The sequence below is a fragment of the Protopterus annectens genome, chromosome 5.part0, assembly GCF_019279795.1.
Source record: "Protopterus annectens isolate FY-2018-M chromosome 5.part0, PAN1.0, whole genome shotgun sequence".
NCBI lineage: Eukaryota > Metazoa > Chordata > Ceratodontiformes > Protopteridae > Protopterus > Protopterus annectens.
Window position 1 is genome coordinate 640,758,921 of NC_056735.1, and position 72,089 is coordinate 640,831,009.

The following is a 72,089-nucleotide window of genomic DNA, read 5'->3' on the forward strand; positions in this document are numbered from 1 at the left end:
ATGTTAGGCAGAGATCACCTCTGACTAGGCAATATGTGACAGAGTAAAGCTGAAATTTTTTGAGATGGTCTGCGTAGGGCATCTTTTTGAGGCCGGTAATCCTCTTTGTGAGGTATTTCTGTGGCCTTTCAAGTTGTTGTAAATGTCTTGTGAGGTACATACCAAAAGGGGTGTTGTACTCTATAATGGGTCTAATGAGTGATGAATACAGGGGAACAATGACCTCTTTTTTCCTGGATGAGAAACCTTTTGTGATGAGGTGTGCCATGTAGAAGGATTTCCTGACTACTGTGGCGATGTGATTATCAAAGCAGACTCTACTGTCCACCTGTGTCCCAAGGTCTCTTATCACACTTTCTGTGTTAAGTAGACTACTGTCTATGTGGTAGTTCATGGGTACAGAGTTTTTACCAAAAGGGATGACAATGCACTTTTTGGCATTGAGCTTGAGGCCATGGCTTTGACACCAGGCATCTGTCTCAGTGAGGCTCTTTTGTAGGATGTCCACATCGTTAGGAGTTTTGATTATGACTCCTAGTTTGCAGTCATCTGCGAACTTTGTAAGCCAAAGACCTTTTGTGGTAGCCTATACTTCAGAGAAGTAGATACCAAACAGGAGAGGACCTAGGACTGAACCCTGTGGCACTCCACTTGTCTCTGTTCTGAAGCTGGATTTAGAGTCTGCTACTTTCACAGTGTGGGTTCTGTCAGTGAGCCATTTGGCAACCCATCTTGTGACATAGGGATTTATACCGAGTTTAGTGAGTTTGTCTATAATTCCAGAGTGGGGGATGGTGTTGAAAGCCTTGGCAAGATCTAGATAGGCTGTGTGAACCACCTTACCCTCATCTACGGCTTTGGAGACTGCTTCAAAAAAGTCTTTCAGGTTTAGGAGACATGATCTGCCTTTTACAAACCCGAACTGGGTAGGGTCCAGAGTTTGGAGATTACCAATGTCATTGCTTATAAGTTCCATGATGATATGCTCCATAGCCTTGCAGACCAGGTTCATCAGGCTAATGGGGCGGTAGTTCTTGGGGTCCGTGGTGGCTCCCCCTTTGTGGAGTGGGATAACCATTGCTGTGTGCCATTCAGTGGGCACAAAGCTTGAGGTGAGGCTATGATTGAACATGGTACTTAGGTGGGGGGCCACTTCGTTATGTAGTTCATGTAGAACGCAGCCTGGGATGTTGTCAGGTCCCATAGATGCTGTGTTCTTGGCTTTGGGGAGTGTGTTTTTTACCTGTGCAGCCGTGATTACAGGATCTTTGCATTCTTCAGGTATAGAGATGGGCCTTTTATGGGATGAGAGACGGGTAAAGTTAGCACTGAACCTATCTGCCAGGATGTTGGCATTATCAGTTGGTTCTGTATATTTAGTGACAATTATTAAATCATTTTGAGCAGCTATATCCACAAACACCCTGTTAAACCTGCATTACTCCAAATGCAGAAGAGCAACACTTACATCCCGTAGTCATGTCTGGCACATCTCCCTCCTGTCTGTTGGCCTGTTTTCACAGTATATGTTGTTAGAGGTAAATCCCAATAACATATGTGATGCTGTTTACCAAACACCAAATTGAGGTCCTGCTCACAGTGAATAAAAAGGCCCAACACCCACATGATGTTCCTAGATATTGGAGTATGTTTCCATGCAATTAGCTATGGGAATGTTACCACAGCTGTTCCACATGCAATCAGCTAGAGGGGAACTGCAACTCATGCAGAGGCTATCAGCTGATCATGAGCATCACTTACAAAAGCAAAGCAGGTGTACTTCTCTACATCCACCAGAGTGGGAGTGAGAGAGACAGACAGAGACAAAGTAGGGAGGGGGTGGGAGAGTAAAACCTAAGCATGTTTGTGTTACACACCTACCAGTACAGGATTTCAACCCGCTGACTGTGCATTGCTATCATATGTCTCTGCAGTTACTGCATGTGCCACATAGCTTATATGTTGGGGAGCTGTCCAAAGGTATATCTGATGGTGAGTGACATCTGCAATAGTGATATAAGAGCAATAAGGTATGTGTAGTACATGTGCCTGTCCACATGAACAGGTGTCAATGTCAACACAGCCACACTCTCTCAGGGACTCACACACATTGACACAGTTGGCAGGGTCAGGAATAGACTTCCTAACAAGCTAGTTTGCCACAATTCAGTAATGTGCAGGTATCACATGCACCACAGGGGTTATCCAGATGATATATGAGCAAAGGCTATGTGAAGGTGTCTGACATCAGACGGCATGCTTCCATAGGTCAATGGGCATTGTAGTGAGTGTGAATGTGGTTGAAAGCATCATAGTTCACACACACAGACACAGGGTGCCAGTATTGACATGCATGGGTGTATTTATTCACAGGTGTGTAGTGGCTGATTGTGCCAGAAGGCTGTACAAGGCTAGGTGAAGGGTATACCTTGGCATCAGGCCACATGACAATGGTCTGTAATGTGGCTCAGGGGTGTAGTGTCTGGATTGGCCCACACAGGTGAGTATTGTATTCACCATCCAGTCACCTAGATTGCTATTGTGTGTGGCCAGTGGTGTGCAATGCTTGCCATGTATGTGTTCTATAGTCTATGCCATGGATGGTGTCTGGGAAGTGCACAATTCCCACATGCATGTTCAGTGACATGTGGAACTGTACCTGGGGTGTCTGGCCCATGTTGTGTACACAGATTGTTATCACCAGATGTGCCAGTCCTAGCCTCATGTGGCAGGAACTGGTAATATTTTATTTTTTATTTTACATTTGTTGACCGGGCTAGTCTAACTGGATATATGTCCATTTTCAGTAGAGGCCCGGGGAGAAAAGCTCCATGACACACATGATAATAAAGTTGCAGGACAATATAAAATGACTTCAGATGTATATACAAGTACAAAATTGGATAATACAGAAATAATACAGAGAGGACATAAGTTAATACCATATGAAATGCATTCAAAATAGCAAGTAAGTACATTACTTAATATAGAAAAAAGGGGAGGTATATAGGCTAATTCCATATACAAGTATGGCACAATAAAAGACTGAAAAAAAATGAGTGTAGTAAAAAAGTAAAATAATAAAATATTTTTTTTCTCTTACAGGTAAGTATTCAAAGGGATGGAAGTAATGAAATACAGAGTGAGAAAGGTAAGGTATAGAATATGCTGACAATATAAGGTTCGAGTGGAGAATTAGTCAGGTTTAGTACAGGGGCATAACCAGTGTGTTTTGAGGAAAAGTTTCAGTCTGTTTCTGAAGAGTGATATAGAGGAAACTGAGGAAAGTTCGCTGGGCAGGAGATTCCAAAATTTTCCCACAGTATTAGAGAAGAGAGAATCCCCAGCCCTGTTGTTAGATTTAGATGTGTTAATTAGAAGTTTCTGAGATGAACGTAAGGACTTCAGATTGTGATAGGGGGTGATGATGGTGGATAGAGTAGGAGTATTTGAAGGCTGGTAAAGAGTCTTGGTGGCAGTGATTAGTTGGTGGTATTTGAGCAGATTCTGTAGTTCCAACCACTGAAGCTCCTTTAAATTAAGGCAATGGCATGTTCTAAATGGGTTACCAGTAGCAAATCTGACTGTTATTGTATGAGATTTCCAATTTATTGAGGTTATTCTTAGATAGATTAGTGAAAATATTTGAGGCATAGAGTAGTCTAGAGATTAGATAAGTGTGTGCAGTAGTAGTCCTAGCTGTAGGTGACAGGAAGGGTTTAATTCTGTAGAGAGAGCCAAGTTTTTTGTTGACAGATTTAATAGTGTTATTGATATGTATGTCAAAGGTAAGGTTGTTGTCAATGGTAATACCAAGTAGCTTGGTAGTTAGGTCAGGTGATATAATGGTACCATTAGTGTATGTAACAGCAAAATCTATGGGAGAGGACTTATGATTAGGACTGAAAAGGAGGAGTTTACGTTTTTGGAGGTTTAGTAGAAGGCAACGGTGAGTGAACCATTATTCAACAGTGTTAAATACATTTTGGGTAAGGGAGTGAAGTTCAGAGGTGGTTGTGGCTGAGCATACAAGTGTGGAGTCATCTGCATATTGAATGCAAGTAGCATAGGGAATTGCTAGATTAAGGTCGTTGATGAATATGAAGAAAAGGAGAGGTCCTAATATGGATCCCTGAGATACACAGAGGTTAACTGGTAGGTGGTTAGATAGAGTGTTTTGCCAGAGTACAGCCTGTTCTCTTTGATCTAAGTAGGACTGGAACCATTTGATAGAGAGTGCATCTAAGGCTAGGGATTTGAGGATATCTGTCAGAATTTGATGATTGACCATATCAAATGCTTTTGACAGATCGATAAATAGTGCTGAAGAAAGCATATTACAGTTGTGTTTTTTGTTAATAAAATCTGTAAAGGAAAGGAGGGCAGTGGTAGTGCTATGGGAGGGTCTGAAACCATGTTGACAGTTAGAGAGCAAGTCATTATGGAGTAGGTGGTCTAGCAATTGCCTATGGATGCATTTTTCCATGATCTTGGCCAAAGGAGAAAGAAGGACTATGGGACGGTAGTTGGAGAAATCAGTGGAGCTTCCACCATTGTGAAGGGGAATAATATGGGAGACTTTCCAGATGTTATGGACGTGACCTTCGCTAATACTTTTTTTTTTTTTTTTTTTTTTTTTTCTCAAAAAATTTTTTATTAATTATATGAATAGCAAGACAATTAAAAGATTATACATAACAAGAAGGCATAAATGAACATATAACGATTCATCTAGTGATAACAACCTTCATGAGATTTTGATAAGTTATTTAGAAATAAAACATACACCATATGTACACTATATACAAGTTAGGCAACCTGAGAGAAAAAAAAATATATTTAACATTAACTATTTAATATGTTTTGAACCTTTTCTAACACAACCTTTCTAATAGCTTTTTACTTCCACTTAAGTATCTTTGAGCATCAATAAATTTAAAAGCCATTTTCTGGAAAGTAACCCATTTTAATTTAGAACGATCAATCCAATTTTGTATTATATAAAGTTTTAGTAATGAGCAAATAAAAATGATAACATGAATATCAACTTTTGAAAGATGAATCAATGGAATATGTAGAATAAACTTGGATTTTGATATCCCATTTTCTGCAGTCTGACTTTCAAAGATGTCAACAATCTGTGAGAAAAATGACAATACCATAGAATATGAAGGAGGTCTGCTTGGGGATGAGAACAGCATGAACACGAAGGGGACTTATTTGGGTTAAATTTGTTTAATTTGATTGGGGCATCATTATTAATCATTAATTGTGTGTATGCTAATTTTACTTTCTGAGATTCTGACAATTGGGAATTATAATTCAACCAAACATTAGATAAAAGACAGTTGTGGTCCATCATTAAAGAATTAATTAATTTATATGAGTTTGAGAGCATTTTATCAGATGATGAAAGTATTTTGATAATCGTGTTAAGGTTTTTCAATTGTGAGTCTATGGGGACCAGAGATACAAATTTGTTTTAATTCATTGCTCTTAGTTGTGTAAGAATTGGTGAGTAATTCCAGTTTACTTTCAATAACTTCAAAACATCTCCTATTTTTAGATTTTTAATTAAAGGATAGTTTGTTAAGTTCAAAAGTTTATTGTCCAATAATATATTTGGGTTTAGATGAATTGGCTGAACATGGTGCGAGATCTTTTCTAGTTTACACATTTTGAGTAAGGTTTGGAAATCTTTAATCTTTTGTTTAAATACTGTAGATATATTTTTAATAAATAAACTATCCAGAGAGATAAAGGGAATAGCTTCAGGATTTAAATTATTAGAAATGACATAATTATACCATAATTTTATCCATAAAGAGTGATTTGGATAAGAAGTGTTATTGAATTTAGAGATAGTAAGAAGTTTATTGGATGAGACAATCAAATAATAGAGATAAAGATTAGGTAAACCCAAACCTCCCTTGTCCTTGAAAATGCCAATCTAGAATAGGAAATTCTAACAGATTTAGGGAACCATATGAATTTTGCCAAAGCTTTATTTACAGACTCAAAAATGTTTTGAAATTATCTGATCAGATGATGAGAATTGGTAAAGAAATTTAGGCAGAATATTCATTTTAATAATGGCCACCCTTGAAAGAAATGAAAGGTTTAGATGCTTCCATCTGTCCATATCAGACAATATAGAGTTCCATAATTTATTAATATTATTTTGAAAGGAAGATTTATTATTGTGTTCTAAATTGATTCCTAAATATTTTATATTATAAGTAAACTGAAAATGATCGTCTGGAAACAAAAAGATTTAAATGATTTAAGGGAAAAATATGAGGTTTTGTAGAATTTAAAAGATAGTTGGAAACCAAAGAAAAATAATCAATAGAATTCATTATTTTTCTGTAATCAGATAATGGAGTTTGAAAGTAGATTACTAAATCATCCAAAAAGCAGAGAAATGAATATTAGTATTAAGAATTCTAGGGATGTTATGAAAAGTATTTTGAGTAATAAACAATAGCAAAGGTTCTAAGTAAATGTTGAAAAGAAAAGGGGACAATGGACAACCCTGTCTTGTTCCTTTAGTGATCTTTATCGGAGCAGAAAATTGACCATTAATGTATAGTCTAGTAAACATATTCTTGTATAAAACTTTTACAAAATTTATAAAGAATAAGGGAATATTAAAACATAACATAGTTTGAAATAGAAAGTTCCAACATACTCTGTCAAAGGCATTTGATGCATCTATAATCAAAGCATATATAGGGTTTGGATTTTTCTTAATGAGATGAAGTATAGTCTCTAAAGATAGAGTATTATCCCAAGCATGTCTCTGAGACATAAAACCTGATTGATCTGACGAGATAATTGAGGGTAAAATCCGTTTCAATCTGTTAGCCAGAATAGATGACAGAATCTTAATATCCACGTTAATTAATAAAATGGGTCTATAATTTACTGGGTCAGATTTATCTTTATTATTTTAGAATTAGAATGGTTTTGGATGTGTTCCAATGAATATCTGAGATATCATTAACTCTTATATGATTGTAAACTTTAAATAGAAAGGGAAGAACTACCAATTTGAAAGTTTTGAAAAATTCTGGAGTAAAACCATCAGGTCCCGGAGATTTACCCAATTTAAGATTATCTAATTTCTTGTACCGATATAGGGGTAGAAAGTAGTTTTTGCTGATTATCATTAAGTTTAGGGAACTGCAAAGAGTCTAAAAAGAGTTTTGAGTGATTATCTTTAACAGAATTAGAAGAACCTGAATATAACTCAGTGTAAAGAGAGGTGAAAAGTTGAATAATCTCTTCATCAGTATTATATAATCTGTTATTATAAGATAAAGATGTAATATTTGGATTTCTGAAGTTAACTTTAATAATTCGCTAACAATTTAGATGGAACCTGGGCCCACTCTGAATATGAAGCAAGTAGCTTTTGTTCAGCTAAGGAGAGGTTATTTTGGTGAAGCAGAATTAAATCTTTCTGACAATTAAAAATTTGTTTTTCTAAAGTAGCATCATAGTTCAGACTAAGATGATTTTCCAACGAAGAAATTCTTGATTTTAAGAATTCCTCTTTCTTAAAGTATTGTTTTTGAAAAAGCAGCTTTACTAATAAATAAACCTCTTAATCTTGCTTTACATGCAGCCCATTGTATGTCATAAGGAATGTCTGATGATTCAAGACTATTCACCATTTCATTTAGGATTTCTGAAGCTTGTTTTCAAATATCTTCATTTGACAATAAGTTATTATTCAAGGTCCACTTATTAAACATAGTTTTATTTTTGATATTGGGTTTTATGTTAAATTTTAGTGAAATTCTTGAGTGATCCGAAAAGAATCTGGGTTCTGTAGTAAAGTCCACAATATATTTTGAAATATAATCTGAAATTAGAAAGAAGTCTAATCTGGACCACGAATGATAGCACTTAGAATAATAAGTATATATATCATTCTTGTTTATATTTTTAACAGTGCGGAGGAGATCTATTAAATTATATTCTGTCATCAAATCATTTATAGCCAGAGTAGATTGAAGATTATAGGTGACAGTGGAGGGGAGCGATCAATTACAGGGTTTATAACTGCATTCCCGTCGCCACCCACTATAGTATGATGATCCTTATAGGATGCAAGAATATTGTAAATTCTTAAAATGAACAAATGTTGTGAATTACATGGGCCATATAGATTTAAAATTAACAAGGGTTTGTCCAAACCAGCAATAGAAGCGGTAAATAAGCACCACCTCCCCTCATCATCAAATTTCTCATCAATAATATTCCCAATGAATTTTTGTTTAATGATTATAGCTACACCTCTGGAGTTAGATGAGTCACCTGAAGCTATAATCTTTTTGATCCATTTTTTTTTAACTCTTTATTCCAATCAATACGTGAAATATGGGTCTCTTGAATAAAACAAATGTTAGCCTGTGATTTAAAGATCATATGAAATAATAGTGACTTTTTCGCTTTATCTTGAATACCTCTAACATTCCAAGAATCTAAAATTATAACAACAGGCATATTCTACAAGTATAATCATTATTGATGCTATAAAAGTGAACTCAAGGTGCAAATCCAACACAACATTAAAAAGAAGAAGAAAAAATAAAAGAAAAACAGTCTTTAAGTATTCAAGCAAGTCATCAAATAACATTTGTTGAAAAAAAAGAAAAAGTTTTTAAGAACCATGAAATGTATAATAATAACCTTTATCCTACCCCTAGTGCCTACCCACCAATCCCCCTGTGATAAAGGAAGAGCAGAAGAACATGAAAAAAACATTGTAATTATAGATAATAATAACCTCAAGTTAGAATACAAATTACTCAAAGGAAGCCTAACATAACATAAAGTCTGAGTAATACTACTAAAAATATATACAAAATTAACTAATTTCAAGACGTCCAACATGCTTAATCCCTACTTCTAATACTAATCTAAAGCTCCTATCCTTAAACTGAAATTTATAGTGATTAAATGTATTTCCTCAAGTATTTCAAGAAAAAGAGAAACAAGTAAATAATAAATAAATCACACTCTGCTTAACTAGAACACTCTATCATAAGAAGTAATACAATTAAAACTGAAAGATATGTAAGATAACATATATAGGTATAACAAAACCAACTGGTAACATTATAATATAAGTAAATAAGCATAGCATTACTGAACTAAAGATAATAGTCATGCACTATCTACTGAACCTTCTTTAGTACTTTAGTGATAATTTAATTAATCAACATGACCATTAGTATGATAAAAGCACTAATACCTGTAGAATGAGTATTTAGTTATAGTTCAAATAAAGCAAAAAACAACTACCAAGCAACCATATCTCAAAATGAAAAACAATTCAGTCTGGAGATGCATCTATTAACTAGATAATAACAGTACAGGAACTATTCAAAATGAAATATTATAAGCTGTAAGGTTTTAACAGTAGTTAATATACATGAATAAAGTATAATTATATTATTAAATAGTAACTTAAACAGCATCATATATATTGGACTGAATGTACAACAATGTGCATACATATAATTTTAAATCTACTTTTTGAATATTTTACTAATGACTCTGTTAGGTTATATAGCCATACTATTCTTCTAAGCTATAGATGTAACATAGCAAAACAGCATGAAAAGACAAGGCTTTTAAAGTAAACATTTTGAAAATCTAATTAAAACAGAAACAAGCAAGCTAAATGCAGTAAATCTAAGGGCTTAAATATATACATGTAGATTCAGCTAATCATATTAAAGATAGTTATTTCAAACCTTTCAAATAAGTAAAGGCTTTCTTAAACATAAACTACTAATCATAACTATCACATCCAGCCTCTGAGAAGAGAGAGAGCAGAGAATAGAAAGAACATGAAACTTTCATATGAACAGGTATACTTTGTAACATTTGTCAAATTAAACACTTCAGTATAATATAAAATATTGTATGAAAAAATATTCTGAATAGGAAAATATGTTCATTTCTTTAGACATCCTTTAGAATTTTAATATATAAAACTAACCTGTTCATTTGTTTCCAGAAACATTTTCACTCTGCTTTATGAAAGTAGCAGCTTGCATTGAAGTCATGCAGCCACACTAAAAGTCACTGAATATATTATGTGACATGAATCTGTTTAAATTTAAAAAGCAACCTTCATTTATGAAGAGAAAACACTTTAAATAATAGCCAGATCTATTAAAAGTTAGTGCTATTGAATACTTGTTGAAAACAAGCAGACTTGTGTATTTGAAACTGTCCTTCTTTCCTCACAAATGATGACATCACCATCCATCTCAGAGAGACTGTAGTGTGCACATGTTCATGCAGAGCATCAGCTGGAACTCTGAGGGGAAGATTTTCTTGCTAGAATGTTGAGATGGAATGTTTTTCCCTCCAAAAATCATTTAGCTTACACAGAAGGCTGTAACTCCAAAGCTTGTAGTAAAATTAACATGTTATCTATTTACACAGCAAGCATATGTGAGAGAAAGAGAAAAAAGTAAATACAGGAATTTAAATGCTTCTATTAATCCACACAAATCTAACAAGCATATATCCTGTCACTGCACACTGTCACACCAAATCCATCATGTGTAAATTACATGACAAGTTCTTAAGGTAATATAATTATGTCACACCAGAATTACAAATCATGTAACACAAATACTGTCATATTAAAGAAAAGAAAAGATCAAACCTTATTGTAGTTCTTAAACAGTAGAATATTAAGATACAATGTCAGGAAGCTTTTTAAATGTTTTAAGAAAAATGTCTTTTGCATCTTTAGGATCTGAACATACAAATCTTTTGTCATTAGCTGTGAAAGACAAGGTATTAGGATATGCCATTCGAAATCTAATCCCTCTTTTATCAAGTCAGCACAATAGGGGCTAGTTTTTGTCTATTTAATTTGATCTGTGCAGGAAGATCTTGGGAAAATGATAGTTTGTGAGACTTCCATATGAATTGTTTCTTTGTTTTAGCAGTTTCTAGGATCTGGAAAGTGTCTTGAAAGTTTAGTAACTTAGTATAAATTAACCTTGGTGTGGAAGAATCTTGCTTTGTACGCAGTGCTCTGTGTGCTCTCTACAATTATAGATTTTGAAGAAGCTTCACAGTTTAACAGTGTTTCAAAGATATTTTAGTCACAGATAACACGTTTTTATTGTCATAAGATTCAGGTAAACCACGAATAATGATGTTATTTCTTGACTCCTGGCTTCCAGATCCAATATTTTAGCTTGTAAATCTGAAACAGTTTTATCTCTAGATTTAAAGTCACTTTCCAATAAGTCTGTTTTAACCTCCAAAGCTAAGATTTTATTTTCAATAGTAACAATACTATTGTTTATTTGCTTTAAAGATTTACTAAAGTCTGTAAACTGTTCTGAAAAGTTTTGTATAGCACTTTGGATTGGTTTTAATGCTATTTTAGTTCTTCTAAAAGGAAATTTGAGCCATTTAAATCTTTATTACTTACATTAAAAGTTTCTGTAGGTTGTCTAGATGATTTCAGTCTTTTGAACCTGAATCTTTTTCAGGAGAGAGCATTGAAGTATATTTGGCCTTTGTAGGCTGAGTCTCCATGGAGTCAGATTTTGTAGCCATGCCCAGAAATGGAATGCAGTTAACCGGATACCAGGAACCAGGAACAGACTGGAGCAGTAGGAGTCCCAGCAGCAGAGAGACCAAGAATGTTCTGAGGTAAAATAAATCCCAGGATAATAATTCCAGAAGAAAAAATAATCCAAATGCGTAGAAAAAGATTTATAAAATCTTTTAGTATAAAAATTTGAGGAAAAAGGTTGATGTAAAGTTGTAAAAAAAAACAAAAGTTAAATAGCTGTGAGGAGCTTAGAGAGTAAGGACTAGACTAGTCGGCAGCCATCTTGGAATCAACCTTCGCTAATACTTCCATTGATCAGAATGGAGACGGGGTAAACAATTGATTTGGCAGATTTCTGTAGATATTCAGCAGGTAGTTGGTCTGCTGAAGGAGAGCCTGGTTTCAGTTTTTGGATTAGGGCAAGAATGTGGGTTGTTGGGACTGGTTGGAAAATGAATGGAGGGGGTGTGGCTTTGTTATAGGTAGGTAAAGTAAAAGTATTAGGTGATAGTTGACTGGCTAGTGTTTGGATTGCATCAGTGAAAAAGGTATTGAAGGCATTGGCAGTATGCATGGGATTTTGATGGTCAGTGTTTAGTGGGCTTGGTGTACTGAATTGACCTGGTTGTAGTAATTGGGTTGATGCATGCCAAGAATTTTTGTGAGTTATTATGGTTTGCCTTTTAAAATTGAAGGTAGTATTTTCTTTTATCAGATAGTATAGCTTTATTAGTGTTATTTCTTAGTTGTTGGTCTGCAGGATTTTTGGTCATTCTCCATTTGGCCCAGTATATATTCCTGAGGTGAATTTTATGTTTGGTGTCTTTAGAAAGCCATGGGGCCGACTTGGTCTTAATTCTAATAGTACGGGTTGGTGCATGATGATCAAGGATGGCTAAGAAGTTAGAATTAAAGTATTGAACAGCTTCTTCAAGAGGGAGGTATTTTAGGGGAGACCAGTTGCATGCTCTGAGTTCGTTTTGGAAGAGATCTGAATTGAAGTTCTTTTTGGATCTAATATTCCTGATTGTGGTGGGAATGGGAGTATAGGTTTTATGCCTGATGATATAGGTAAGTGAATAGTCACTTATGTCATCAGGAAGGGTTCCAGATTCATATAATTGGGGATGGTTGTTTAACAGAATCCAGTCTAATGTGCTTTCTTTCTTGTTGTGTTTATCGATCCTGGTGGGGGATTTAATGGTTTGATCAAAACCATATAGGTTGATGTTGGTGGTTGGGTTACTGTTGCTACAGCAGTTCCAATCAATGTTTATATCGCCAAGGATTATGGTTTCTTGGGGCAGGTGTTGAGATAACCAGCAAAGGATATTTTCTATGGTGGTATTGTTGTTACCGGGGGTATATAGATACAAATAATATAGATGGCTTTGGCATTGTTAAGTTGTAGTTTAGATATAAGAATTTCTGCACTGGTACTAAGTGGTGGTTTAATGTTGTAAGTGGTTAATTGTAGGCTAGATTTAAAAAGAATTGCCACTCCCCCACCCTTTTTGGTTGCACGGTCAAGTCTCAGGATATTATATCCTAGTGGGATGATTTCATTGTCTTTTGTTACAGGTTTTAGCCAAGTTTCCATTAGGCATAGGATGTCAAAGGAGTAGACTTCAAAAAGAGCATGGAGTTGAGTAATTTTGTTGTTAATGCTATGAATATTAAGATGAGCTACAAAGAGTGACTTAGATGGTTTAGTAATGGTATAATTAGTTGATTGGTTGGGGTTGGGGAGAGAGATTGGAATTGCTGTTGGGCCTGGGTTTGGGTGAATGTCTCCATCTTTTAATGTTTGGAGTTGTCTGATATAGATTGGATATGGTAGTCTGCTATTTAAGAGTAGAGATCTCCTGGGATTGAGATTAATATATCTGATGTGGACTATTCTATGTTATGTTGGTGGTAGATAGCTGGGAGTTGTTGTAATGTTAGCATGGTTGAATAGGATGGGTAGAGGAGTGGAGATGGTTATTTTATTAGGGTCGTGAAAATCTGGACCTAATGGGTGTACATAGGAGGAGAGAATATAAGCATAAATGAGAGGAGGAAGCAGTAAGAGTATGAGAAATTGCTGAAACTGAGTAGTGGTATTTAATTTATCCATTATAATAGATAAGATGTCAGCTGTGTTATTGATGGTAAGAAATATAATAGGTGTGGATGAAGGGAGGGGTGTGGCAGGAATGGTAAGTGGAGTGGAAGTAATTAGGCAATAGAAAAACTTAATCAGAGTAGTGGGAGGAGGTAGGGGTGTGGCTAGTAAGTATAAGAGTAGGACCCCTGGGGTGGGTGGGAATTGAGGGTAGGGAGCTGGTAGAGACAGGTAAGAAGCAGATGGAGAAGAGACAATCAGCAGTACTGGCTACAGAAGGTAAGTTGGATAAGGCAGTAGTAGGTGAGAACAGTGATGAGAGAACCTAGATACAGTAGTAGTAGACAGTAGGGTGAAGTGTGAGGAACTAGAATGCAGGTCTGGGACTACAGAAAATAAGGTAATTAGTAAAGGAAACTAGAGGAAAAGCATGAGATGAGACTAGGAACAGGGTACCATCTAGTGAGCAGGTCTGCATTGCAGGTAGATAAGCAGGAGAGTTGCTGTATTAAAAACTGGGGAAGAGTGAGAGGGAGTTCCTAGAGGAAGATAGGGGAGTAAATGATAAGGTACTTTAGAGATGGGGGGGGGCTGATGGCTGTCCTGCCTCAGAGCATGCTTAGGCACCTATAGCAATGGTACACAGGTAGAGAGTAAAACTGGCAGGAGTTAGACAGCAAACATACTTTTCTTTTTTCATTGAAAGAGGGTGAAGGGAATTTAAGGCTGTGAAATGAACCTGCTGGTATTTGGAGAGGGTCGTTAGGTTCCTAGAGACTTGAGCTGGAAGCACGAGAAAAGTAGGATAACTTAAGGGAGAAAGAGAGATAAAGTAGTGGAGAGAAACAAATAACACAGGCAAGGCAAGAGTGGTCAAGTATCAAAAAACAGTCAGCATGCAAAGGTAGCAAATATACATTTTCCACTTTCTTGGTAGCAGCAATCAAATATATTTACAAAACAAGAGGTCATTTCCTCTAAGCAGTAGCAGCAATATAAAAGTTGGCAATAAACATTCATTCCTACTAGGGAGCAGCCCTAGTAAACACAAGAGGTCCTTTCCTCTAAGCAGTAGCAGCAATATAAAAGTTAGCAATAAACATTCACTCCTACTAGGGAGCAGCCCTAGTAAACACCTTAAAACTATTACTATAAGTCAGAGCTGTATTAGGGCACTAAGTAGAGGGTCGGTAGGATTGCTGTCGAGATAAAAAAGTACACAGTGCCGAAAAATACAGGGAAAACACTGTCTATATCTCAGCGTTCAGTCAGTTTTTAGTGCACACTTGGACAAATCACCACGAGGGTGGCGTAGTTAAAAGACCACTTTCAGGTTTAAAAAAATATATAAAATTAAATAGCCAATGCTGCTTCAAAACTAATTCAGCATTCAGTCAGATATTAAAGCACACTTGGACTAGTCACCACATGGGTGGCGTAGTTAGAACGCCACTTTCAGGCTTAAAAAAATATAGTCACTGCTGCTTAAAAACTAATTAAGCTGAGGGAGGAAAACAGAGAACGGCTATGCTTCTAGACAAGCATTAAGGTGTCACCATTCCAATGCCGTTTCCTGGCTTTAAACAAATGGTAGTATTGCAGGCTCACTCAGAGATGGTTCCGCAAGAGCGGCGTTCCAATTATTAGTCGGTACCAGCTTGTTAAAACACCATGTACCTACACCTTTCAGTTACAATCCCCCAATTCTGGTGTATGCTCAGTTAGGCATAGCAGCAGGCTTTAATGCCTTCGTTATGTCGCCACGTGGATGGCGTAGTACAGAATAGCCTTATACAACCTTGGGGATCAACACAGAGTGCTGGTTCACTCATAAAAGGTACCCCTTAGGTGCGAGAGTAGTAAAGCCGATACCAACTTACTAAACAACAGTGCACAGCAGAAAGTTGTTTAAATTACTGCTAGAGAGGTCAAAGAGCTAAGCTAACATGCTACCAAAACTCCAATGGTACCACTTGGGTGCGAGATAATTTCTGGCCGTTACCGGCTTTTTAGATCACAATGTAGAGTAGGGATTAGTATAATCTCACCTAAGCAATAAAGTAACCAAGCAAGCACATTACCAATGCTCTACAGATGAGGCTGGACACAGAAAAACTGCGCAGGTGGGAATACCGGCTTACTAAGCGATGTTAAATCTAATCGATAAATAAACCTTTAAATAAGCATTTTCCAAACTACACCATGCTCCACAATTGAGGCAAGATACAAAATAGACCATAGGGTGAACACAAACAAATACGCATGTTACATAAACTGTATCTTAGGTGGCATTAGCAATACACGCTAACTAGAGAAGTTAAGCAGAATCAGATTGTAATTGGATACACAGTTCGCACTTAAGCATGTCAGCAGATTGAATGATAAAACAACACCATGGATAAACTTTACATACCACAGGCAAGAAAGATGCTGGGAGGGGAGCAGACAGCAGCCAGGGCTTTTTCCTGATTTCTAAAGATGGCGGCCTCAAAAACCCAGGGTATTTATGGGAGTAAAAGGAGGATCAAGGTGGAGAGGGGAGAAGAGTAGGGGGAAAAGCAGGTAGAGGTAGGAGGGGCAAGAGACAGATACATACTATCAGGAAGGACTATTAGACATCATGCAAGATATGGAACAAGGAATGGAATGCCAGTGAGGTGGAAGAGGCAAGGGTTACAAACAGCTTGGGACCAAAGGACAGAGAGAAAGAAAAGGCAGTAGAGAGGTGAGGAAGTGGTAAGTGATTCAAAGGAGGACAGGTAAGAAGCAGCTGGAGAAGAGACAATCAGCAGTACTGGCTACAGAAGGTAAGTTGGATAAGGCAGTAGTAGGTAAGAACAGTGATGAGACAACCTAGAGACAGTAGTAGTAGACAGTAGGGTGAAGTGTGAGGAACTAGAACACAGGTCTGGGACTACAGAAAATAAGGTAATTAGTAATGGAAACTAGAGGAAAAGCATGAAATGAGACTAGGAACAGGGTACCATCTAGTGAACAGGTCTGTATTGCAGGTAGATAAACAGGAGAGTTGCTGTATTAAAAACTGGGGAAGAGTGAGAGGGAGTTCCTAAAGGAAGATAGGTGAGTAAATGATAAGGTACTATAGAGATGGGGGGGGGGCTGCTGGCTGTCCTGGCTCAAAGCGTGCTTAAGCACCTATAGCAATGGTACACAGGTAGAGAGTAAAACTGGCAGGAGTTAGACAGCAAACATACTTTTTTTTTCCTTGAAAGAGGGTGAAGGGAATTTAAGGCTGTGAGGTGAACCTGCTGGTATTTGGAGAGGGTCCTTAGGTTCCTAGAAACTTGAGCTGGAAGCACGAGAAAAGCAGGACAATTTTCTTTTTTCCTTGATAGAAGGTGAATGGAATTTAAGGCTGTGAGGTGAACCTGCTGGTATTTGGAGAGGGTACTTAGATTCCTAGAGACTTGACCTGGACGCACGAGAAAAGCAGGATAATTTTCTTTTTTCCTTGAAAGAGAGTGAAGGGAATTTAAGGCTGTGAGGTGAAACCTGTGGTATTTGGAGAGGGTCCTTAGGTTCCTAGAGACTTGAGCTGGAAGCACGAGAAAAGCAGGATAACACAGGCAAGAAAGATGCTGGGAGAGGAGCAGACAGCAGCCAGGGCTTTTTCCTGATTTCTAAAGATGGACACCAGGTCACAGGAAAATAATGGACACCAGGCTGACCCTGCACCTAGATTGATAGCATGATACTGGTATTCCCTGGTTTCAGTGGCATCTGTCCATACAGGGCATGTGTTTAAGGCATGGTATATCCTTTGTGGGTCACATTTGATGGCACCACAGTTGTTGCAGGTGTCCAGTGGGGAACATAGTGAAGGCGCACTGTTTGCAATTATGTGCCTATTATAGTGATGGGACACGGTGCCATGCCCTCTGTAGTCCAATGCAATCACACCATGGTTACTATCTATGGGCAATATGCAGGGTACAAATAACAAAGCGGTTGTTGCCTAGGCAAGTGTGTTTGTGCATGAGACATGGGTTGAGAGTGTTCTCTGGGTAATACAAGGGTTGCTTAATTTGTTCACCAGGCCTTGATGTCACATATACGGGTATGGATTGGAACCCCAGCCTCTTGGCTATTTGACATCTGTTATCTTTGTAAGGTTGACATTGTGACATATAATAGGCCCACCATATAAGAAATTTGCAAAACCCAGTATACAATGAGTCCACTTGTTACTTACTCACTGTCACCTCCACACAGGATATGAATGACGAACACAGACTTGCCATGTCTAAGATTTGAACTCCTAACTAACTTCTTTATCACACTACAGCATTACACTGTTATAGGACATGCCATGGAGATTACTGCACTACTCCTTCCCCAAAGGTGTATTTCATAGGGAATGCCATCAGCAGGCTTGCCAAAGAAGGGCAATGGAGGTTGTAGTGACTGTGAATGGCCTTAAAAGCATTGCGCCTGACACAGACAAAGAAATACACACAAATATCCACACTTGCCATGTCTGGGATTAGAGCCCCTACCAGGCTACTAGAGCTCACTACAACATTACACTCTTCTAGGATGCACCACAGAGATTACTTGACTACTTATTTCCCAAAGGTGCATTTCAAGGTCAAAGACATCAGTAGGCTTGCCAAAGAAGGGCAATGGAAGTTGTAGTGACTGTGAATGGCCTCAAAAGCATTGTTCCATACACAGAGAAACATCCACACTTGCCATGTCCAGGAACAGAGCCCCTACCAAACTTCTATATCATACTACAACATTTCACTGTTCTAGGATGCACCATGGGGATTACTCAATTACTCCTTCCCCAAAAGTGTATTTCAAAATGAATGACATCAGCAGGCTTGCGAAAGAAGGGCAATGGAGGTTGTAGTGACTGTGAATTGCCTCAAAAGCATTGCTCCCTACACAGACAAACACACACACAAAAATCAACACTTGCCATGTCTGGGATTAGAACCCCTAATGAACTACTTTACCACACTACAGCATTACACTGTTATAGGATCCACCACAAAGACTCCTAGACTATTTCTTCCACAAAAGTGTATTTCAAAATGAATGACATCAGCAGGCTTGCCAAAGAAGGGCAATGGAGGTTGTATTGACTGTGAATGGCCTCAAAAGCATTGCCTCTACAGGGACAAACATCCACACTTGTCATGTCCAGGAATAGAGCCCCTGCTGAACTACTATTACGCTGTTCTAGGACACACCATGGGGATTACTAGATTACTCCTTCCTCAAAAGTGTATTTCAAAATGAATGACATCAGCAGGCTTGTCAAAGAAGGGCAATGGAGGTTGTAGTGACTGTGAATGACCTCCAAAGCATTGCTCCGTACACAGACAAACAAACACACACACTTTCCATGCCTAGGAATAGACCCCCTCACCAAACTACTGTATCGCACTATAGCATTACACTGTTACAGGATGCAACACAGAGGTTACTGGACTACTCCTTCCCCAAAAGTGTATTTCAAAATGAATGATATTAGCAGGCTTGCCAAAGAAGGGCAATGGAGGTTGTATTGACTGTGAATGGCCTCAAAAGCATTGCCCCCTACCCAGGCAAACAAACACACACACAAGCATCCACACTTGCATTGTCTGGGAACAGAACTCCTACCAAACTACTGTATCACACTACAACATGACACTGTTATAGGATGCACCACAGAGACTACTGAACTACTTCTTCTCCAAAAGTGTATTTCAAAATGAATGACATCAGCAGGCTTGCCATAGTACTACAATGGGAATGCCTGTGTGTGTGCATGGGCCATAACCCATTCATCTAGAAGTAGACACACCACACTCAGGCACACACAGGTTTATATTCCACAGGTATGTGTGTACAACTGCTAGATGACTACTGCCTTGTACAGTCATATTGCACAGTTCGCACTAGCACCACAGAGTCTATAATGCTGAGGGATTCCAGAGGCAAATGTCTACAGTGAGTGACATTTACACATCATGTGGTTGTAGCCATTTGGCTGTGTGCTGGGTGGGACAGGCCTCATGATGGAAGGCTCTTTGTCACTGTTACTCTCTTCCACACATCAATGTATGTGTACTTTTGGCATATTATAGTGTGTTGTCCTTGGATATATGTGTGTATTCCTATCCAATGTGTGTTCAAAGCATGACTGGTGCATACTAAAGAGTGTATGCACTAGCATCTGCAACTGTCAGATATGTATGGTCCACTGTTGTTGAAAGACATTGGCTTCATTTCTTTAAGTGTGAGAGCATGCCTAGTATGACCTTTCAGTATTTTATTGTCTGACATTGCCTTCGTTTAGTGTGGGAGCATGCCCAGTATGCCCTTCTGTATTGAATGTGTAGATCCATTCCGGGTAGATTGTACTCCATTGCAGACTTTAGTGTTCTACACCTACAGCTAGCAAACTGTTTCTGCAGGATATCTGTAGATCAGTTGACGATAGGGTGTCAAACTGGGCAAGGGATAATGTAAACTGTAAATAATTGTGTCTGTCTGCTTCTGCTACATGGTCCTGATGTTAGCAGAGATATTCAGACATGTGTACTGTTATACACTGTGATGTTTTTATGTCATCAAATACTGTCAGGTAGACACCTTTGCTCACAGTGATGTCCTGGTGAACACAGGGTGAATGCAGCTGTATCCAGTATTGTGGTCAAACTCCTACATATTCCTGCAAACTAATGCCATTTTAGAGGGGGAGCTGCAGACACTTGCTGCTGGGTCTGTGTAACTGGTTCATCACCTTGCTACAGTGGTGACAGAGGATCCCATATTTGTACATCCATCGATGTGACAGTATGGCATTATCTTGCTGTGGCAATACTTCACAGTTGTATAGATTCACACAGGTTACAGGGGTCATAAGTCATAAGTCAGGACATTACCCCTATTGTGGTTGGTTTACAAGCAGGTTTGTAGCCACCCATTCTTGTATTTGCAGACAGGGATTGTATGTGCACACGGCTGTGTTTCGGACTCCACACATTCCATGCTCCCCATGCTCCTACCCCCCCCATTATTCTATCCTCTTCCATACATTATGCAAACATTCTCAGATACTTTCCCTGTAGTTATCACATCATCACAGCAGTGTATTGGTGTCAGTCCACAGTTCATGCAGTGGGACTTGGTGGACATGTTACTGTGGTTTGTCCACATGGCCTTGTATATGGGTTCTGTGGTCTGTGTTATGTTGTTATTAGGGAATCCATGACATAACATACATTGGCAGTACGGGTGAGACAGATGCCTTTGGCAGAGGACTGTAGGCTATTTGGTAGTGATGCAGGCCAGCTGTAGCAGGCCATTGCATTCTGTCAGTCCTACAGTCCCAGACTGCAATACAGTATATTCCCCTGGGGAGAGAGGGTAGGTGTACTAGGTGTTCATGCCATAACTTTCTGTCAGTATTGATCAAGTGGTGTGGTTGCTGGTAGGGTTCTGTTTACAGCTAGGGACACAACTGCATGGGATACCTGCACTACTTGCTGCATTCTTTTGCTATTGCCATATACAGGTGTGGTCATAGTGTACCCATTCCCAACAGCAGGGATAAGACCGGAGAGGTACCTTTGGGTGGTGGTTGGGTGAGATGGGTGCATGTGTGCTATGGACACTACTTGTATCTGACTCACAGATATGCATGGGGCATTCCACTTATGCTGGCTTGTGCAGGGACATCAGTTGTTTCTCAATACATCATTCCTATGACTTTTGTGGTCTGCAAGTGTTTGGCCAGACAACATCGGTATTCCTTACTACAAGCCCAGATAATGTGCTGCAAACCTGTATGTACAATTCGAAGGGTGTGTCCATTTAATGGTTGCACATTATACGCTGTCTGTCTGGGGTGTTTTCCCCTGTGTACTGCTTGTATATCTGGCCCAACAGTCATGCCATGTCCATCTTTCAGATGGTGACACATATTATCTCCATATATTTACAGTGGCTTAATGCTAGAATGTGTTATATGGGGAGAATTGTGTTTGTCACTGCAGTTGTGAGGACTTGGCCTTGTCATCAGCAGTACTGGGCAATGGCCACCAGGACAAACCTCACCATGCATACATACTGACCACTCTCACACAATATGAAACACACTCCAAACTAACACACGCATACCTGCATATTATACAAATGCTACAATCTATCCTGCTACCTTGGCCACCTCAGGTAATCTGTGCTCCACTGGTATTATAACTACCCATACACTTTACCACATTTATACATAATATTTGTGGGAGGCACACCTGACTGTTATTACGTGTTTACATCGGATTGGGGGAACACTAGCCTGTTACTACATTTCTACACAGGATTGGAGGGTGCACACCTGACTGTTGCTAAGTGTCTACATAGGCATGGGGGGCACACCTGACTGTTACTACATTTCTACATAGGACTGGGGGGGGCACCTGACTGTTACTGCATGACTACTTCAGATTGAGGGGGGCACACCTGACTGTTACTACATTTCTATATAGGCTTGGGGGGCACACCTGACTGTTACTACATTTCTACATAGGATTGGGGGCACACCTGACACTTGTACACATTTGTTATGACTGTACTGGTATGTCAGGTATTCCATTTCATTCCGTATTCTAACCTATCATGCTGACTAGATGCATAACAGTGGACTACAGATCTTAGGTTTGATTGACCTACATATCAGTTTCTGACTTCTTACCCTTCAGAACTAACATCCCACTGCATGACCTGAAGTAGTCTGTCTGTGTAGGCCTGGGGGGAGGTTACCCATAGCCATGATTATGAGGCCTTAGCACAGCCTTTGTTTGTGCTTGTCTACACCTGTCCTGCTGGCTGAGAATGTTGTTGGGTATGTGAGCCTCCCTGACTGGCATGTGTGTGTCATATGGACACACATCTGGCCCAGCATATTTCCTGCAGTGGGTTTTGTCACCATGTGTAGTACTGGCTACTATGATGACACCAGTATTTGTTACAGATCTCATGCTGCCACTATAGGTGTCTACTATCTGCTGGCATCCCATTCAGCCACCCGATTCCCTTGCAAGTTCACATCCATACCATAGATACAAGTAACAACACATACTACTCCATTTGGAAATTGGTAAGAAGAGTGACTTACCTTGTGGCTGTGCCAATATTGAAGATGGTGCTGGAGGGCTGCCTATGTTGGATGCACTTAGTAAACTCCCTATACATGGCTGAGCACAGGTAGTGTCATGTTTGGCATCCCTTTTACTGTATGTGCGAGTCAGAGAGAGGTGTCATTCCCTGGGTCCCTATTGTGTCAGTGTATGTGCTATGTGTTGCCTCTTTGCCAAGGCCAGGGCATACTGGGCATGCCTCCATCTGCCTACTGGGGCAGGCTCAGGTTGTTCCTCCTCTGTGTCACTCTGAGCCTGTGCAGGCCTTGGCAATTGTGGGGGGGGGGTTGTGTTGCCCTGCCCTGTGCTGTTCCTGCTGCAACTGTTTCTACAGGGTCATATTGCATAGATGGCACACACGATGACAATTTGAGTACATGTAGCTGGTGAGTACTGCAAGGCTCCATTGGATGTGTCCAGGCACAAGAACCATGATTTGAGCATCCCAAACACATGCTCTGGTCTGCACATGTGCTTCATTATGGAGATTTTGTTCAGATGTGTGTACATTTCTGATGGGTGTCATCAGCCACGGCTCCAGTGCATAACCAGCATTCCCCACTAGGTGACCGTAAGGGATGTCCCCATTGGCAAATATCTGCTACAGCTGCATCAGATGCCAGATGTCGGAATCGTGATAGCTTCCAGGGCAGCCAGCACACACATTCATTATAATGCCCTGGGCATCGCATACAACCTGGCTGTTGATGGAGGGGAAGCCCTTGCTCTTGATGTAGACCTTACCTGCTCACCAGGTGGTGCTGTGATGCATAAGTGCATGCAGTCTATAGCACCCACTACCTCGGGGTATTCTACTATTTGGTGGAGAGACACATATTGCTGACCAACGCCTTACGGGTGCTGGGGAAATATATATGCTCACCGGCATGTGCTGACATGGCATCCAGGAGCTGGTGGAGTACCCTGGATGTTGATGCCTGTGAGATCCCCATGATATCTCCAGTTGACCTTTGGAAGGTACCTGTGGCTAGTATTCTTAGGCCTACACATACCTTGGTATCCACTGGGATGGGTTCCCCTCTGTTAGTTCTGTGTGTCAGGTGTGGCTAACACAGCTCAACAGTTTGCTGTAGAAGGTCCCTATCTACCCTATAGTGCTCCTCTATCTTCAGCTCATATAGCTCCTGGTAGGTTCCCCTGGGTCTATACACTCTTCTCCTTCTCCTCACTGTGGGTTGGTCGACAGCATTCTCATCCACACCACCATCAGCCTCTTCCACATGTTGATGTAGGATAGCTGCTGCAGCCCCTATCATTTTATTTGTTTGTTAAAACTTCCTGCTTGTATACACCGGTGGTGTAGAGAATGTGGGAAAAAAACAGAGTGAAAGGTGTTTGCATAGTTTATAGTAGTGTTCTGGGCTGGCCAAGTGCCTGTGTAATTGGCTGATTTTGATACACTTCACCTGCCAGCTATGCTAGTTCTTCTTGATTACCTTCCGACTGCTGTTTTCCCTTCCCATTGCCTTCCTGTTTAAGCCCAGGGGCGCGCTGCACAAACACAGTGCTCAAATTTGCACAGAGCTGCTATTTCTTGATTTACTTTTTTATTTTTTCCTTTAAAACCCGGTGCATGGCATGCACAAGCTGCTTAGGCAATGTAAAGAGTGCTAGGCAGCCTCAGACACACACCCTCGCTTACCTCTGCTAAGCTAAGGGCAAACTGGAGCCAAAGGGCTCCAATCCGCTTACAGTATGCCTGACACACACCCCTATGATGTCAGCTAATTCTTAGGGTTTAACCAAGCTATTCCTGCACTTACACTGTTTGGTGCTAACTAGCATTGAGGGGAAATCTGGGATTCGGTATCATTCCCCTCATTTGCATAGGATTGCCTGCTAATGCATAGTTACAGGTCCCACATTGAGCCTCACCCTTAGCAACCACTATTCACTGGCCATGTTGTCTTCTGCCTGCCACTGACTATAATGGCAAAGTAGTGATTTTGGTCAGAATGCTTATTTCAGGTTATTTTTTATATTTTCATCCCGATCCTGTTTGCGCGAGACTGCCCTACGCTTAAACAGTTGAAATCGGCTAAAGAAAAAATATATTTTTTTTATTTTTGACACTGTTTTCCATGCCAATGATGATATACTTGGCCTTTGGCATGCTTTACATGTTCTATACACCCTTTATTTGGAGCTGTCATGGCTCCGTTTTGTAGTATGCAGAAATGTACTCGGTTACTAACCGAGTACATTTCTGCAGATTATACTAGTCCTGCATGGCCGGCTGCCAGCTTCCAGTATCACAAATTCACCTTATTTGTATGGTTTTCACCTGCAAATGGGGTAATTTGCATACAGAAGCTGCATCCATGCAGGAATGGTGCAGGAGCGCTTGTGCACGTTCCTGTAGCTTATTTCTGGATCGCAAGGTGGCCATATTGCCTCCAGGAGCTCCTACACACCGTGCAGAGCTTCCTGAATCTGGAGGAATGTTCATAACATTTAAATATCTCCAAAAAAAAAAATATATATATTTATATATATATATATATATATGTATATATATATATATATATATATATATATATATATATATGTATATATATATATATATATATATGTATAAATGTATATATATATATATATATATATATATATATATATATATATATATATATATATATATATATGTATAAATGTATATATATATATATATATATATATATATATATATATATATATATATATATGTATAAATGTATATATACATATATATATATACATATATATATATATATATATATATATATATATATATATATATATATATACACAGAGAGAGAGAGAGAGAGATAAAATAACCTAAAATCAAGTCTCATAAAAACAATGGTAAACACAATTATTAAAATATAATATACAGCAAACTCATAAATTAGTGGCTTTTAGTATTAATTCAGGCATAATAGAAATATCATTTAAACCCAATCCCTGGGATGCATTTAGCTTCATTTGCCAGAATAATTCTTTATATTCCAAGTTAGTTTCCCAAGCACCACCCCTGACATCTTGGGGTACCACTTCCAATCTTCCAAATTGAAACATAGCTGCATTACATTCAGCAGTGTGCTTGTAGAGAGCATTATTCATATTATTTTTACAAATAGCATAGATGTGTTCATAAATTCTTTTCCTAAATTGCTTTCACAAACCCTGTAGATATAGTCAAGTTGATGGCAGAGAGATTCTGTGAAAAATTCACTCCACTGTCCCTCCCCATCAGTAAAACAGGACATCCTCAGTACCTGCCACCCTCCCCTTATCTATAGGGAGCAAGTCATCACCGCCCTCTCAAAGGCAAAAAATACAGCTTCAATGAGACCTGATAACATCCCATGCTGCATCCTACATGAACTCAGGCAGGAACTTGCAGCACCTCACCTCAAGCTTCGTGCCCACTAAGTGGTGCACAGCTACAGTTATCCCAGTCCACAAGGGGGGATCCACCTTGGATCCAAGGAACTACCTCCCCCATCAGTCTGATGAGCCTGATTTGCAAGGTCATGAAGCATATTATCATAGAACTTATAAACAAAGACATTGACAACCTTCAAACACTGGACCCCACCGAGTTTGGGTTCGTGATGGGCCGATCTTGTCTCCTGAACCTGATTGATTTCTTTGACTCAGTCTCCAGAGCCATGGATGAGGGTAAGGTGGTCCACACATCCTATCTGGACCTTGCCAAGGCCTTTGACACCATCCCCCACTCTGGAATCATAGATAAACTTACTAAGCTGGGCATTAATTCTTATGTCACTCGATGGGTTGCCAACTGGCTTACTGAGAGAACCCACACTGTAAAAGTAGTCGACTCCAAATCCAGCTCCAGACAAGTGACAAGTGGAGTACCTCAGGGTTCAGTCCTGGGACCGCTCTTGTTTGGCATCTACTTCTTTGAAGTGCAGGCCAACAATAAGGGACTCTGGCTAACAAAGTTCGCAGATGACTGCAAACTGGGAGCCATTATTGAATCCCAAAATGGTGTGGATGCTCTACAAAAGGGCCTTACAGAAACAGATGCTTGGTGCCAGAGCCATGGGCTCAAGCTCAATGCCAAGAAATATATAGTTATCTCCTTTGGGAAAAAACATGTACCCATGAATTACCACATATGTGGCAGTACACTAAACACCAAAAGTGTGATAAGAGACTTAGGGACACAGGTGGACAGTAGTCTCACCTTCAATAACCACATTGCCACAACAGTCAGGAAATTCTTCTATGTGGCACACCTCATCACTAAGGGCTTTTCATCCACAAAAAAGGAGGTCATTGTCCCACTGTACTCATCCCTCATTACACCCATTATAGAATATAACACCCCATTTGGTATGTACCTCTCAAGACATCTGCAACAACTGGAAAGACCACAGAAATACCTTACTAAAAGAATCACAGGCCTAAAGCAGATGCCCTACGCTGACCACCTGAAAAAACTCCAGCTATATCCTGTCACATATCGTCTACTCAGAGGCAATCTCTGCTTAACATACAAGGCCATGTCAAACCCAGAGCTGTTGGACATGCTACACTTAAAGACATCTCAATCCCTCAGAGCCACACACTCCAGGGATTTAAACCTTGTCATCACAATAAACAAAACATGCTGGAGGGATCGGTTCGAGAACCAGAGACTCCCCAGACTCTGAAATAGACTGCCCATACATGTCAAGCAGTGCACCTCTTTGGCCCTCTTCAAAAGAAACCTTGACGATTCGATGGGAGAAAGGAAATTCTCCCCGGGGATCACGTCAGTCGCCCTGCTAGACAGGGGTCTGGGGAAGTAAATAGTGTGGGAAGAAATAGCCAGGGAATTGTTATGGCTAGGCTTATATAGGTCCTAGGGCTAATAGCCTAGTACCAACCTATGAAGCTATGAACCTATTAGGCACCCTATTCAACTAAAGCCTGAGTACTGGCTTTGACCCAACCAAAGGTAGGACAGCTTCTGTCATCCATTTACACAAAGGTAGAGCATCCACCAATCCAGGAAATTATAGACCCATCAGCCTAACTAGCCTGATCTGCAAGGCCATGGAATGGATTATCATGGACCTTGATCCCACACAGTTTGGTTTCATCAAGGGGAGGTCATGCCTGTTAAATTTGGTTGACTTCTTTGAGACAGTCACCAAAGCCATAGACAAGGGGAAGACTGTGCACACCGCCTACCTTGACCTGGCCAATACCTTCAATACTATTCCCCACTCAGGTATAACAGATAAACTCTCTCAACTAGACATCAATCCATATGTTACCAGATGTGTAGCAAACTGGCTTACTGAAAGAACCCACCTAGCCAAAATAGGAGAAGCCACCTCAAGTATTAGACCCATAAAAAGTGGTATACCCCAGGGAGCGGTCTTGAGATCTCTGCTGTTTGGAATATACTTCTCTGAGGTGCAGGCCAAATCTACTGGGCTATGGCTGACCAGGTTTGCAGATGACTGCAAGCTGTGTGCTGTCATCAGTTCCCCTAGTGATGTGGGCATCCTCCAAGAGGGTCTCACCCAAACAAATGACTAGTGCCAGAAACATGGCCTCAAACTGAATGCCAAAACCTGCATTGTCATCTCTTTTGGGGATAATGACATCCCCTCAAATTATCACACTGATAATAAGGCACTAAGCACACAATCAGTCATGAGGGACTTGGGCACCCAGGTTGATAGCAAATTGACTTTTGACCACCATATTGCCTCCGTTATACAGAAAGCTTTCTACATGGCCCACCTCATTAGTAAGGGTATCTCATCCAGTGCCTAGGTGGTCATAACATCCCTGTATTCTTCCCTTATAAGACCCATTATTGAGTACAATGCCTCTTTCAGGATGTACCTCACAAAGCACATGCAGCAGCTGGAGAGACAACAGAGGTTCCTCATCCAGAGTATCCAGGGCCTCAAACATCTACCATACACAACTATGCTAAAAGCCCTGTCCCTCTCCTCAGTCTTCTACAGACTCCTCAGAGGTGACTACTGTCTGGCATACAGTGCAATCTCAGATTCTGCCCTGATGGGACTGCTGCATATCTGCAAGTCAAGCTCCACATGAGTAACCCACTCATGTGACCTCAACCTGGTCTGTGACATCAATAGGACTTGTTGGCTGGACAGATTTGTGTCCCAGAGACTCCCCCTTTTCTGGAATAGACTCCTTCTCCACATAAAGCAGAATACCTCATTAAACCTTTTTTAAGCGCAACCTGGATAGCTGGATGGGGGAACAGCAAATACACCCCTGGGATTCCAGCTGTGGCCCTGCTTGACAGTGGCATAGGGTGCTAACTTGTTAGAACATGGGCTAAATTCTTGGCTAGGCTTGTAAGGCCTCAGGGCTAATAGCCTAGTAACTTCCTATGATTCTATGAGCAGATTCTGTTTCGCCCACATAAAAACTTGAACTCATCTTACACAGAGCTATGTAACCTACCCCTATTAGTAACACAATTGCCGGGGGCCAACCATATTTTATGTGGAAAGCTGGTAAATAAAATACAGTCTTGATCTAAAACATACGGACCTTGCTCCCCTTATTCTATTGATAAGACTGACATGTATATTCTCCCAGGCAACAAGACATCCTTCAATAGTTTTCCACTAATGTAAATAAAGAAACTATTATACTTGGGGATGTGAATACAGACTACATACTGTAAACACTGACTCCACTACCTTCTCTATTAACCTACTCAGTTTCACTCAAGCAATCACCTCACCCAGAAGAATTGACAAACACCCTAACAGGAATGCACTACTACACTGGATCCTTACTATCTCACCCTCAAACATAAACACCTTTGATTGTCTCCAAGGCAACAACAGTGACCATCTCCCCATATTCAACACAAGACAAACTAATCACACCCCCAAACATACTATATTAAAACAAGTATATAGACTTTCATCTTTTAACAAAGGTATCTTTATAAACTACCTCTCCCAATACAACTGGAACTATTTCAATAACATATTCTTTAACTTACTAAATGAGTTAGCTACCCTAAGAACAAAAATAACCAAAAGCAACCCTGCTCCTTGGTTCAAGAAAGAAGCTAAACAGCTCATGTCAAATAAAGACAAAGCCTGGAAGGCCTGGAATAAAGACAGAGTACCACAAAAGTGGCACATTTTTAGACAACTTAGAAATTGATGTAAACAGGTCAAACTAAACAAAATTACATTCTTTTACTCCCTTAAAGACAAACATCACCACAATCCCAAGCAATTATGGACAATCATAAAAGCCCTACTCTACCCTGGTCAAAACACTACCCCATCTTCTACCACAAACAATGACACAAACCTCATAGCCACCCAACTCACTACATACATCATTCAATCTGTCCTTTCTCTACTAGAATGTAATTCACCCTCACATCTCTTTATCTTCATCAACAGTACCCACAATACCCTTCTCTTTTCTTTCCACCAAATACCTACCTCGGCTATCAAAAATTACATTCAAAAACTGAAATTCACTGCACCTGCTGCAGACAAACTCCCACCTGTATACCTTAAGTTAGCTGCCAATGTTCTGGCAGACCCCATCTCAATACTCATAAATAGAGCTATCGCAGAAAACTATGTACCCACTATCTGGAAAAAAATCACATATTATACCACTTTGTAATGGTGGATTAGCCACAGACCTCTTCAACTACTACAAAATTGCTCATCACTCCCCTCTGTCTAAAATCTTAGAAAGATGCATACACTCCTAACCCATCTCATAAACAGCAAACTACTCTTACCCATATAACATGGCTTTCAACCACACCACAGTGCAACAACATATCTGATTAGTTTCTCAAAAACACATAAACACCAACAGAAACAATGGTAACCTAATATCCTCCCTGTTCCTGGATTTGTAAAAAGCAATTGACACAGTATCCCAACTCCTAATCAATAAACTATCTCCCCTAACACTATTTCATTCAGTTCTGACTTGGTTCTGTAGCTACCTCTCCAACAGGCAATTAAAATGGAATCACAACCTATCCCTCTTCCTTCCTGTTTCTGTCAGTGTACCACAAGGGACAATTCTAGGCCCAGTACTTTTCAATATTTTCACAAACAACCTGCACAAAGTCAGCAAACCTGCCACCTTAGTACAATATGCTAACAATGTCACTATCATATGCTCAGCCTCAATCCTGCTACTGCTTCAGCAAATGACTAAAGACTCATTCATTTCTATAGAATCATGGCTAAAGGCACATCAGCTAATTATCTTAAATATCAAAAAAATAAAATTAATGCCTTTCATACCCAGCTCTCTTTCAACAACCAGCGCACCATTTAATATTACCTCAACAAGCAAAATCATAAAACAAATACCAAATTAATAGTAGCCATAATAGACAATAACCTAAAATTTGACCTGTATATGACCCAGGCCATCAAGAAAACTGAAATTCTAGGCTTGCTCTACCAAAATGATCTCTACCTCATGGACTCCTCAAGAAAATCCTTAGCATCATCTTAACTTCTTCCCTCCCTTTACGCATCATCTATATTAAACAATATTTAAGCCACCCTACTAAATAAATTGGAGGCATGCTTTAACAAAATACGTCAGATTTACAGCTACTGCATCTTACTGTATGCACCACTGCGTAACACTAAAAAAGCTCAGCTGGTTAGAATTACCTAATCACCTTATACTCACTCATCTTCAAATTGCCCACAAAATAATACACAAAGCACATACATGCCTTTCTCTACATAACATTCTCGAGCACTATTCCCCATCACATTGTCTTTGCTCTGTTAGTCAGAGCTTACTAATACCTTGCAAATCCCATAATACAGATGGAGACTCACTTTAATCATCCTATGTTACCAGACAGTGGAAATCCCTGCCTATTCCACTACAGCAGGACAGCTGTGCATCTAGCTTTAATCACAACCTAAAACAGTACCTAAACTCCTACTGGCTTTGTTCTTATTCACACCCTGACTAACTTTCTCTCTGCCTCTCTGTCTATCACCAACCCCTAACTCTTCAGCTTTCCTACCTTATCCACTCTTCAGCTCTCCTATCTTATCCTGTAAATAATGAAAATAAATATTATCTACATTTATAACTATATACTGCTTTTCATCACTCCTATGTAAATGAAATGTGTCTATTGCTTTATATGTAAATGCAACCTGTTTATTACTGTATAACACTCCTACAGAAGTCAAACTGTATTATTTTCTGTCTTGATTGTATTCCCCTTTGCATGATTCTAAAATGCCATTTCTGCCATTAAGAAAATGAAATTCTTTTTTTTTCTCTGTAAATTTTTTTGTAATTTTTGTAACTTTAATGGAGCTAGTTCTCCTTGATTACCTTCCAACTGCTGTTTTCCCTTCCCATTGCCTTCCTGTTTAAGCCCAGGGGCACGCTGCACAAACACAGTGCTCAAATTTGCACAGAGCTGCTATTTCCTGGTTTACTTTTTTGTTTTTTCCTTTAAAACCCGGTGCATGGCACGCACAAGCTGCTTAGGCAATGTAAAGAGTGCTAGGCAGCCTCAGACACAACCCCTGGCTTACCTCTGCTAAACTAAGGGCAAACTGGAGCCACAGGGTTCCAATCCGCTTACAGTATGCCTGACACACACCCCTATGATGTCAGCTAATTCTTAGGGTTTAATCAAGCTATTCCTGCACTTACACTGTTGGGTGCTAATTAGCATTGAGGGGAAATCTGGGATTCGGTATCATTCCCCTCATTTGCATAGGATTGCCTGCTAATGCATAGTTACAGGTCCCAAATTGAGCCTCACCCTTAGCAACCACTATTCACTGGCCATGTTGTCTTCTGCCTGCTACTGACTATAATGGCAAAGTAGTGATTTTGGTTAGAATGCTTATTTCAGGTTATTTTTTATATTTTCATCCCGATCCTGTTTGCGTGCCGCTGCCGTACGTTTAAACAGTTGAAATCGGCTAAATAAAATATATATTTTTTTATTTTTGACACTGTTTTCCATTCCAATGGCCATATACTTGGCCTTTGGCATGCTTTACATGTTCTATACACCCTTTATTTGGAGCTGTCATGGCTCCGTTTTGTAGTTTGCAGAAATGTACTCGGTTACTAACCGAGTACATTTCTGCAGATTACACTAGTCCTGCATGGCTGGCTGCCAGCTTCCAGGATCACAAATTCACCTTGTTTGTATGGTTTTCACCTGCAAATGGGGTAATTTGCATACAGGAACTGCATCCATGCAGGAATGGTGCAGGAGCGCTCGTGCACGTTCCTGTAGCTTATTCCTGGATCGCAAGGTGGCCATATTGCCTCCAGGAGCTCCTACACACCGTGCAGAGCTGCCTGAATCTGGAGGAATGTTCATAACATTTAAATATCTCCAAAAAAAAAAAAAAATATATATATATATATATATATATATATATATATATGTATATATATATATATATATATATATATATATATATATATATATATATATATATACATATATATATATATATATATATATATATATATATATATATATATATATATATATCATATGTATAAATATATATATATATATATATATATATATATATATATATATATATATATATATACAGAGAGAGAGAGCTAAAATAACCTAATATCAAGTCTCATAAAAACAATGATAAACACAATTATTAAAATATAATACACAGCAAACTCATAAATTAGTGGCTTTTAGTATTAATTCAGGCATAATAGAAATATCATTTAAACCCAATCCCTGGGATGCATTTAGCTTCAGTTGCCAGAATAATTCTTTATATTCCAAGTTAGTTTCCCAAGCACCACCCCTGACATCTTGGGGTACCACTTCCAATCTTCCAAATTGAAACCTAGCTGCATTACATTCAGTAGTGTGCTTGTAGAGAGCATTATTCATATTATTTTTACAAATAGCATAGATGTGTTCATAAATTCTTTTCTTAAATGCTTTCACAAACCCTGTAGATATAGCCAAGTTGATGGCAGAGAGATTCTGTGAAAAATTCACTCCGCTGTCCCTCCCCATCAGTAAAACAGGACATCCTCAGTACCTGCCACCCTCCCCTTATCTATAGGGAGCAAGTCATCACTGCTCTCTCAAAGGCAAAAAATACAGCTTCCATGGGACCCGATAACATCCCATGCTGCATCCTACATGAACTCAGGCAGGAACTTGCAGCACCTAACCTCAGGCTTTGTGCCCACTAAGTAGTGCACAGCTACAGTTATCCCAGTCCACAAGGGGGGATCCACCTTGGATCCAAGGAACTACCTCCCCCATCAGTCTGACGAGCCTGATTTGCAAGGCCATGAAGCATATTATCATAGAACTTATAAACAAAGACATTGGCAACCTTCAAACACTGGACCCACCCAGTTTGAGTTTGTGAAGGGCCGATCTTGTCTCCTGAACCTGATTGACTTCTTTGAATCAGTCTCCAGAGCCATGGATGAGGGTAAGGTGGTCCACACATCCTATCTGGACCTCGCCAAGGCCTTTGACACCATCCCCTACTCTGGAATCATAGATAGACTTACTAAGCTGGGCATTAATTCTTATGTCACTCAATGGGTTGCCGACTGGCTTACTGAGAGAACCCACACTGTAAAAGTAGTCAACTCCAAATCCAGCTCCAGACAAGTGACAAGTGGAGTACTTCAGGGTTCAGTCCTGGGACCGCTCCTGTTTGGCATCTACTTCTCTGAAGTGCAGGCCAACAATAAGGGACTCTGGCTAACAAAGTTCACAGATTACTGCAAAGTGGGAGCCATTATTGAATCCCAAAATGATGTGGATACTCTACAAAAGGGCCTTACAGAAACAGATGCTTGGTGCCAGAGCCATGGGCTCAAGCTCAATGCCAAGAAATATACAGTTATCCCCTTTGGGAAAAAACATGTACCCGTGAATTAACACATATGTGGCAGTACACTAAACACCAAAAGTGTGATAAGAGACTTAGGGACACAGGTGGACAGTAGTCTCACCTTCAATAACCACATTGCCACAACAGTCAGGAAATTCTTCTATGTGGCACACCTCATCACTAAGGGCTTTTCATCCCCAAAAAAGGAAGTCGTTGTCCCACTGTACTCATCCCTCATTAGACCCATTATATAATATAATGCCCCATTTGGTATGTACCTCTCAAGACATCTGCAACAACTGGAAAGACCACAGAAATACCTTAATAAAAGAATCACAGGCCTAAAGCAGATGCCCTATGCTGACCACCTGAAAAAACTCCAGCTATATCCTGTCACATATCGTCTACTCAGAGGCAATCTCTACTTAACATACAAGGCCATGTCAAACCCAGAGCTGTTGGACATGCTACACTTAAAGACATCTCAATCCCTCAGAGCCACACACTCCAGGGATCTAAACCTTGTCATCACAATAAACAAAACATGCTGGAGGGATCGGTTCCTGACTCAGAGACTCCCCAGACTCTGAAATAGACTGCCCATACATGTCAAGCGCCTCTTTGGCCCTTTTCAAAAGAAACCTTGACGATTCAATGGGAGAAAGGAAATTCACCTCGGGGATCACGTCAGTCACCCTGCTAGACAGGGGTCCGGGAAAGTAAATAGTGTGGGAAGAAATAGCCAGGGAATTGTTATGGCTAGGCTTATATAGGTCCTAGGGCTGATAGCCTAGTACCAACCTATGAAGCTATGAACCTATTAGGCACCCTATTCAACTAAAGCCTGAGTACTGGTTTTGTCCCAACCAAAGGTAGGACAGCTTCTGTCATCCATTTACACAAAGGTAGAGCATCCACCAATCCAGGAAATTATAGACCCATCAGCGTAACTAGCCTGATCTGTAAGGCCATGGAACGGATTATCAAGGACCTTGATGCCACACAGTTTGGTTTCATCAAGGGGAGGTCATGCCTGCTAAATTTGGTTGACTTCTTTGAGACAGTCACCAAAGCCTTAGACAAGGGGAAGACTGTGCACACCGCCTACCTTGACCTGGCCAAGACCTTCAATACTATTCCCCACTCAGGTATAACAGATAAACTCTCTCAACTAGACATCAATCCATATGTTACCAGATGTGTAGCAAACTGGCTTACTGAAAGAACCCACCTAGCCAAAATAGGAGAAGCCACCTCAAGTATTAGACCCATAAAAAGTGGTATACCCCAGGGAGCGGTCTTGAGATCTCTGCTGTTTGGAATATACTTCTCTGAGGTGCAGGCCAAATCTACTGGGCTATGGCTGACCAGGTTTGCAGATGACTGCAAGCTGTGTGCTGTCATCAGTTCCCCTAGTGATGTGGGCATCCTCCAAGAGGGTCTCACCCAAACAAATGACTAGTGCCAGAAACATGGCCTCAAACTGAATGCCAAAACCTGCATTGCCATCTCTTTTGGGGATAATGACATCCCCTCAAATTATCACACTGATAATAAGGCACTAAGCACACAATTAGTCGTGAGGGACTTGGGCACCCAGGTTGATAGCAAATTGACTTTTGACCACCATATTGCCTCCGTTATACAGAAAGCTTTCTACATGGCCCACCTCATTAGTAAGGGTATGTCATCCAGTGCCTAGGTGGTCATAACATCCCTGTATTCTTCCCTTATAAGATCCATTATAGAGTACAATGCCCCTTTCAGGATGTACCTCACAAAGCACATGCAGCAGCTGGAGAGACAACGGAGGTTCCTCATCCAGAGTATCCAGGGCCTCAAACATCTACCATGCACAGCTATGCTAAAAGCCCTGTCCCTCTCCTCAGTCTCCTACAGACTCCTCAGAGGTGTCTACTGTCTGGCATACAGTGCAATCTCAGACCCTGCCCTGATGGGACTGCTGCATATCTGCAAGTCAAGCTCCACATGAGTAACCCACTCATGTGACCTCAACCTAGTCTGTGACATCAATAGAACTTGTTGGCTGGACAGAGTTGTGTCCCAGAGACTCTCCCTTTTCTGCAATAGACTCCTTCTCCACATAAAGCAGAGTACCTCATTAAACCTTTTTTAAGCGCAACCTGGATAGCTGGATGGGGGAACAGCAAATACACCCCTGGGATTCCAGCTGTGTCCCTGCTTGACAGTGGCATAGGGTGCTAACTTCTTAGAACATGGGCTAAATTCTTGGCTAGGCTTGTAAGGCCTCAGAGCTAATAGCCTAGTAACTTCCTATGATTCTATGAGCAGATTCTGTTTTGCCCACATAAAAATTTGAACTCATTTTACACAGAGCTATGTAACCTACCCCTCTTAGTGACACAATTGCCGGGGACCAACCATATTTTATGTGGAAAGCTGATAAATAAAATACAGTCTTGATGTAAAACATACGGACCTTGCTCCCCTTATTCTATTGATAAGACTGACATGTATATTCTCCCAGGCAACAAGACATCCTTCAATAGTTTTCCACTAATGTAAATAAAGAAACTATTATACTTGGGGATGTGAATACAGACTACATACTTGTAAACACTGACTCCCCTACCTTCTCTATTAACCTACTCAGTTTCACTCAAGCAATCACCTCACCCAGAGGAATCGACAAACCCCCTAACAGGAATGCACTACTACACTGGATCCTTACTATCTCACCCTCAAACATAAACACCTTTGATTGTCTCCAAGACAACAACAGTGACCATCTCCCCATATTCAACACAAGACAAACTAATCACACCCCCAAACATGCTATATTAAAACAAGTATATAGACTTTCATCTTTTAACAAAGGTGTCTTTATAAACTACCTCTCCCAATACAACTGGAACTATTTCAATAACATATTCTTTAACTTACTAAATGAGTTAGCTACCCTAGGAACAAAAATAACCAAAAGCAACCCTGCTCCTTGGTTCAAGAAAGAAGCTAAACAGCTTGTGTCAAATAAAGACAAAGCCTGGAAGGCCTGGAATAAAGAAAGAGTACCACAAAAGTGGCACATTTTTAGACAACTTAGAAATTGATGTAAACAGGTCAAACTAAATAAAATTACATTCTTTTACTTTCTTAAAGACAAACATCACCACAATCCCAAGCAATTATGGACAACCATAAAAGCCCTACTCTACCCTGATCAAAACACTACCCCATCTTCTACCACAAACAATGACACAAACCTCATAGCCACCCAACTCACTACATACTTAATTCAATCTGTCCTCTCTCTACTAGAATGTAATTCACCCTCACATCTCTTTATCTTCATCAACAGTACCCGCAATACCCTTCTCTTTTCTTTCCACCAAATACCTACCTCAGCTATCAAAAATTACATTCAAAAACTGAAATTCACTGCATCTGCTGCAGACAAACTCCCACCTGTATACCTTAAGTTAGCTGCCAATGTTCTGGCAGACCCCATCTCAATACTCATAAATAGAGCTATCGCAGAAAACTATGTACCCACTATCTGGAAAAAAATCACATATTATACCACTTTGTAATGGTGGATTAGCCACAGACCTCTTCAACTACTACAAAATTGCACATCACTCCCCTCTGTCTAAAATCTTAGAAAGATGCATACACTCCTAACCCATCTCATAAACAGCAAACTACTCTTCCCCACATAACATGGCTTTCAACCACACCACAGTGCAATAACATATCTGATTACTTTCTCAAAAACACATAAACACCAACAGAAACAATGGTAACCTAATATCCTCCCTGTTCCTGGATTTGTAAAAAGCAATTGATACAGTATCACAACTCCTAATCAATAAACTATCTCCCCTAACACTATTTCATTCAGTTCTGACTTGGTTCTGTAGCCACCTCTCCAACAGGCAATTAAAATGGAATCACAACCTATCCCTCTTCCTTCCTGTTTCTGTCAGTGTACCACAAGGGACAATTCTAGGCCCAGTACTTTTCAATATTTTCACAAACAACCTGCACAAAGCCAGCAAACCTGCCACCTTAGTACAATATGCTAAGAATGTCACTATCATCTGCTCAGCCTCAATCCTGCTACTGCTTCAGCAAATGACTAAAGACTCATTCATTTCTATAGAATCATGGCTAAAGGCACATCAGCTAATTATCTTAAATACCAAAAAAATAAAATTAATGCCTTTCATACCCAGCTCTCTTTCAACAACCAGCGCACCATTTAATATTACCTCAACAAGCAAAATCATAAAACAAATACCAAATTAATAGTAGCCATAATAGACAATAACCTAAAATTTGACCTGTATATGACCCAGGCCATCAAGAAAACTGAAATTCTAGGCTTGCTCTACCTCATGGACTCCTCAAGAAAATCCTTAGCATCATCTTAACTTCTTCCCTCCCTTTACGCATCATCTATATTAAACAATATTCAAGCCACCCTACTAAATAAATTGGAGGCATGCTTTAACAAAATAGTCATATTTACAGCTACTGCATCTTATTGTATGCACCACTGCGTAACACTAAAAAAGCTCAGCTGGTTAGAATTACCTAATCACATTATACTCACTCATCTTCAAATTGCCCACAAAATAATACACAAAGCACATACATGCCTTTCTCTACATAACATTCTCGAGCACTATTCCCCATCACATTGCCTTTGCTCTGTTAGTCAGAAATATGGGAAGAATACAGAAACTATTATCTATGTCTGCATAGTTCTCTAGATGTTTAGTCAGAGAAGATTGATGGGTTTCCTTTGATGTATAATGAGTTATTAAATGGCATACAAAACACAGTAATCAAAGCACTGATCACAGTCAAAGAGACAATAGCAATTATTAAATCTTTAAATCTTAAAGAATCAAGAAATGATGTGTATCCTACTGAAATGTACAAATGAGGGCACACATTAGTATTAGAGTTACCTTACATATTCATCTTATTGCTTGAAATGTGTTCCTTTGTATCTGTAGCTAGTCAAGTAATAAGTACTGCAATCCAAACGCTTCAGGAAATTCTGAAGACCGATGAAACTTTCACCCAATTTCCCTAATAAGTTACAAATTAAAACCTAAGCCAAAATTCTGTTTTAAAAAAAGTATTGCATCCTTCTTGCACTGCAAGCACCAAGTCAAAGTGACTTTGTAAAAAGTAGACTAAGTTGGGTAATTGATGTCAACTAGCAACTTTTCTGAAAAAGCATGCACAAACTTCCAGCTCAGCTGGAGTAGTATTTTTGTATTAAAATGGCCTTTGATATGGTCCCAAGGCACTTTATCTTTAAAGGTCTGAGGAGGAGAGAGTATGGAGGAATATTTATTAACAATAGTACAATACTACATGCATAACCCACATTTAAAGGAAGTCTGGAAATGGGAGACTTTCACAACCAGGCAAATTCCAGAGAGGTACACGAAAGGGATGTCTCATCCCCTAGTCTCTTTATATCAGTAATACAAAAAATGTCTTGTTTCCTAAGACAGAAACTGAAAAAAATGGAAAAAAAGTATACCAAAAAAGTACTTTCATAATGTTTGCTGATGACTGCATTCTTACCAGTATCTCACATACAAAGTAATGAAACTTGTATTAAAGATATTCGGATAATTTAGTATGGCGTCTTATTTAACATGCAATGAAAGAAAAAGAGCTCTGCTATAAGTAGGACCTAGAGCTGGGTGGAAACCTACTGAAGGCATACAAGAAGTTTCTTATCCTAAGTAGATGATGAACCTAATAGTAAGTGTTACATGTGAGGACACAACAAATTGTAATTTATAGACATAGATTAGGCATGTTGTATCTCAGAAAGAGCAACAACACCAATAAATATTTAGGGTTTTACCCAGATTGCCAATAAACCAACTAGGAAAAACAAAATCAGTGGTAATCAATCTACTCTGGATTGGATTCTCACTAATTAATTAAACATGCTTACCTGACACCATTAGTAACCATCTGCCAACCTTCACTCTAAATCAACAGAATGAACAGAAAGGCAATATTTAAACAAATACATAATCTGCCTTCTTTTAATTTAAACAATGTCATTACTAGCCTAAAAGGATATAACTGGCATCCACTAAAAACATATCCCTTGATAATACAGTAACATACGTTAATACCACAGTTCTACGTAAACCAACTAGCGTGCTCAACTCAGAACTAAAAAAAACCTACCCCTGGCTAACAAGGAACACAAAATTATGACACAAAGGAATAGAGCATGGGACATATGGATCAACAGAAAATGCAGCATTCTCTCAATAATTTTAAACAGATCAAAAATGTCAACTCCAAATTCAGTTTTATGAAAAAAAACACTATACAAACCTTCAACCATGACAATAAAATAATTCCATTCTTTCCTGAAAATCCATAAACTCCTATACTGAGGCCACTTTGATTCACTAACACCAATAACTACTAATAACTACCAACAACATAGACAGTACAGCCAACCAGTTTAAAAATCACTTCACTCATACTATGCTCACTTTACTCAAACATAACTTCCTATCCACAATCATAATCCCAGAATAACCTGATAACTGACAAACTGTATTCAGTTTTTATCCTGTCTTAACCTCTGTAGTTAAAAAAAAACTTCAGCTCAAACTAAAGCATTTGTGTTTGCACTTATTTTAACACAGCTCTACAGAGTTAGGTGACCAACCACTGCTCTGCTGTATTCATCTGTTTATGCATAGCACACACCACTGTGCACCATTACGCACTACTGCACAGTTGGGGTAACCAGTGGTGGTTACAGATGCAAAAACTTCATTAGATAAATTTTCCTGTAGCACCTGCCCATGATTTAACCAAGAAGTCCTTAAATTGCTCTTAGCTGCTCAGCGTGCACCTCAGCTGCACTTTTGCCCCTTAAGCAGTCCCCAAACCACCAAATCTACAATAGTCTCATACCATTTAGAAAGCCCCTGCTAGTATAGACCCTTTATAGAGCACCCCATTAGTATAGAGCCTGCTTAGAGCACCCAGTTATACCACACCCCTCTATTTTCTCTCCCCACTGTGAAAACAGGATTTAACCTAGCATTATGGATGGTCACTTTCCCTCCATTTCTGCTACCAGCCTGAATGATATGGGTATCCTGAGGCAGTGTAGCAACTGCCTAATGTACACTGAGAATCCTCTACTCCTAAATCACCCACGTACAATTTGTGAGGGATGCATCTACTCTAAGAATCTGAAATCCTTGCTCTCTCACACACAGAGCAGTAACACTGAACAGATTATCAGCTCACATACTACACCTTCTTCACAAACCGTGTGCTCAACACATAAACCATCATAGGCAGAGGTACTCACCAGAAACCTACATAAACACTAGAGACATTCCAAAGACAAACATGCTGCACCTAATACAACACCTACAATACTCAATACACATAAAAACAGAAACATCAGTGTCTCACCAAATAAGGCCCTAAGGCAAAGCATATCTAAACCAACATTTTTAGTCATAGGTGACTCCACCGGTAGACAAACAGATATCCCATTCACCAGGCTGGACAAGGAGAAGATTAGGGTCAGCTGTCTATCGGGTGCTAGGATCCATCAGATCACACATGCAGTCAAGTCTCTCAACAGCAAGTACTGTTATGACTCAGTCATAGTTCATGCTGGTGTGAATGACTTGAGATATACATTACTGGACTATAGGAAGAGAGATATGATTGAGTTCTCAGAATGTGTGTCCCAGGCAGGTACATCACTAGCCTTGAGCAGCATTCTACCCTCACCTAGAGTGTTACCACAATTTAAGCAAAAAATGATTGACTTCAACAAATGGCTTAGTTTCTGGTATCATTTTAAGGGGAAACAGTTCCTGTCAGCCTGGGATGATATGGTTAATAGACCATGCTGCTTTGCCACAGATGGTCTTCACCTGTCACCTCTAGGCTTTTGGTTACTGGTTAAGGCACTTGCCTCCCCCATAGACCCTTTTTTAGGCAAGGTCTTAAAAACAAAATTTCCAATACGAATATATCTCTCACAAATAAATTAAAGGTTATACTGCTAAAAGCTAAGAGTTTAAATCAGAGACTGCACTCTCTGGAAGCACTCCTCTCCCTGGAGGATGTCAACATCTGTGCAGTCAGAGAAACCTGGTCCTGGGCTGCAGAAAGTACCCCGGCCTTGCAAGGCTATAACGTGTTCCACACTTTCAGACTGCAAAATGAACATGTGAGAACCAGAGGAGGAGTATCTATTTTCATTAAAGAGAAACACATCTCAAGACTTGTTAGCCAGGAAAACTTCATGGAGTCACTGCAATTTCAGCTAACTGTTGGTAAGACCCCCCTTCAAGTCATTGTTAGCTATAGGCCCCCTTCAATGAACCATGATACCCACTCTGCGTATTTGGACCTACTTGAGTCAATCAAATTACAAACAAACACTCTAGTCATGGGTGATTTTAACTATACATCCATTGACTGGGAAACTTATATGACTACCAACATGCTTGCACAAAGCTTCCTGGACTTTGTTAACACTAATATCCTGGAAGAAATAGTATGCAACCCCACAAGGGGCTCAAATAATCTTGACCTGATCCACACCATCATGGGTGACCATTGCACCACCACAAGTATAGGACCCTCATTGGCTCACTCTGATCACAAATAAGTCACTTTTGAAGCACATGAACCCCTCTTAGGTGAAATCAGGCTAAAAAATGTCACCAAAGTTAATTATACCCTCCTAAGGGATGGCATAAATAATTTCCAAGCTCTTGCTCCTACTGATGGCATTGAAAACTATACTAAGGTATACACAAATGCTCTGTACAATCACTTATACAAATGTATTGACATTGCTCTACCTAATAGGATCAAAACAAGATCCTCAAGAGAAAACACGCTTCCCTGGTGGACATCTAGCATTAATAAGTTATACAAGAAGAGGAAGAAGGTGCATCAATGAATAAAAAAAGAGAGGCCCCTGCACTGAAAGAACACCCTCTTCTGCTTGAACAAACAAATAAGACAACTTGCAAAACTCTCTAAGGGCAACAATGGAAAAAATGTAACAACCATATCTAAGGATAACCATAAGGCATTCATCAGCTATATCCATAACTAAAAGGTCAGGCTCAGATGTGTGCTGAACTAGCTGTGAATGGCATCACACACATGCAGACTGATCCTGCAAAAATAACCTATTAGCTAATAAGTTTGGTGAAAATGTCACCTCCCCGTCCCTTCTCAACATTCCATAAAGCATTCTCTCATCATCTCCTATACCTTACATCACCAAAGACAAAGCCACTAATGCTCTCTCCAAAACCAAAAAACATAGCCTCTATGGGACTGGATGCCATCCCAGGTTTTGTTTTAAATGGTCTAAAACATGAGTTAGCAACTCTGTTAGGTACTATTTTCAACCAGAGCCTGAGTAATGATTTTGTCCCTGATGAATGGAAAACAGCAACTGTCATCCCCCTTCATAGGTTCATAGGTGTTTACTAGGTTAATGACCACAAGGGCCTTTTTAAACCTAGCCATGCATCTCGAATCTCTGACAAGTTCTGATACCCTTGATAAGTGTAAGCATGGGCCTGGGAAATGAACCATTTACAGGTTGCTGTTTGCATTAGAGATATAGGTGTCAAACCAGGGATGAATTTCTGGTTTCCCATCCAATTGTCCAAGTTGCACTTGAATTGGGTTAGGGAGGAACTCTGCTTCACATGGATGATTGAGCCTGTTCCATAGATGGGGTAGTCTCTGGGATACATACCTATCTCTCCAGTAGGCCCTATTTATATCACAGGCAAGGTTTAAGTCTTTAGTATGGGTAGGTCTGCTGTTGTTTGTTTTGTGGGTATGCAGGAGGTACATCAGAATGGGGTCTGACATTGCCCTGTATGCCAGGCATAGATCTCCCCTCAAAAGCCTGTAGGAGACAGAATACAGGGATAGGGCCTTGAGGTGGTCTGCATAGGATGTATTACTTACACCCTGTATTCTTTTAGTGAGGAACCTCTGTGGATGTTCCATTTGTTGGATGTGCCTGGTTAGGTACATTCCAAAGGATGCATTGTACTCAATGATAGGTCTGATAAATGCCGAATACAGTGAAACAATGAATTCCTTGAACTTAGGTGGCATACCTTTGTTTATAAGTTGCACAACACAGAATGATGTCTTCACCACTGTAGACATGTGGTGGCCAAAGGCTAGATTACTATCTATGTATGTCCCTAAGTCCCTGACTACTGGGTCAACTCTAAAGGGTGTGTTGTCAATGCAATATCATAATTACCAGGAATGGATGACTTCCCAAAGGATACTATTATGCATTTCTTGGCATTTAGGTTTAGTACATAACTCTGACACCAGTTATTTGCCTGTATCAGCCCCTCCTGGAGAACATTTGTGTCAGTGTGAGATTCAATGAAAGCTCCTAATTTGCAGTCATCCGCAAATTTAGTCAGCCAGAGATCACTGACACTGGGCTTGACTTCTGAGAAGTAAATGGCAAAAAGGAGCAGTCCAAGGACTGATCCCTGAGGGACTCCACTTGTGACTGGCATCTTTGTAGAAGTGAACTCCCCAATTCTAACTTCCTGGGTCTTGTCTGTGACTCAGTTGGCTATCCACCAGGTGACATATGGGTTTGTACCTAACCTCTTGAGTTTGTCAATAATGCCTGAGTGGGGTATTGTGTCAAATGCCTTGGTCAGGTCAAGGTAGGCAGTGCGAACGATTTTGCCCTCATCCATTGCTTTGGTGACCTTCTCAAAGAACTCCATCAGGTTGAAAAGGCATGATCTGCACTTGACGAAACCAAACTGGGTTGGGTCCAGTGTCGGGAGGTTTACTATATCTCTATTGATCATCGCCATGATAATTCTTTCCATGGCTTTACATATAAGACTAATGAGACTTATGGATCTCTAGTTTCCAGGGTCTGTAGATGGCCCACCTTTGTGTAGAGGGATGACTGTTGCCTTTCTCCATTCATGATGCATGAAGCCTGTTTGGAGGCTACAGTTAAATAGTAATTCCAGGGGGCCCAGGCCTTGACAGGTCATGTTTCATGCTATTTAGAAGGCATCCTGGGATATTGTCTGGCCCCTTCATAAATGAGGTGCAGCAATAGACCATTGGAACTACAGACCCTTAAGCTTAACCAACCTTATCTGTAATGGAACAAGTCATCCTGAGCCTTATAAATAAGGATACAAGTATTCTCCAAACCCTTGATCTGACACAGTTTGGTTTTGTCAAAAGCAAATCATGTCTGCTAAATGTTACCAGAGTCATAGACAAAGGTAGATCTGTGCATACAGCATACCTTGACTTTGCCAAGGCCTTCAATACCATCCCACAGTTGGGCATCATTGATAAATTTTCCCAGTTGAATGTCGACCCTTATGTCATCAGGTGAGTTGGTAACTGGCTCACCAACAGATCATACTCAATCAAAGTTGGGGACAGGGACTTTACCTCAACAAGCAAACATGTTACCAGTGGGTTTCCACAGAGGTCAGTGCTGGCCCCCCTATTGTTTGGAATATACTTCTCTGAAGTTCAGGCCAAAACAGAGGGACTGTGGCTGACTAAGTTTGGTGATGACTGCAAATTAGGTGCAATCGTTGAATCCCCAAACGATGTTGATATACTTCAAGACAGACTTACACAAACCAATGAATGTTGACAAAGCCATGGACTCAAACTCAATGCTAAAAAATGCATTATCATCCCCTTCAGTAAAAACAATATCCCTGCAGGCTATCATATAAATAGGCAAAGGCATTGCCTCAAGAGCAAAAAAGGTTATGACTCCCCTGTACTCAACCTTCATCAAGCTAAACATTGAGTACAATACTCCCTTGGGTATGTACCTTATCAGACACCTGCAACAACTTGAGAGACCTCAGAGATTTCTAACCAAGAAAATTCAGGGTCTCCAGCACATGTCATATGGTGACAGAATGAAGTCACTGTCGCTGTACGTAGTAGTGTACACACTACTTAGAGGAGACTCATGCCTGACCTACAGAGCAATCTCAGATGCAAACCTAATGGAAATGCTGCACATCTGCAAGTCAGATCGGACAAGGGTCACCCTTTCCAGGGACCTTAACCTAGCCTGCAATATAAATAGGACCTGCTGGAGAAACAGGTATGTCTCTCAGAGGTTGCCACTCCTCTGAAACAGGCTACCACTTCACATCAAACAGAGCCCTTCTATGACCCTGTTTAAGCTTAGCCTGGATGACTGTATGGGAAATCATAAATTTCTGACAGGGATTTCACCTATGACCCTCCTAGATATGGGCAATCATTGCTAAGTAAGATCTCGAGTTTTGGCAAGATCCTTTATAATGGATTTCTCTAGTATTATATTGGGTACACACGGTTAGGCTTCTAAAGACATTTGGTTCAATAGCCCAGTAACCATGTATGAACCTATAAACTATAACTGTTGATAACCTCCCAGAAGCATATCTAAGAATTGCTACAGATGCCCTGACATGCTCTATATCAATCCTCATAGATCACATCATTAATGACAGCTACATCAACACTGTGTGACAAAGGAACAAAGGAAGTTTAGTATCATCCATTTATCCTGACCTATCCAAAGCATTCAACACAGTCTATCACCAAAAAATTTGAGAGATCTTTCTTTCCTACACCTGTCCCACTCAGCTATTGCCTGATTCCACAGTTACCTATCTGATAGACTGTATGCAGTTATGTGGGAACAGACTTTCATTTTTCTTACCAGTCACAGTAGGTCTGTTACTATAATCTTTCCTAGGCCCTCTATTATTCAATGTTTTCACCAACAAATTTCATTCAGCCACAAAACAAACAAAGTTAGTACAGTATACATATGACTCCACTCCTATATGCTCAGCATCAACACTAGACAAACTACAAAGTTGCGAGAGTGGCTTAATAGTTACGTTGTTTACCTTATAGATACAAGGTGCAGGGTTTGATTCTCACATAGGGTAATTGGCTAGGCTTAAAATGTCCCACAAGGGCAAGTTAGCCTAGTAGTAACCTATGAACCTAAAAACAAGAATTCTTCCAAGCCACAGAAAACTAGATACAAAACTAACCTCATCACAAATCCTAAGAAAACCGAGCTAATGTTGTTTACTCCAAAACATTTTGCACCTCTGAAACACACATTCAATATGTCCTTAAAAGAATAATGCTGTCTTATAGTTAGTAATCCTAACCAAGTTATTGGGTATAAAACTTGAAGTTTGATCAGCATATACTTCAGACTGTAAAAACATATCAAAGACTGAAGTTTTCTGTATAGATTCACGCTGTATATAGGATCATAGGATCAAAGGAAGGTATTAGGCTATTAACATGGAGGTCATTTCTAGCCTAGGAAATTCATCCCTATGTAATACCAATGTAATACCATAGATACTCAGTCAATACCCAGGATTGCATTAACAATAACGCCAAGAAATCAATTGTTACTTCATACCTGTTTCGTTCACATATTTCTGCATATACGCACAAACCTTAATTTAACTCAAAAAACAAAGGTAGAAATGTGTTATAACAAAGATTCAGGGTTTGCTACTGATCTTCTTTTCCACTCCCACCATTGAATAGCACACAAGAAACTCAATTGGTTAGCATTCCCTTACCACATTACCAACATGCAGTTATCGACCACCTATTCCTAAACCATACAATAGCCCAGTCCTGAAAAACATTCTGCAAAAATTCACAAAAGTTAGGGACCTATGCTCCACAAATAAATATTCTCTAACTACTATAAACTTTTTTAACTCTGCTAGATTCTCTCTACTCAAACTATGTAGCCAAATTATGGAATTCTATCCCACTATACCTCAAGCTGACAGACAAACTGAAAAGTCACTGCAAAAATTCATTGACATCTTTACTGAGGATTCTCACTGATTCCATTTTTAAGTGAATGGGATTTGTGATCTGAAATGATAGACTGTAATGTGATCTCATCAGCTATGCCCTCAAAGTACATTATGGGCAAGAAATAGCTTTCCAAGAAAAATAGCACGTCGGTATGTCTGCTCCCAGTGAAGGGTAGAACAAAATAAAATTAGCAATAAATAGTTGATATGTTGCTAGTAGATTCTGATCATGTTGAGCTTCATGGCAACAGTTTCTTCCCATAGTGGTCCTTTTAACTCCTTGACAGATAACAGCACACAGACAGGCTAAGTTTGCAAATCCTTTGTTGAATCATAATTAGCTGACCTTTTCACGTTTTTGCTTGTCTGCATTTATTCTGCGATGAGCTAAACAGTTTTTTGTTCATATGCTATTTTTCTGCCCCCTTGTTTTTATTGTCGCTGCATATTTTATGCTGTCTCATTTTTCTAACATCCAGAGAACCAATTTATATGGCAATCTCATTAGTCAGTTCTTTTCCTGTTATGCTTTACATTGCACCTAAGCTCAATGCATCGATGTTCATTTTGTTGCTACACATATAATTACTTGATAGTAATATTACACAAAGCATATCTTATCAGACACATTATTGAATATAATGTACTTTGGTATGGGTTTATCTAAACCATAGCATAAAAGACATTAAACATCTAAACAGTTCTTGGCCATGTTGCTGCCATACTGCAGACTAACCTCTTTCCCGTTACACTAGCTATAACCAAACCAGTTTACACTACTCTCCACTACTTTCAAATGCCTATCTCTAATCTTTTCATGGTTTACAGCTTTCCCCTGCTGTTCTCTCATAGGCACACAGTTTTTCTCTTATATATTTCCTCACCATTTACTTTGTTTCTCAGTGAACAAATTTAGGCTTACTACACCAAGCTTCACATACTTCTTTTTACATCATTTATACTTGCACTGTTCTTAACTTATTTGATGAAAGTGTCTCCCTGACCACACATGCACTAAAAGTTATATGTGTATTTTTGTACTCTCATATTTTAAATTACTTTGCATCACATCTAAACTAATTTCAGTCAAATATTGTTTTTATTTTAGCAAACTGTGTGTGTGTGTGTGTGTGTGTGTGTGTGTGTGTGTGTGCTATTATATGTATAGGGCAGGATTCACGATGGCTTGCACGGAGTCTAAGAGCCGTGTAAGACTCCATGCAGCCATCGCGATCCAGAAACAGCCCGAAATCCCATGTAAGAGAAAGCTAAAATGACTCTTACATGGGCAGGGAGTGGATATGCTAATCACCCCACTTGTAGCTGAAAGGCATGCAAATGAGGTAGATTAAGCAATCCACGAAGCTGAAACCAGCCCGTGTAAGAGTCGTGTTAGTTGCAGAAATGTACTCAATTGACAACTGAGTACGATACTGCAAATAACACAACGGAGCCATGACAGCTCCAAATAAACTGTGCAAATGTTACAGACAGCATGTCAATGGCCAAATATGTGGCCATTGGCATGGTAAACCGATGCAAACATGAAAAAAAAGAGTTTTTTTTTTTTCAGAGATCGGCGATATTTAAACGCAGCGCAGCCCAGCGCAAACGGGCTGCGCTATATAAAACTGAAAAATGAAGGTTTGAAACCCACAAATGTGGGTTTTATGTAATGCATGGATTTGCAATGCAGGGACTAGCAGACCAAAAACAACATGGCCACCGTCTAGTGGTTGCTAAGGGGGGAAGCTGAGTGTAAGACATGTAACTAAGCATTAGTAGGCAATCCTATGTAAATGAATGGTAGGATAGTGAATCTCACTGTCACATAGCAAATGAGCACAGTCCGTGTAGTGTACGAGTTAGATAAGGGGGAGTAACAGAGTAGGAGATAGGTGACATCACAGGGGGGATTGTCAGGAAGAAATCAAGCTCATTGGAGCAAAGTGGTATGTGAAACATATCAATCACACAGCAGAAAAAGAGGAGTGTCAACAGATAAGCATGGGAAAGTCAAGAAATGGAAGGTGTACACTGTGGCCAGCACCAAAGTTTCTTGCTGTACGTGCATGCACGCGTGTGCGCGCTGGGAGCCGCGAGTAAGACAGAGTGCGCGCGTGTAAGGCAGAGTAAGCATGTAGGAGCCTGTTTAAAGATCTGTAAACCTGTTTGCACTGGTGTGCGCTCGTTTTAACCCGAATAAGCAGATTCTACTCTGTGTAAGCATGTGTGCGTGCGTGGTAGCCACTGTGAGCGTGTTTTCGCTGGTATGCACGTTGTTCCCCCTGAGGAAACAGAGAGGAAAAGGAAGCATAAGAAATAGTAGGAAACTAGCAGGGAATACCTGTGGAGGTAGCAGGTGAAAACAATTAGAAGCAGGCAATTACACAGGCAGTATACAAGCCCAGCCCAGCACTTAAAACACTGCAAACAGCATTTCAGTATGTTTCTCTCAAGAGACACTGCAAGACAGGAGTAAGCTAGTAGAAGTGAAAACTGAAAAAGCTGCACTCAGACCAAACATGCTAGAGGCTGCCATAGCTGTCATAAGGAGACATAGGAGACTTGCTGAGGGTGGTGACAATGGAAATGCTGCCAGACAACCCACAGTGAGGAGACGGAGAAGAGTGTACAGGCCCAGGGTCACCTACCAGGGGTTACATGAGCTGGAGATAGTGGAGCGCTATAGAGTGGACAGAGACCTCCTGCAGCAAATTGTTGAGCTGTACAGGCCACGCCTCACACACAGAACCAACAGAGGGGAACCCATCCCAGTGGAAGCCAAGGTATGTGTTGGCCTAAGAATACTAGCAACAGGTACCTTCCAGAGACCAACTGGTGATATGATGGGGATATCACAGGCATCAGCCTCCAGGGTACTGCACCAGTTCCTGGATGCCATGTCAGCACATGTCAGTGATCATGTATATTTCCCCAATGCCCATGAGGTATTGGCCAGCAATATGCGTCTCTTCCAGCAAATAGCGGAATACCCTGAGGTAGTGGGTGCAATAGACTGCACGCACATATGCATCAAAGCACCAGCCGGTGAGCGGGGTAGTGCCTACATTAACCGCAAGAGCTTCCGCTCCATCATCTGCCAGGTCGTGTGTGATGCCTAGGGCATAATAATAAATGTGTGTGCTGGCTGCCCTGGGAGCTACCATGATTCCCATATCTGGCATTTGACGCAGCTGTACCAGACATTTGCCAATGGGGACATCCCACATGGACACCTAGTGGGGGATGCAGGTTATGCACTGAAGCCATGGCTGATGACACCCATCAGAAACGCACACACACCTGAAGAGGAACGCCATAATGAGGCACACGCACAAACATGTAATGTAACAGAGCGTGTGTTTGGGCTGCTCAAGTCATGCTTCCGGTGTCTGGACACATCTTGTGGAGCCTTGCAGTACTCACCAACTACATGTACCCAAATTGTCATGGTATGTGCTATGCTACATAATATGATCCTGCGAAAACAGCTGCAGCAGGACCAGCATAGGGCCGGGACAAACAGCCCCCTGCCATTGCCAAGGCCATCACAGGCAGAGCGTGACTCAGAGGAGGAACAACCTGAGCCTGCCTCAGTAGGCAGAAGAAGGCATGCCCAGTATGCCCTGGCCTTGGCAAAGAGGCAATGCATAGCACATACACTGGCTCAGTAGGAACCCTGGGAATGATACCCCTCTCTGACTCACTCATATAGTAACAGGGATGCCTAACATGACATAACCTGCTCTCAAACATGTACAGGGAGTGTAGTATGTGCATCCGACAGAGGCAGCCCTGCAGCACCACCTGAGGCATGATTGCCATGTGTTAAGCAATGTAACACCATCTAGTATATGCAAACATGAAGACCCAACCTAACATCTCACCCTCACCAAGCATGATGCCACACTATAAAGACAACAAGATCAAGTACAATAATTGGCTGAGGTATTGCTGTTAGCAAGGGGGAACACATGGCTGACAGCCTGGGCTGACATGCCAAGCAAGACATGATGCCCCACCTGCTAGGGATGGCATGCACCCAGCACACCTGGCTGTGTAGATACTGGCAAAGGCTGCTGTTACCCCCACTGTGCCTGGAATAGGTAAGCCTGGAAATACAAACCCACCAACATAGGTAGCAGAAGGGATAATAACCTGGACGTAATGCTACCCAATGCCAGAAGTCTAACCTGCAAGATGCATGCAGACCAAACCCACCACAGCATGGAGAATGGTAATATGTGTTCTGTAACAGAACCTGGGCAAGGCCCAGAAGAGCACCCTAATACTACCAGGTTATGCCTCATACCATGCTCTACAGCTCCAAAACATGGAACACACGACAATAGGAGTGTGGCTACCAGTAATTATCAAGAATAACCACACACCCAGGTTGGTACCACAGCAAGAAGCAGCATGGACTATCCATGGGCAAGTAACACTGTCTCAAACTGTGTACCTGTTTGAAGCCTGCTACAGACCCCACACACAAACCCAGGTACCCCAGCCAGCCTTCCTGAAGACACTTCAGAGTATGAATGTCCCAACAAATACCAAACAAGGCATACACAAAGTATGACATAGGTGGCAATCCATTATGTATGGAAGAAGTAATCATGGACCTAGGGACACAAGTGGACGGTAACCTGTCATGTGACACACACATTGCCAAGGTGGCCAGGAAGACCTGCTATACTGCCAACCTTAATATGAAAGGATGCACATGTAGGTCAACAGAGGTCACTGTGCCCCCATACCCTTCCCTTATCAGGCCCATACATGACAACTATGCCCCAGTTCGCATGTACCTTACCTTACACATGCAGCAGTCAGAAAGACCCCAAATGTACCCCACCAACAGGATAAAGGGTCCAAACTTTGGACATCTGCAGCCTGGCTGAATAAACCACAGCCCAATTCAGAAGCATACTGCACAGTCAGAGGTGATGTATGCCTGATGTACAAGGCCATGTCCAATCCAGAATGAATGGACATGCTCCACTGCAGAAACCCCAAATCCAGCAGACACACCACAGTAAGATAGCAGAACCTCTACACATAGATTAATAGGATGTGCTGGAGGGACAGATCCATAACCCAAAGGCTCAGGACACTCTGGAACAGAATCCCAGTCCATGATAGGCTGAGCTCCACACACAAACTCAACAAGAGAAATCTGTTGAAGTGCATGGGAGATAGTAGGTGTACACTGGGGGCCATCCCTGTGTCACATCTAGGAAAGTAAACCCTACGTGGGCATAATATGCACATTGCAAGGGGTGTTGAGACCCACACAAAGTCTGTCCGTGCTCAAACAAGGCCAGGGCAGATAGCCTAGTATGAACCTATGAACCTATGATGATACAAATTGTGCAGGACACAAAGGATTATTACACAGCTGTCCTACCTGATGGTAGGAACCATGGTGATAATCCACAGATATGCTCTGCAGCACTCTAATATCACAAACAATACACCAAACCCACACACACTGCCAACATCCTACCTAACAGATTCTTTGCAAACACCCCACCAGCACCTAACTGCCAAATATCTATCCCAGGAGAGTGCTGGCCCCCCGACATTGCAGATGCTAAGGTAACAGCCAGCATCCATAAAGCACAGCACACAGCATCAATGGTACCAGATGGTGTCCTGGGTTGCGTCCAACAAGTACTGTAAGAAGAATGGAACAGCAAATAGCATTACTGTGCACTATCAGTCCTACCACAGGATATGTACCCAAAGAGCGGTGTACAGCAACAGTGGTCCCACACCACAAAGGGGGTGCCTGAATGGATACTGCAAACTATCACCCCTCAACCCCGAATATCTAGGTTGGCAAAGTAATGGAGAGGATGATCATGGATCCCATGAATAACAAGACTGGGTACCTACAGACATTGGACCCTACCCAGTGTGGCTGTCATAGGGCAGATCCTGCCCCGTACACATGTCTGACTCATGTGAAACATGCACCAAGCCCAGTGATGTGGGGAATGTTGATCACACAGCCTATCTGGACCTTGCTAAACCCTTCCATACAATACCCTAGTTGGCGGTACAGATAAGCTCACCATCCTAACTAAAAACCCCTATGCAAGTAGATGGGTTGCAAACCAGCTCAATGACAGAACTGACCTGGCAGACATGCTGTAGCCATGGCAGACTGCAAACCAGGTACAACTGGCATCCCACAAGGCATGGTCCTGGGATCCCTATTGTATGCTATATATGTCACATAGGTACAGGCCAACATGAAAGGACTCTGTCTGAACAGGTTTGCAGAGGACTACAAACTGGCCACCATATCGGACCCTCCAGCTGACACAAGCAACCTACAAAAGGCACACATAGAAACACACAAGTGGTGCCACAGCCATGTCAACAAGCTAAATGCAGAATAGGGTATAGTCAACCCCTGTGGAAACACAGTACATGGCCAGAAATTACCACATAGGTGTTAACCCAGTAAGTACATCAGGAGCAATAAGAGACCTGGGAACACAAGGTGATAGATATCCTGCATGTGACAACCATGTGTCTGTAGTGGTTACAGAAACATACCATATACCCACCTAATCACGAAGGTAAGCACAGCTTGTTTAGGGTAGGTCAATGTGCCTCTCCAGTCATCGATCAGCAGCCTCACAATTGTGTACAATGGCCCTTCAGGGATGTACCATAGCAGACACCTGCGGCAACTGGAATGACCACACAAATACCCCACCAGGAGGATCGCAGAGCTGTAACAGATGCCATGTGTCGCCTGAGTAAAGTAACTGCAGCTCCACACAGTGCCATACTGCCTGGCTGGAGGTGAACTGTGCCTGATGTATAGAGCCATGACCAACCTGGTATCAATGGACATTTGGCACCATGTAAACACTGAATGCTGGTGACCTATGCAGCTGACAGGCCTGAACCCCAGCACAGACATAAACAGGACATGCTGTACTGATTGGTCCATAACCCAGAAGCTCACTCCACTCACGACTAAACTCCCACTACAGGATATCCAGGGAGTTCCTCAGTGACTGTCATCCAGAGAAATCATGATGACTGGATGGGAGATGGTAGGTGTACCCTGAATATCACCTGTATGTCATGGGTAGACAGAGGCACAGCACACTAACCGTGACATATGTCATGGCAAACACCAGTAAATGTGTGTTGAAGGACAAACACTTTCTGACTAGCATTACAAATGGACTAGGGCTCATGGCCATTGTTTGCCACTGTCCACACAAGTTGTGGAATACATTAACAATGTCAGACAATCATGTACTAAGCTGTCCATATCTGAACAAAATGCAACATGGTCATATCTGCACAACTGGCCCTCAACCAGTCTGGTGTGCTCACTATAAACATTACAATCAGTGTTAGGACTGAAACTGATTATACTGTCCACCACAGTGAAAGTTTTGCACCAGTACACTATACAACAATACAACTGTTTGGTCAGCAGGAAAGGATGATGACAACTGTATGCAAACTATCCCATGGCGACCCTGCAGGCACAACATAATGCCTGTTGGGTTCAGACACACAGCAGTTGGGCAGTAAGAACACAACCTGATGTCCAACACTCAACTGTACATGTGATATATAGATGGCGTCCACACACAAACAGAAATGTGGTGGTCCACAGATCCAAACATAAGGAAAGGTCACACTGGGCATGCTCGCACACTTAGATAAATGAGATGTGGCAGTCAAGAAGCCATACAAACTGTGAACTGGGCATGCTCACACACTTAGGCCATGTCACAGTTCAGCAGTTGCACACACATATCTGGCATTTCTATGTGTTAACACAGGAACCTCCCACAATACAGACATCTGCCCAGTGCACACAGTGAAGTTACAACAGAGGCATAAGTAAAGTACTGGATCCCACTCGTATGCAAATATCTCCCACAGTACACACATTGTTTATAGAGATAGGGAAGGCTATGGCAATAAAGACCCATAAACAGTATATGAGCAACAGATACTTGCATCTGACAGGCAAACATATGGCCGTAGAGTGCAATACCTGACTGTTGTCCCTAGGGAATACAGAAGGCCATCCACAGTGTATTTGGCATCTGCCTCCACAGTACAGTAGGCCACTGTGCCTGTGCAAAGTTAATGCATAGATATGCTCTCCCCCTTACTGATGGATAGTAACAGATCTACATACCTCTTCATCCATAATGATGTCAGCACACTATACATATGTCAGGAGCAGAAATTATACCCAGTAATGTGAATAGCGCGCTCCACTACTGCATCTCTAACAAGTGTCATAACATAGTTAAGTAGGGGTTTGAATCCTGCAAGTACTCAGTGTGTGTGTGACTGTGTATGGGGGAGTAGTGTGTCCAGTTCCATGTGTATGAGAAATGTCCCTTTTGGCAACTATTACTACACAAAACATGCTGCATATTCCACTGTCTAAACACTGATGATGTCAGCACCCTATAAGTACAGCAGGAGAAAGCAACCCCCCCAGTAATGCAAATGGCGCTCTGCTAATCGTCTCTCACTAGTGTCATAACCCTACCTTCACCACAGTGACATACAGGGTAACACAGCACAACATATGGCAATGTAGTATGTGTTGATCGCAATACCCCACACACCTGTCTCTGGCCTCACACCAAGGACACACACTACTATGACAGACAGACAGTCATGGTGAGCAATCACACCAGTACACAACATGCACCCAGTCACTAGCACACTCATTCCACCTCACATATTCCGTTTGCAATGTGTTAATGGGTGTGCATTGTGTCCTAGGTAGGTAGTGTGCTTTTGGCCCTGGGCCTACAGCAGCATACTGTTATGCTACCCTGCCCCTTGTGACACATGTGTTATGATCGTACCTGCTCCTTACAAACAGGTAAACAGGGTGACTCATATGGCATATTACCTATCAGCATAACATTCAGCAGGGGTATGTCTGACATCTACTCATGGGGAGCCTTGCTTCTTAATTCTGTGTGGTCTACTACAGGGTATGTCATATCTGTGGGTAGGGTCCCGTACCTCCACCATGTGCTCTATACTGCAGTGACAAGGACGACAGACATAGGTGATTTGTGTTGTGGATGTTGGAGGTGTTACCATGGTTGGTAGACAACTGTCATGGGTGTGACCAAACTATGTATATCCAGCAGTGGTAACCTCTATGTAGGTAGTCTGTGTGCGCTCCGTGGTGTTTGAGTGCATTGACAGTTACTTGCATATGTCTGTGTCCTTCACCATATCTGTAGCTGTCATGGGAGGTACATACCTTGTAGGACATTGTGGGGTGTGGAGGGGTACAGTGACCTACATGTCAATAGCTGACATACCATGTCCGCTGACACATTCCATGTACAGGTATTACAGGACTTGTGTGCCACTGTGTATATCAATGTGGAGCCTATTGTACAATTGTTGACCCTGTTCCCCCTTGACACATGCAGTGGTGGGCAGGCATGTACATATGTGGTGGTTACTGGTGTCAGTGTTTTTGAATGGGATATGGTACTCCAGTATCCACACTGGTGTTCACTCCATGCCTGTGACACCAGGCACCTGTAGCAAGACATCTGCACACATGTGCCTCAAACAGTCTATATATGTATATATATATATATATATATATATATATATATATATATATATATATGTAGATATATGTATTGATATATTTATATCTGTATATGGATATATATCTGTTTGTATATATGTATATATAGATGTAGATATATACATATAGATGTGGGGAGAGAGGGGGAGAGAGTGAGAGAAAGACACAGGGTGAGTGTGAATGTGAGGGGGTGGGACAGAGAGTGAGAGATAGTCATATACAGTCATATCTGTTGTCAGTCAGATCTATCTGTATATGTATAAGTCTCTACAGATATCTATATATGTATGTGCGTATTACATATATCTGTACGTACATATTCTACCAATCTCAATGTCTGTGCAGTAAGTGAGAACCTGGTTCAAGGCTCCTGAGAGCACACCAGCGGTACCAGGCTATACCCCGTATTATGCGTTTTGGCCCCAAGACTCGGGACAAAACAAAAAGAAGGGGGTGTGTCCATATTCATGGAGGACACACACACCTTCAGGTTAGTGGCAACACATGAAGCATCACAGACCATCCAGGTGCAGATAACCATAGGCAAACCTGCTATACAACTAGTAGCATGTTACAGACCACCCTCCCAATCTCAGGGACCACAGTCAGCCTTCCTGTAGACATTAGAGGATATTAATGTCCCACCACACACCATCATATTGGGATAGTGCAACTACCCTAACATACACTGGGTGCATTATTCTACCCCAAACACCCTAGCCCAAAGGTTCCCGGAATTCACTATGTCAAATGCAATGGAACAGCTAGTCACCTCTCCCACAACAGGAGGTAATATACTAGAACTGATCATCACAAACATGGGGACAATGTGCTACACACTGGAAGTATACCCCTCACTAGTCACATCTGACCACAGACTAATCCCCCTGGATATACATATCCCACCTCCACAGACTAACCCCCCTGGATATACATATCCCACCTCCCCCACAACAAAAAAGACTACAGTGGGAAACCTCTCACATGCTGACTTTACACATTTTATAACTGAGTTGGTATCCTTAATGCCCACTGGGCCAGTGTAATCCACTACCCACAATGCAGACACCCTCACATATGCTTCTACAAACATCTCCAAGAATGCATGGATCATGCAATCACAAATGAAACCATGACCCTCTCCACCAAGGGCAGGAGTCCTGTCTGGTGGACCCCAGCATTGAACAAATTGTATAACAACAGATGGTAGCTACTGCACGGCAGAGCATACTTCCATAGAGCTATGGCATCTCTCATCAGCAGTAGTAGAAAGATAAGTTTTGTCGTATAAACATGCAAGGCCAACAATGAGAGGGACATCACTATGGTCACTACAGATAACCACAAGGCCTTCCTCTGCTATGTTACACACCTGGGTGGGAACCCTCAGTTGTGTTCACAGTTAGTTCACAGTGACATATGCTACACTGAACACACAGATAATGCCAACAGTCTGGCAGACAGGTTCAGTGCAGGTTTCTCCCCTCCCTCACCCACACATGTGGAATTACTTATCCCAGCTGACTGTAACCTCCCTGTCATCTCAGATGTCCAGCTTGGAGCCACCCTCAGCGGAGCTGTGAACACAGCATCAATGGGACCCAATTGGGTATTGCAGGTTGCATGCTACATGAACTGCAAGAGGAGTTACACATGCACATTACATGCTATTCAGCCATAGCCTTACTACAGCATATGTACCTGGACACTGGCATACAGCAACAGTAGTCCCACTCCACACAGGAGGCACCTCTACAGACCCTGGTAACTACCACACCATAAGCTTAACCAGCCTGGTCTGCAACACTATGGAAAGGATCATTATGGTACCCATACACAGAGACATTGGGGACTTAGACACTTGATCCCACCCGGTTTGGCTTTGTAGAGGGCAGATCCTGCCTTATGAACCTGGTTGACCTTTTCAAATCAGTCACTACAGCCATTGCTGAGGGCACAGCAGTCCATACAGCCTACCTGGACTTGCCTACAGCATTCGACACAATACCGCACTCTGCCATCATAGACATGACCAACAGCTGACATGTAAATCCATATGTCACGTGATGGGTTGCAAACCAGCTAACGGATAGTAACCCTATAGTCAACCTCACTGGTGCCATGTCAGACTCAGAGCCAGTCACATGTGGTGTCCCACAGGGCTCTGTCCTGGGACTGCTCATGTTCAGCATATCATTCTCAGATGTGGAAGCAGACATGGGAGGGTAGTGGCTGACAATGTTCAAAGGTGACTGCATACTAGGTGCCATAGGCGATACACCTGCTGACACATACATCCTACTGACAGGCCTCACGGACACCAACAACTGGTGGCGGAGTCATGGCCTGACACTGCATGCCACTTAATGTATACTCATACCCTTTTGGATGGACAAGATACCTACATATTATCACATAGACAATAACCCACTGAGTACAGACAAAGTAATCGGAGACCTGGTGACACTGTGCAATGCTGACCTCTCATTTGACACCCATGTTGCCAAAGTGGTGGGATGGACTTCCTACCTTGCCCACCTTATCATGAAGGGATTCACATCCAAATCAAAAGGGGTCATTGTACCCCTATACTCCTCCCTTATCAGGCCCATGACTGTGTACTATGCCCCATTTGGTATGTACCTCACCTGGCACTTGCAACAGCTAGGGGGACCACATGAGTACATCACCAGGAGGATCAAGGGTCTGCAACAACTGTCATATGCTGCCAGACTAACGTAACTCATGCTCTATTCCATAGCATACTGCCTACATAGGGGTGATCTGTGCCTGATGTAGTAGGCCATGTCCAATCTGGTAGTGATGGACATGTTCCACCTCATACAATCCAAATCCATCAGAAGCATGACAGCTATGGATTTAAACCTCAGCACACATATGAATAGGACATACCGTTGGGACAGATCCATCACTAAGAGGCGTCCCATACTGTGGAACAAGATCCCAGTTCATGTTAGGCAGAGACCCTCACTGACACTCTTCATGTGCATTCTTGACAAGTGGATGGGAGATCATAGGTTTACAGCAGGGGTCCTCTCTGTGTCACTACTAGACAGAGGCACAGTAAACTAATGCTATTATGTAGGGGTGTCTTCACTGTGTCACTACTATACAGAGGCGCAAGTTTCTAAATCTATTCTATACACTGCAGATAGCCTAGTACTAAACTATGCCACTGTGAAACTATATCTGTCTATGTATTTCTACATCCCTCTCTATCTATGTATACACATATGCATATTATATATATATATATATATATATATATATATATATATATATACATACATATCTCGATATACATATATATATATATATATATATATATATATATATATATATATATATATATATATATATATATATATATATATATATATATATACTCCTTTTAGTTCCACATGTGTATACACACAGTAACGTACTGCTGAACACCCATTGCTGTACAACCTACTTGTACATTGCACTACAACCTAAATTGCTATGTGCACATAGCTACCGTCACATACATATGTATGTGGAGCCTTCAGTGACAGTTTCAGTATGTCCCCGTCCCTATGCACATCCTCATATACATAGATACAGACCAATAACACATCTGGAGGGTTCACAGTATGTAGAGTATTATAGTAGTACTTTACATTACCTGTGTTTGTTGCAGCTGTTTGTGTAGGCTTGCAGTTGCTTGGCCTGCTGTCAGCCTCTTTGCTTTGTTGTTTCAGGTTTATTTCTTTCTCTTTCCTTCTTTCTTTCTTTTTTTCTTTCTCTCTCTCTCACTCTCTCTCTCTCTCTCTCTCTCTCTCTCTCTCTACCTCCAGTGGGTGCAGTGACAGTATTGCATGTGTGGACTGGGAGTACAGGATGCTTTTGTAGGTATCTGCACATGTTCATGTGATGGCCTCTGCACCAATTGTTAGCCAGCATTTACTAATTGCATGCAGCCTGTTGTGTAGTGATTGCAGTTCTCACTGTGATTACAGGCCTGTGCTATAAAAAGGTCTGTTAGGTAGGTGTAGCCCTTTCAGATTATTAGGGTGGGGACCATGCTGGTTTGCTGTGGACACTGTTCTGTGAGTATAAGGGTTGGTATGTCTCTCATATTTCAGGCTGTGTTGTAGACACTGCAATACATGTTGTTCTGTAAGCTGAGTATTCCTTCCTCCAGTGTTCTGTTCTCCGTGTGTATGTAAACTGACACCTACGACTAGTAATACTGTGCATATGGGTGTATGTGCTTTCCTGTGGGGATTGTGGTGTAACTGGTATATAGCAGTGGCTTTTGCAATCTGTTGCTATGGCTTCAATATTTGACCTTTACATTCACTCCTTGTATGCCTGCTAGGTGTCTTTCCTGTAATGTGTTGCTATGGCTTTCCTATTTTCCATTTACATTCACAGCTTGTAATGCTTGCTAAATCTGTTTGGTCAGCAATTCCCTATGTGTTTGTTGTGGTAGGGTGTTACTGCACGCAGTATGGTCTGGCCATGGTGTGGGCCTTGACACTTACAAGGGTATTTGATCATGCTGCTGAGCAGGCCTCAGATACTCTCCAGTGCATCTTTTATCAGCCTCATGGAATGGTACATAGCAGTGGGTTACACCAATGACATATTCTGATACTCTGCAGTTGTGACTGTGGGTTATTTCAAGCATATGTATTAGTACACCATTTGTGCCGTGCAGGTGGTGCATACCTTCAGTCAGTCATAGTTACCATTGCATGTGTAGTTACACCTTTCTGCCTACTGTTAGTACATTTCAAAGGGTGTCAGTGGGGCACAGTTAACATTTGTTTTCACATCAGGGACATCCCTGTAACTCAGTCACAGTTGCTATGTCTGAACTCTTAACTATTCAACTATGGAAGTGTTTATCCTGCTCTGAGTATGTGTGCGGCTTGCTAGATGCTACTGTGATATCATTACCTAGTAACTACCAACTAGCATGACTGTTTCTCAGCACACAGTACTATTTTACAAATCCACTAGATTTGACAGTAAATATACATGACATGCTTTGTGTACTAGACTTGCTATATTCCCTTTACATTAATTCCTACTATTTTATGATATATTTCTTTCAGCACAATGCTCTTGTATAGCACTCATGGCTTAGTGGTAAGTCATGCAGACTAATGTTTCCAAGGTCCTGGGTTCGAGACTGAGGGAGGTATTTTATTTTGCTGCTGAGAAAACTACAGGCCTTGTCATTCAGAGTGACTAAGGCACTTTTAAGCAGTTGTAAGCAGGTTAGCGCTGGTTTGCGCGGAGGTCACACATGTGCACTGCTGCTTAGCTTCGCGCACACCCGCTTACTACTGCTTAAAAGTGCTTACTCTTGCGCACACCTGTGCTATTTTCTTTGAAAGAAAAGAAAATGGGGAGATAGGAAAGTGGTGAAAAAGGGGTCACAAAGAGGGTAAGACAGTAGGGAAACAAGCTCGGGTTTTGCAGTACGGATGTAGGAAAGCCCCATAGCTGCCCATTTCTTCATCAGCAAAAGCTGTGCATATGTTTGTAATTTGGTGTGAAATTTGAAACCTTCCACCCCTGACAGAGGTGTGAGGACAACAATAATACTTGTTGTACAGCCAATTGTAATTACCAGTTTACATGTCCAGCAGGCATGTGTGCAAAATGGGCAGCTATGTATGGGGCGTAATTTTTTTGTGGGTACAGAGTGCCCTTTTTTTTTTTCAGGTGAGAGTGGTATGTCAAGTACAGGAAGTCGGTATAGCTGGGGAGGTAGGTAGGGGAGGTTAACAGACAAGACAAACAAGATGCATACAGGGGCGGTGTATGACACATGTGGGGGGGTTACACAATTGACGGGGACGGATGTTTGGATATCTCGAGCCCATGAGCCCACAGATGGCAACAGTGGAACTGAGATCCCCACCCATGGGCAGTTGCCACTGTGCCTTCACTGCCCAGGACGGGGCTGTGCTGGGGGCTGTGTAGGCCGGGCAGCAGGCACGCCTGTGAGTTGTGCCACCTGTGCCTCAAGCTGGCGTAGGGGCCCAAACACAGCGTGCCGGATCTCCCTACGCACCACAGTCCGGACGCTACGGAGGGTGAGTGGATGTTCTCCTCTGGCCACGCTTGCAGAGGGGGGACGAGCCCCATCCCCTGCAGCACTTCCACCCACAGGTGGCACAGGGCTACCGGAGGAGGGTCCGGCCTGGGCACTACTGCCAGGTGCACTCGCCAGCTGAGGTGGGAGAGGTGGGTCCGCTGGAACCCACCTTCCCTGTTGTCCTATGTTTTGCATTATGTTATGACAGTTTGGGTTAGTAACATACAATACCATTCACAATTAATTGTAACAGCATGCATTAGTATTCCCATTAACCAAACACCCATAAATTCAAGCCATTGAACAGCAAGCATAACACATGCATAATTTGAACAGCAATATGCAATCCAACAACATGCAGGGTTGATTGATGGCAACAGGCCATGAGGTTTGGATGTATGAACAGGGCAGATGCATCAACGTACATGCAAATATGTATGAACCAACAGGACAAATGTCCAGGGGTGCTAATTGTGAATGCACATACCCATTTCACGTGGAATGGATTATTTGTGGTTATAGGGTAGGGTGAAGAAATATTTCATTAACAACTTCAAATATGTATACATATGCTGTACATTTCTACTAGCAGATATATACACACTACAGGTCTGCCTACAGTTTCCTATGTGATAACTACTTCAGGTTGGTGATAGGAATGTTACTGCTGCATCACTATACATTTCATATTTATTCATACACATTCATATCTGGCTCTGTTCAGCTACATCATCCTGCTACATTTGCTTTATATAGCTATAGACAACTGTGGATGTTTGGTATTTCAGACAACCATACTATCTGCATATTGCAGACTGAGAGCAACATATCCAGAGTTTGGGACACACATTCCAGCTTCAGTACTGTTTTCAACACATGTTGCTGTTTGGTTCTGCCTGTCACATTCATTTCATTCTGTACTGACTGCAGTATACTTTATTCAGGAGTTATTACTACTTTATTGGTGGATTCATACCTCTTTCTCACACTCTCTCACTTGTTTTATTTTTACAATTCAGGATGGTACTTGATTCTAGGCTTTATTGACATGTTTTACCTTTAGTTATAACAATCCTTTCCAACAGTCTCACTTATGTCATGTTTCAGAATTTCAACAGGGATATATTTCACACATGTGTTTTACTCAGCTTCTGCTGCTGTACTTTTCAGCCTGCTGCAGGTTATGTACTATTATATTACAGGTGGGACATCTTTATTTCAGGCTTCATTTTTATGTTTGGATTACAGGCTGCATCACACTTTTCTAATCAAGCAATACTTGCAAATTCTCTTACACTGTTACTTGCACATTTTATTAATTAGTGACTACACTGCACTCTTTTGCTAACTGTCATACTTATATATTTATTTACAGTTACAGGGAGAGAATTACTGACCTGCCTGGTGGTGCAACCACACCAGCCTATCGCCATAGGCAAGACGGTTCACAGAACGGACACCTGCAGCTGTAATATAAATGAAGTAATATTGGAATACACATCTCCATAATATCAGCTAGGTTAATTTCTTACATAAATAATTAAATGTAACTTACTCAGTAGTGGGGCGTTGGGCATTTGCCGGGCCTCCTGGATCCAACGGTTCAGTTGGTCCTGCTTCTGTCTCTTCAGGTCCGCATGGTGGTGACAGACCTGCTCACCAGTCCTTGGTATTCCTGTGGCACTGGTGAGATCATGTGCCAACCGGTCCCACGCCTCAGCCCTATATGCTCCCCACAGGACCTGGCCCTGCATGAGTTGGGCCTCATGATTATGGATGAGGAGTCAAACCATACATTTGGACTCCTCAATGCCCCACCTCTGTGCTCAGAAGCAACTACCCTCTCCTACACCTGACATCCTGGCTGCAAGTCGGTTCCACAATCGGTTATGCTGTGTATTCCCACCTATGGGGCTTATATATGTCGTTTTTTCCCACACTTATCTGTAATTGGCCATTTTGGAATTGTATCAGCTTCACAAAACCTGCTTTGTCATGCTCCTCTTTCTATTCATTCCTATATATATGCTATTACTGCATTTCAAAGTGCAACTGTCATGGCTTAGTGGTTCAGTACTTTGACTATGGTGCATGGTATCCTGGGTTCGAACCTGGCCATTGCTTTTTATATTTTATGACTGTCTACACAGGCTAGGAGGTGTGTCTGTAAAGGCTGTTTTGATACAGCTTGCTCAACGTTGCCCGTCAGTTAACTTGTTGGTGCGGTGCGCAGCTCCGCGCAAATGGATTTATTTTATTTTTATTTTATTTTATTTTACATTTGTTAACCGGGCTAGTCCAGCTGGAAACATATCCATTTTCAGCAGAGGCCCGGGGAGAAAAGCTCCTCGAGAGTACAGAACAGTATTTTACTTAAGTCAAAAGTAAACTAAAAACAATTCAAAGTTTAACAGGTGGAAGTACCATATATAGTTAAGCTAATTTAGTACATGAAAGAATATATTGGAGTAAGTAGTTAGGAAAAATAAGGAAATGTGTACAGTTCAAAACACATTTGATGTAGTATCTTATGCTAAGTATATATATTAACATAGTAGGGAGACAGAAAGTCATATTTTGATATAAAAGAGAGTCCAATCAATTGAAAGGAAGATATACTTCTGGTTATCATTAGGCAGTTAGAATATACGGTCAGTAAGATTTAGTACCTTAGTAAGAAGAAGACATGAGAGGTTAGTCTGGGATCACGCTGGTTTACGCGTGGTTTGGCTGTCAGCACGCATATTACGCTCAACTCAGCTACAGGCACACAATTTCAGCGTGTTAAAATGCTGCTCAACCCCGGGCACTCATTTTACACCTATTAAACCACTGCTCACCTATGGGCACTCATTTTACACCTGTTGTAACACTGCTCACCTGCAGGCACTCATTTTACACCTGTTAAAACACTGTTCACCTACAAGCAGATATCCTCAACTTGTTACAAATCGACAAACCAGCACCAAACAGTCTTGAAAAAGACTGAAAAAGAAGAACAGACAACCAGGATTCCACGTAGCAAAATTTATTCCATAAAAATGTCTTAGCGCCTCGGCTACCACAGCCTTCAATGAGCACATGATTCATGGTGAAAAATCATTCCCTTTTATACAAACAGACAATAAACCAATCAATTAATTAAACTATTAACTAACATAATATTTAAAGAGACTCCACTCACTCCACAAAACCAATACTAACAAACTGAAAACACAAACATATAAATACATTTATAATAAATATTTCCAATTAATTTCAACATTTAAACCATTAGGTACTAATGTATTATATTTTAATATAAAAATAGATTCTTTATACAGCAACATATTTTTTAACAATTTATAATCACCTTTTTTAACAAAAAATTCCTCTAAAATAGTAGCCTGGAGTACATCTGGGTTGCTATTGTGAATTTCTAAAAAAATGTAGAGCAACTGAACTTACTGTTGTTCCTTTTCTTATGTCTCTAATGTGCTCCTGCAATCTGATCCTAAATTTCCTTTTAGTTTCCCCTATGTAAAAAAGATTTCAGGGGCATTTGAGACAATAAATAACCCCCGATGTACAGCAGGAAAAATATTTATTAGGTGTAAATATTTTATTATTTATTTTATTAAAACTTAATCTAATATACGGACATACATTACAAGAATGACAAGGTATAGTACCAAAAACTGCCAATGAGGAATCTAATATTTCAACAGGGCTTATATAATAAGCTCTAATAAGAAAATCTCCTAAGTTTTGTCCTCTTTTATAAGCAATTTTTGGACTCACAGGAAGCAATTTTCTCAAAACCTTATCATTTGTTAAAAAATTCCAAAAATATTTAACTAGGTTCCAAATTTTCTTACTTAGCAGATTATAAACTGTAACAAAATAAATATCATCCTGCTTCACTTTATTAAGTTGTCTAAAATGTGTACTTAACACCCCATGTGCCATAGTAGCTGTTATTAATTTATTAATGGATTGTAAAATAGATTCTATTTTATACCCTCTATGTAAAAATACATTGATAAGTTTATTAATCTGTCTTTCTAAATCTAGATAATCATTACATAATCTAGAAAGTCTAATTAGTTCCCCATAGGGTAAGGAATCAATAGTGTGTGGAGGATGACAGCTAGTACCAAATAAATATTGATTCCCATCATCAAATTTCTGATGAACGGAGGTGAAGATGTGGTCACCTTCTCTTCCCATTAAAGTAATATCTAAAAAGTTAATTTTTGTTCCTACTTGTAAACCATCAAACTTAATGCCATATTTATTATTATTGAGATCAGAAACAAAATGAGATACCAATTCATAACCCCCATGACACAAAAAAATTAAGTCATCAATATAACGATAGTATAGCATCACATGATTCTGTACAAAATTATTATTATAAATATAATCTATTTCAAACTTAGCCATAAAAATATTAGCATACATGGGGGCAAAAGGTGCCCCCATGGCAGTTCTTTTCAATTGATGATAAATAACTTTGTTAAAACTAAAGAAGTTATTTAATAAACAAAAATGAGTTAAATCTAATATATAATGGGAGACCAGACTGTCACCCACAAAATACTTAAAGCTTGCATCCCATACATGATGATGTTCACCTGCATGCAGATATCCTCAACTTGTTAGACTGTAGCTCAGCTATAGGCACATCTGCCATTTTTTTTTTATCTCACATTTCTTCAAAATACATGGCCCATTCTATTACATTTTACAGAAAATATAATTTTATATAGGTTCATATATGTCAGGGACTTGTTTCATGCTTATTTCACTAAAAATAAAAATTGATGTTGTGGGGGCTCGAACCACGACTGCCTCCTCTTCAGCCAACATCTCTACCGCTACACTATTGCTTCTTGGCTTACTTTGCATATTTAGTTCTTATATGCTTTTCCACTGACTGCTAACTGTGGCTAAGTGCCGGACACGCCCGCGCAAACGAGTGCACTCACGGGCAAACATCTTTCCAACTTATAAAAAAAAATATAAGATGTTCATTTATACATTTTATGTTCATAGTCTGTGGGGGCATGTGTTGTGTTGTGTTTATTCACATTTACATGGACTCTTGTCATGGGGGTTTACTTTCGGGACTTTTACTCTTCTGGGGGCATGTCTGTTTGCATGGCTCGCCCTACAGACATGCCCCCTACTGTCTTACACAGACTGTGTTAGCCTTAGGTGTGATTCAGCATGCCCTCATGCATATGCATGACATGCTGATGTCACACCGTTTAACTGCAGCCTCCGTGTAAGCCTTGTAACTCTTACACGGAGGCTTTGTGAATCCTGCCCATAGACTTTTCTCCCTGTCTTCCACTGAAAAGGGGAATTACTATGTATTCCTAACTATGTCCTGGTCTTTAAGTTAACCAACTCCCTTAACATTAAGCACAAAACAAATTAAAGAAATTCCCTTAGCAAGAAATTGGCTAGCTAGCTGATATAATGAAGTGCTTACTTTTAGAAGTATGAAATGAGGTCTAGGCTCCAGTAGCAGTATATGGTCTAGTCCCCAAGAAAGTATGCAGTTATACTCAGAAACATTGAATAGGGATCATAGAATGGGGTCAGCTACTTTTGGAACAGCACAAGACAAGCTTGAATAATTATAATTGAGTATGAAAGCACTCCCTCTGTCATGGGTATATTGCCTATTATGTCTTCAAACTCACTAGCAATTGTGGTGGAGAATCAGTATCCAAGGATGCCATCAAGTCATGACAGATTCCATGGGACACCACAGGTGAACTCCTAAATGTCCAATTCTCCCTAAAAAAGATTAATTCCCACTTCATAGTTAGGTATATAACACCCTCTACGTACCCTTATAAGCATCACAGCTGTCTTAATGCATTAGCTGAAATTCCCATTAAATCCAAGACCCTTCTACTGATGGGCTTCAACTATCCATCAGTAAAACTGCTGGCCTGCACTGTCAATGGATGGCATGCTCAGCACTTCCTTGACATTATACATGCTAACTCTATTTCACGAGAAGTTAACCATCCTGCTATAGGCCCCAGTATCCTGGATATATTACTTACAAGTATGGTCACTCTTTCACATCTTCATATGTATCATCATGTCTTGTTAAATCAGGCCATAATTTAGTGATGTTGTACTTTAAAACTGATGTATGACCCCTGTAAATAGTTTTGTTTAGGGGTTTCTCAAAAGCAAACCTTCTTCAGTGAATTAATGACTTAAATAGATTCTGCTGTATTCATCCTCTGAAGGATTCTATTGCATAAGCTGCTACTTAAGCCTCTGACTTCTACTCTCACTTAAACAGTTGTATTTATAAGGCAGTTCTTATCTACAACCAGTCTTATGAGAAATTTAAAAACAAACCCTTGTAATGGAATACCAATATCTTTGACCCAATGGGAACAGCTAATGTCCTAGCTAAAAGATCTAGTGCAAATTGTACTCCACCCACAGTTATAGCTATCCCACAGGTTCTACAATGCCAGCCACCCCATTTAATTACTATGGAACAAGCTGTCTCAGCCCTTTGAACAACTAAGAATACTTCATCCATGGGCTCTAACAACATACCAGGTTGTCAGATTATTAGTGTCACATATGGCCTGTTTGAACACTTACTTAACCTCTTTAATCTGTCTTTCCACTGGTTACATTTCCAAAGACTGGAAAACAGCCATTGTAACACCATTACAAAAGGGTGGCTCAAATAAGGACCCTGATAACTATAGACCCATTAGAGTCACTGGCCTCACAAGTAAAGCTGTTATGCACATTATCTCAGACTTAATTAATCTGGACATTGAGTATCTCTTAACCCTGCACCCTCATCAAATCTGGCTTTATCAAATGAGGTCTCTTTAACCTCATTATTTTTTTTGAAAATGTAACTTAAGCAGTGGATAGTGATTATGCAGTGCCTAACTATACCTAGACCTAGCTAAGGCTTTTGGCACTATTTTACAAGCAGGCAGTACTGATAGACTTGTAAGTCTGAATATAAATCCTTATACTGTGCAATAGATAGCTAACTGTTAGTATGACAAAACCTATGTGGTTACAGTAACAGGTGCCACTTCTGAAAGCAAATAAGTTACCAGTTGTATGCCACAGGGCTCAGTTTATGCCCCCCTCATATATAGCATGTATTTCTCAGATCTTCAAGACAGAAATTCTGGCTTATGATTAACTAAAATTGCAGATGACTGTAAATTGGGCACTTTTCTTTGATCTTCAACTGACTCACAATTGGTCCAACACATCTTAGACCATATTAACAATTGGTGCAAGGACAATGGTCTCAAATTAAATGTAACAAAATGTAACACAGTTCATTTTGGTAAACAAAACAGTTTCACTTGTATAGGGGATGCACTCCTCCAATCAAAAACTGTTGAAAGGGATCTGGCTTCTCTTGTTGATAATTCCTTATCATTTTTATCATTATGTCCCCAGGGTAGTTCAGAAAGCCTTTTATCTGACCTATACAATTTGCAAAGGCATGTCCACTAAGTCCAAATAAGTCTTAATTCGCATGTATTCATATCTTATCAGACCCATTATTGAATATAATGTACCTTTTGGTATGTATTTATCTAAACTTGTCACACAACATGAGACACCACAGAGATTTATA